The following is a 72,089-nucleotide window of genomic DNA, read 5'->3' on the forward strand; positions in this document are numbered from 1 at the left end:
CTTTTGGAAAGTTGTGCTGTCTGGGTTCCCTGGCAGAACATATATCTTGCCCTTTTCAGAGTATTTCATGGTGTTTCAATAACGTTAAAACATTCTGATGCTTTGTTTAACTTGAAAATGCACATGCTGTTGGCAATGCTAGTCTCCTAAATAAGGAAGAAAAGAAGGGAGCGAAGGAGGGATGAAGGAAGGAAGGAAGGAAGAGTGAGGGAGGAGAAGGGAAGAGAAGAGAGGGAGGGAAGGAAGGGAAGAAAGTACAATCTTGCTTTACAATGAAAAGGCTAAGTCAAATGGTCCTCCCTAAAATGTGTTTAATCACATTATCTCTGTAACATTTTTCCACACAAAAAAAAATACAAAATTATTTCTTTCTGGGGTTGGAGACTGGTTCTGTTGGTACCAAGATGGTCAATGAACAAAAGCATCAGTTGTCATATTTGAGTCCCAGTCTCAGCCAAAAAAGGAAAAAAAGCAAAAGAAATGGTTTCCACCCATATTAGTCAACAAATGCGGGAACTGTGCTCCCTTATATTTACTTCCCCAAAATGGGAGTTACCTTGGGTTCATAGAGTATCATGATATGCCAGATGCTTTGCATCTCCGTCAGCATGCTCATGAACTTCAGAAACTTCAGGAACAGCCAATTTTCAGAACGTTGACTCTGTGCTGGATGCTTTCATATAACATCTCATCGAAGCCTCGAAACAAACTATTTGTTAGCGTATGAAGACACTGAGGCCGGAGGTCATTTTCTCTGAAGACACACCACAAATGGCAGCCTTGATATTCAGACCGCATGTCTGATTGCTGGTGCTTTCCCCTAGAAGCTGGGTCACCTCCTAACCGAGGCAGAGGAAGTAGGAAGCACTTCCCTCCAAATACATTCAGCTCCTCAAATGGGAACAAGGATTACTAAGGTATTGCTTGGAACACTTGTCAGTATTAAGTACTGTGTGGACTGGTCACCACATACCATGGACCTCAAACTTTAAAGCACAATGTAAACGACAGGGTTTGTTTGAAAACTGCAGATTTCTAAGCGCTGCCTCGGGTTCATAGCCAATAGTCACTGACCACTATATTTTCCAAATAATAAATTGATAGATGTGTGCTGTATTAGATTTAGATTACAGCCTATCTAGTCTTTGGTGGGATTTGAACTCAGACTTGGACTCTCACTCAAGTTGCTTGCTCATGGCTGGTGCCCTACTTCTTGAGCCATGCTTCCAGCCTGGCATTTTGCTAGTTAATGGGAGATAGAGTCTGTATCTGCCTAAGCTGGCTTTGAAGCTCAGTCCTCATATCTCAGTCTCCTAAGTGGCTAGGATTACAAGCATGAGCCCCTGGTGCCAGCTTCTACTTCTCCTTAAGTATATTTCCACAAATGTAATTAGTAAGAGCTTAAAATAGTCTATCAGATGGCTGAAAATTGCCTTTCCCATCCTGAGTTGTTCAGTATTATAAGATTGGGTGTTCACAGCCCTTAGTGTGTCACTATCGCTGGAAATTTGCCAGGTACCAGGGCCCTATTATTATTATAACTCACTAGGAAAGATGGGAAGAATAGAACTGTACTGATAACATTGGAGCCATGCATTATGAGGTGCCAGCAAAGAATCAATAACTAGGAAATGTGCTACATTTCTATTAATCCCTAATGATATAGAATCTATCAGAACCCCATATTTAAACAGGTAGTGTGTGACATAAACAGGTGGCTCATGACTGTAAATGAAAGTGTTCCCTCAAAAAAATACTCATTTTGTTTATGAATGGCATCTGCTCCAAGAACATATGGTATTCTAGCTCCAGGGAGCGCAGTATAGAGGGAGAGAAGACACAGACAGGTGGATACAATACAGCTTCGGTAACTAGTTATGGTACCTTGCAAGTATTTGGTAGTTTCAGCAAAATTTTGAATTCACATTCCAGCCATCAAGAGCTACAAGGAAGGCTGTGAAACTATACAGACCGAAGAGTGAAGACACCTGCCTGTCTTGAGAAAACTACACAGTAGATTAAATTCCTTGCTGACCAGTTGAACATTGCATTCAATGACTCATTGCATGAAGAGGCCGCTGCAAGCATGTCCACAGAGATGAAAGCTATGTGCAGAAATGAGGCTTCCTGAAAGTCCTTATCAGTGCTGACTGGAAAAAGTGCACTAGGTTGTTGGGAGGAGTGCAGCAAAGGAAAGACTGCCAGTTACTTGGGAACTTAGAGACACTAGCTAATTGTTCCATCTAGATAAAACACTGGGTTTGGATTTTCAAGGTTATTTTTCAATTATGGTTGGTGAAAGCTGACTTTCATGTGAGTGATTTCTTTAGCTCTTTAGCTGCCTTTCTACAAGCCACTGATCTTCCACTTTGGCCTTTTTTTTTTTTTTGGTCAATTGTGGGGCTTGAACTCTGGGCTTGGGCGCTGTCCCTCAGCCCTTCAGCTCAAGGCGAGCGCTCTACCACTTGAGCCACTGCATCACGTCTGGTTTTCTAGAGGTTTATTGGAGATAAGAGTCTCACAGACTTTCCTTTCCCGGGCTGGCTTTGAACCGTGATCCTCAGATCTCAGCCTCCTCAGTAGCTAGGGTTACAGGTGTGAGCCACAGGTACCCAGCCTCTTTTTTTGTATGTTTTAATATTGCTTTTAGAACATTTGATTTTTTTAAAAAAGAATTAAACATGCAATCTGTTTGACACATCACCTAGGCACAGAAGAGGGTAACAAGTAGGTTTAGGAAAGTAAGCTGGGTGTACATAGAACACAAGAAAAACAAAAATAACATCCCAGACAGATATTAAATTGACCAAGAATGTACATGCTGGCCATTTTGTCTTTTTCTTTGGTAACCTGATTGGTGCGTAGGTCTTAGTTTATGACTTTTATTGTTGTTGTTGACAGTGGTCGTGGTGATGGTAGTATATGCATCTGTTCATACCCATGTGCTAGTGGTTGAACCTAGGGCTAAACACATGTTAGGCCCATGCTCTACCCCATGACAGTCCTGGAAAGGTCCTTGAACTTGAAAATGCCATTTCTTCCTTTTATTTTTGTCTGAGATGGGAACTCAAATTCAAACTCAAACACACACACACACACACACACACACACACACACACAAAATCCAGGTACATGAGGCTAACATCCATGTTCAATGCCATAGAAAGAAACGATTAAAGCCTAGAGGAACAGTAAGCCACACAAAACCATGAGGTGAAGCCATAGGGTTGGTAAGAAGGCAGAAGGAGCAAGAGAAAGGCCAAGTCCACAGCTTTTATTGGGGTTTCAAAAGTTGGCGAGTTTGCATAATTTCTGGTAATTCCATTTTCACTCTTTGTTTTAGTTCCAGGCTCTGGGCTGATTTAGTGCAGCAAAAACACTGGCTCAGTAAGTGAAAGGAAAGAAGGTAGATGGTTCTGTCAACAACTCTGGTTGCAGTTTGGGCCTAAAGACTGATGGATGCCAAATGGATACAGAGATGAGCAATCCTCTTCTATCAGGAACTCAGAATCTAGTCATCTATTCAAGTATTCATGCTGATAAGCAAATCTAGGACAGATATTTTGAAAATGCTGTAGTATGGGCTTGTTAAGGCTTGGGTCTTAAATATTCCCTCAAAGTCATATGTGTGAATGTCTTGGTCACCAGCCTCTAATACTGTTGGGTGGTGGTGGAACCTTTACATGGTAGGGCCTAGTAAAAGGATGCTAGGTACTTACTGGAGGCTTGTCCTGGTAGGGAATAATGGAGGCCTGGCCTTTCCAGGATCTTTTTGCTTCCTGGCTAGCATTCCATAAGCAGCTTTGTTCTTCCACAGACTCCCTGCCACGATGCTCTGCCTTACAAAGTAACAGAGCCACGATCTCAAACCTCTGAAACTGTAAAATAGTGAATTAATCTTTCCTGCTTATATAAGAAGATTATCTCAAGTATTTTGTCATAGTGATGGAAGGCTAATACAAAGTTGAAACAAAATACAATGGAAGTTTTAGAAAAGTAGACGGATAATTGGATGGAAAGTTTTGTTTAATTGGATATTAGTATCTTCTTCCATACTTACGTGGGACAATTACCTCAAAATCATGCAATCCTATTAATTAAGCTGACCTGAACATATGGAAGAATGTAAGTCAAGGCCTTGCCCAGTGCTGAGCTCAAGAGAAAGGCTAGAGGAAAGGTGGTTTTCATCTCTTCCTCCTGCTTTGATGTCATTTCTGTCCTGCAACCTATCACTGATTTAAAAAAAGCCTTATCAAGCACCAGTGGCTTATGCCTATAATCCTTCCTCCTCAGGAGACTGAGATCTGAGGATTGTGGTTTGAAACTAGCTTGGGCAGGAAAACCCATGAGACTCTTGCCTCCAATTAACTACCAAAAAGCTGAAAGTGGCTCAAGTGGTAATGTTGCAGAAAACACTCCGGGAAGAATAAAGTTGCAATCCCAGTGTTGAACTCGGGTTTATTTCACTGGTGGGCCCAGAAGAGTTCCTACTCCACGAAGTCTGAGCCCTGACTGACAAGAATGCAATTGTTTTATGGCATTTGGGTTCCATGTTTTAGTTCTAGGTAGAGCATAGGTATTTTGAGTTTCAGTGGATCCCAATGGTTACAGGTTACATTTCTAGCGCTGATGAGGCTGCTTCTGGCAATGGAAGGCTTTTCCTTACCAGATTGAGCTAGTTCTGATAATGGCAGGTTTTTCTTATTAGTAAAGTGCTAGCCTTGAGCAAAAAAGCCTGGAGACAACATCCAATCCCTGAGTTCAAAGCTCAGGACTAGCAAATCCCCTCCCCCGCCACTCTCTCTCCCCTCCCCCCCTCCCCCTCCCCCCCACTGACATCATTTTCTTCTGTGACAGAAACATAATTTTTGCAATTGATGTTGGCAACCAACTTGGCTCATAGTCATTCATGGTTGTTTGTGTTCAGTGCTGGTGACCAAACTAGATCCTTATACATGATAGGCAAACACTATATCACCAAGCCACATCTCCATTCTAGTTGTTCACATAATTCTCATTTTAAAATTAAAATCATACATGGGTCATAAAGTCATCAGTACCTGGGTTGATCCTAATGATTTTTGATTTGCTAGTGTCTAGGTAGAGAGAGGCAACCCAGAGGTCTGATCCTGTCTGGTGCTGGCTACTTATCTGTCTACTGGGAACCACATTAATATCTCCTGTCCCAATAAGTCCCGAGCTGGGCACTGCCATTTGAGGAGGAATAAGCAATCACTGAGTGTTTCCTTATGAACCTGGGAGAGAATGATAGGGCATGAGCAGAAGATGTTTGGAATGCTCTGTCCACTGCTAGTAAACCATCACCCTTGATGAGTGTTGACAGGGTTTGAGAAAGAGACAGAGAAGCTGTGTTCTGTCAATGGGGAGTCTTATGTGGGAAAAAGCTGACTCAAAGATAGCCAGTAATTTAAAAACAAAGTAACACCACAGAGATTCATTGTCCTTAGACTGAAAGTATGTGATTGAAAAGTGTTTGCTTTCTTTCCTGGTCCCTAAAGTTATATACTTTGTTTCGCTATTAAACCTTCTAAGTTATCAGCACCAAACAGTGAATGAACTTGATGAATGAAGACACTGCTGTGATTCAGCTTGATGGCCCAGCATGACACATGCTGATTGCTAAGACTATGACTGGGATTTGAACACAGAGCCTCTACACTCACTTGGCTTTTTTCTCAGTGGCTCTACCACTTGAGCCACACCCCTATTTCTGTCTTTTTGCTGGTTAATTAGAGATTAGAACCTCAGCAACTTTTCTGTCAGGACAGGCTCTGAACCTCAATCCTCCGCTTAGCCTCCTGAGTAGCTAGGATTATAGATATAAGCCACTAGCACTGGCAATATTGCTTTCTGAGTGTAAATTGAGTGTCAGTCATTCTGTTATATTCTCTCAGAATGTAGTGTTTCCCTTTCTTGCACTGCGTCCTTGCTCCTTTACTGTATACTAGAATCATCTGGGGAGTTTGCTTGATGAGCTCCCAGAGTCTCATCTGTACAAATTAGAAGTTCTGATTGTGCCATTGGTTAATAAAGACCAGGAATCTATTGGTCAAATCCTCCTCTCAGTTGATCCTGAAATAGGTCTACATAGTTCACCTTGGGAAAGCAATGTCTAGTTCATGGTTTAAAATAACTAGCCAGTATAGCTTTGAATTAATATATAATGCCCATTAATATAATAACATAATTAATATAATGCTTATTATAATATAATGTCTGTCTTCATTCCATAAAACCTCATCTAGTTTTTGTATAGGCATCATTGTTCAACTTTCCAGAACAAGTCCACAAGAGAGCATCCAAGTTTTATCAAGAACATTCATCTTCTTTAGTAAATAAGAGAACTAGAATCAGACGAAAGGCGGAAAAAAAATCAAAGAATGTCTAAATCAACTAAAGGAAACTTTATAGTGGTCAGAACAGAGTCCGAAAGGAAGTAGAGAAGAGGGTTATTTTAGGTCTTTGAAAAAAAGCCATAAGTAAAGAAACAAGGGTTTTGCCTCTCCCCTCCCCCTTTAAGTAGACCCTTACGCATTCTTTCTTTGGTCGTTGCACATCTGCCCCATGACTCAGTAATCCAAGTTCCTTCCTGAGTTTGTGAAATCCCTTGTCCAGGACACAGAGGAAGGCGGGGACATTGAGCATCCGGGCTGGCTCCTAGCACATGCTCACAGGCTGTACTAGATCTCTAAACCATCACGCTGACATTGTTTTCCATTATATTTTATATTTTCCATCATGTAAATGATAGAGATATTTTTTCCTGTGCTCTAATCTCCTCACATCAAATAAGTGACAGAAAGGGACCAAAGAGTCAGGAAAGTGGGTGGTGATTGCCAGATTAGGTTAGGGGAAAGAATGCCATTCCTGTTGAGGTCAAAAGAAAATGTACACAGGTGTTTTCTGAATTACTAAAGCCCGACTTAGGAAGAAATGTCCTCTTCTATAAAACTGTAATGATAAACATATGTGTTATGTGTACATGGGCAGGAATAAAATACAAATACGGATCTGTCTTTACCTATAGATACTTATTTATATCTCTGTTTTCCCCCCATCTCCTGTTTGTCATTTCATGCCAGACATTTATAATCAGTATGGAAATTAGCCAAATGGTTTTATTTTCTCATGGGTTTTTTTTTTCTCACATTTAAATCAGAGGTGTGCTTCTTTCTAGCCTAACCCTCCTTTGTCTCCTAATTCTATTTCTAGATCTTCAGAAAAATCTTCTACCTCTGTCTTTGACTTTCAGTACTACTACCATTGTCTCTGCTAATTTTCTTTTTCATTGTTGTTTCTTCATCTAAAATGGCCTTGGTCAGGGCTGGAAAGCATTCATACAAGCTAGTGATGGCTCAGTACTAAATAAAGAGGAAGCCAAGCATTTTGAAACCAGGTCATCCTGATAAAGAGCCAGGGTCAAGAGAGCACAAACATTTTTGAAATCTTTGAAATTGTAAATTCATTGTCCTGTGTGTGGTACTTGGGTTTGAACTCAGAGCCTTACCCTTGCTCTACCTTTTGAGCCATGCTTGAAATCCTGCCATCTTCTCTTGAATCTCTAGCATTGCAATTTCATTACCTTCCCTCCAAAAATCTTTCTGGTAATTTTTTTTCATTATTCTTTTTTTTTTCTTTATGTGCCACTATTAGAGCTTGAGTTTAAGGACTTGCCCTCCTGCTTGGTTTTTTTGCTTAAGGCTGGCATTCTACCAGTTGGGCCACAACTCTACTTCAGGGGTGTGTGTGTGTGTGTGTGTGTGTGTGTGTGTATGTGTGTGTGTGTGTGTGTGTTTGTGCATGCACGCACGTGCGCCAGTCCTGGGGCTTGAACTCAGGGCTTGGGTACTGTCCCTGAGCTTTTTTTTTTCCCCCTCAAAACTAGTGCTAAACCATGCCAGCCAGAGCTGGCTTCGAACTGTAATCCCTGCATCTAACTCAACTGAGTGAGCTAGGATTACAGCTGTGAGCCACCAGCATCCAGCTCACCATTTCTTTTTCTTTTTTTCTTTTTCTTTCGTACGCCATGGGGCTTGAACTCTGGGCCTGGGCGCTGTCCCTCAGCTCTTCAGCTCAAGGGGAGTGCTCTACCACCGTGCCACTTCCTGTTTTCTGGTGGTTAATTGGAGATAAGAGTTTCATGGACTTTCTTGCTCTGTCTGGCTTTGAACAGCGATCCTCAGATCTCAGCCTTCTAAGTAGCTAGGATTACAGGCCTGAGCCACCAGCATCCGGCTTTCACCATTTCTTATTTAGCTTTATCTTCTTTCCTAGCATTGTATCAAGGTCATTTTCTACTGCAATATCAGAGCATTTCAGCTACATTATAAAACTTTTGTGGAAGTGACCCAGAAACTCAACAACATGACATTGTCTTAGGAGAGGTGGGAACTTTTTTCTTCCAAGGGCGATTTGGATATTTATAACATCCTTCTGGGCCCAAACAAAATGATCAATATAGGCAGATGGCTGCAGGCAACCAAGAGAAGTATACGTGCCTGTCCCAACATATACCAAAAGGTTTCTTAAGCCTTCTACAGCCTAAGGGCTGGACGGTTCCCCCCCCCCCTCCCCCCCCCCCCCCCCCCCCCCCGCCCTGCATAAGGAAGGAAAATCCTAACCTCAATCCAGTACCTGTAATCATCTCCTCTTAGTAACATTTGGCTCTGTGTATGTCTGACATGTAATTATATATATATATATGTATATATATATATATATATATATATATATATACACACACACAGCCTATGCATTTTATAGATATACATACCCATGTATGTAATTATGCATATACATTTGTGATACGTATAGAGATAAGTGATTTTGTTTTTAGAAAAGACACATATATAGGTACCCTAAGACAACACAAGGTTACTTTTTAGTTGGTGAATTGAGGAGAAATAGAGTGTGTATGTCATTGAAACAATCCATACCTGGAAAATGCCTTTTTGATAAGAATTAATAACACAACTATTAATAACTGCCTCCTCCAAATGTGTTTCATTTTCCTCTAGGAAAATAATGAAAAAAATCCCATCTTAGTTTCCTAGTCACAACACGCTGTTTGTGTCTCTGCCTTGTCTCAACCCACCTGTTTTCAAGGTGTTCCCCACAGTCTTCCTAATGGTTTCAGCACAAACTACACCTTTGGTAGCAGTATTAGTGATGGTAGCTAGCATTTTCTTCATGCCTGTCCTGGGCCTGAATCATGTATGCCAAGCGCTAAAAGCAGGAATCATCAGTAGATTCCCAGGACCTTCCCATGAGCTGACCCTCCCATGTCCCCTTATTTGCTTCCTTAGTTGTCCTGTAGATAATGGAATACAGCACTTAATTATATTGTTATTTCTTTTCCAGCATTAGTGGTTTGGAGTTTCCCTACCCCACTTTCTATTAGATTATAAAGGACCTTTTTCTTTTGGGGCTTAATTAGTTATATGATCCCTGTGAGGAGCATATCAGGCTCAGACATGAGGACATAGTGGAAGTTTTTAGTTATTAGCAAGAATGACTTTTTTAAGTAGTGAGTAGCTAAATGGCTTTCTGAAAACTTGATTTTTCAATGACACTGATTGGCTGTGCTTTTCACTGTTGACTAGGTAGAGTTATACACCACTTCCTGCCTTTCTCCAGCTTGTAAGAAAAGTTTATCGTGTTATGCCTTCTCTCTGCCCTCCATGGTCTGAGAATGTTGCACCAGTGCAGATCTGGGCAGTAGATCAGTCTTTTTGCAGCTCTAAGAGAAGCATGGGGGAGGGTTGGGGTCACTCTTACCTGCTTTTCATGCCATCACTGGTGCTTTTATGTGTAGGTGCCCTGTTTGCTATTGTCTGTGCTCTATGTCAGTGTGCTTTATGGATATGTTTATGTGAGCCTATGTGTGGCTGAATATGAATCTGCTTATGTGCATCATTGTGTGACTTGTATACGAGTGCTTGTGTGTATGTGGGTGTTCCTAAGTATCTCTCTATAGATGGGCTTTTCCTGGTTGACATAGCCCAAATACAAGCCACGAGAAGAGAGAAAGAGTGGTCAGCTCACCTGGATTCTTGTAGATTCTCAGTCAGGCTTCAGGATTGTGGACCAGGCTCTGCCCTGATGCTGCCCTGTTTGCCAGGTGCCAGAGTATGGGGAAGTGGGCGGGGAGATCCCGGGAGTGGGCGGAGCGAGGCTCATGCAATGGGCGGGGGCGAGGCCGGGCGGGGGCGTGGCAAGAGCAGGCGGTGGGCGGGGATAGTCCGGGCGTGGGAGGGGCGAGCGTGGGCAGTGGGCGGGGCGATCCGCGGCTCTCCGGGCATGCTCGGCCAGGGCGGCTGCTGGCGGGGCTGGTGGCGCTGGTCCCCGGCCGGCCGGAGCGGCGGCGGCGGCGGCGGCGGCGGCGGCGGCGCGGGATAGTATGGGGGGAGCACTCGGTAAGTCCTAACGTCTCTCGCGCTCCTGACCCCCACTGTCCATCTGGCTCGTCCCCCCTCCCCAGCGCCTCACGGGCCTGGCCCGCAGCCTCCGGCGGCGCTTGCCCCCCAACTTCTCCGGTCGGGACGAGGTGCCTTTCCCCCCGCGCTCGGTGTGTGTGTGTGGGGGTCTCAGCCCCGCCGGGATCCCCGCCGAGGTGCGCCCGAGTCCCGGAGCCGGGCCGCGCGGCGGGGCCCCAAGCCCGCAACCTCGGGGTTGGGGGCGCCCCCCTTCCCCCGGGACGGGAGGGTCTCCCCGGCCCGCAGGTGCCGACCCCGGCGCGGGGCTGCCTCGGGCGGGTCGGAGGCCGGGCTGGCGTTGGGGCTCGCGGCGCCCCGGGGCGCGGGGAGGCTCGGGCCGGGAGGGAGGGGGGTCTCCCGCCGCCCCGCCCGGGTTGATCGCCGCTGCGCGGGTCGGGCCGGTCCCCCTCCCTGGCCTCCCCCGCCTCCCAGCTTCGCACACCCCTGCCCCGCTGGGGTTGACAGCCTCCGTGCGGGTCCTCGCCGGGGGACCCTGCGGGGCGGGACGGTGGGAGTTGGCTGGCGGCTCCTCCGCTCGGTCTCCGCGGGGGACTGATCGCTGCCACCCAGGCGCGGGCGGTTCGGGACGGGGGATTAGGGAGGGCGCTAATCGCGGCAGCCTCACCGCCCGTGCCCGGGGCAGCCCTGCCCCAGGCTGCTCGGGGAGGCGCGCGCGAGAGAGAAAAAGGAAAGGGCCCCGCCTCTGGGAGGGATGTCTGCAAATTCCGTTCTTCAGCTCCTTTGGGGAGGGGGGGATCCTTTGGATGGAGTCTCCCCCCCCCACCTCTCCACCAGCGAGGTCTCCACCCCCCCCCCCCCACTCGCCAACGGTTCGCCCCCAGATGCCAGCGTCTTCCTAGATGCCCATAACCACATTCCACTCCTGGTCACTGGCCGGAGCAGCCGAGTCCTGTTTGTGTGCAGATTTGAAAAGGAAGCTGGGATCTCACTAGTTTAAAAAAAATTAAAAAAAACAAAATGGAACTTTACTCCAGCACAACCTGGCTGGTGCCCCGGTCCTCACTCACCCGTGAGAGCTGAGGATTTGGGGGAGTGCTCCTCTGCTGCCTGCTGCTTCACCTCCCAAACGCACGCAAGCTCTCCCCAGGCTGGGAGCCTGCGTGTCTGGCCTGGATCTCACCACTCCCAGGTTTTTTTTTCTTTTTGGTGATGACAGTTTAAAGGATGTTTGTCCCACGGTTTTGTGTTTTCGTTGCTTGGCATTTTGTCTTTTCAGACTTAGAATAGGCATCCTAGGCATCCCAGGGACTAGGGATGAAGGTTAGGAGAGGGTTAGGCTCCTTGGGAAGGGCCAAGAGGAGATGCTGGCAACCAGAATGATAAATTCTCTAACCAGGAAAAACAACAACAACAACAACAACTCAATGTCATAAACGGAGTGATCACTGGCTGGGTAAATAAAACCTCGGGATTTACAATGAGTAGATTGAGGTCTGCTAGCCAAGCAGGAATACTTAGAGATCTTTGGAAATTACAGAGATTTCTGTTTCGTGGGAGTTGTGTTGGTTTTAATTTGAAATTAAGAGTTTACTAAGTCCCTTTGGTTTATCCATAATGTTCTGTGGGATGAAACTTAATTATTTACCTTGTTATTAAGTCTAATTCTTTGTCAGCATCTGAACAAGTTTCCTGAAGGTCTCTCTTGATTACTCTGCACCAGCAACATGTAGCAAACTTTCACTCCATCTGGAGTGGGCAAATATTTGTTGAACAGAGGCCTTTAGTCTATCTGTTGGGCTTTTCTCCCGCAAAATGCCACCCTCTGCTGCAGAGACTGGAAGGTCAGGCCCTTGGCAGATCCAAGAGATTTAAGGGACTGGGTGGGTGGAGGAAGCCTGGTTTTTGGGGAAAAAAGTTTGCCTTTTCACTCCCTTGCAGCTTAACACACAGAGTTGAAATGGTTGCTTGCTCTGGAGGGTTTGACAGGCTTAACTAACTCATCTGAGAGATCTCAGATTCCAAAGGCCTGTACTATGTTGTTCAGTAGTTATAGAATGTAATTGGTGATCTGAGATACACAGCAAAATAGATAAGAGGCAATTTTTCACTTAAAAGGAGACAGATATGACACGATCCCTGAAGTCTACATTTCTGAAATGCACAGATAAATCTTTTCTTAAGCATCACTAATGAAAGCCCAGAAGTTAGTATCTTCTCCAAGTCCTCTTTGTCCCCTTTAGTTTGGAAGAACAATAAACTATATAGTAGGAGGCCAGTTTCCCTTTTAATGAGCTTGGCTAGACTCCCCGGTAATTAATCTAGAGAGAGTTTAGAACATAGAGTGTAGGGCTGAAACAATTGTCCAGTTGTGGGTTGTATTTTGATAAGTAAGAACTTTATCTCTGCAAGCCATCCAATGGGCTCAGTGCTGAGCTTGGCTGCTGCTGGCTTTTGGTTCTCAGCAGTTATTTTCACCTTTTGGGTGGGAAGGCTTATCTCCCTCCTAGTACCTTCCAGCAGGCTTTGTCTGGGGACTGTTGGAATGCTTTCCTGCAGCCAGGAAAGGGAAGGTCTGCTGCCTTCCTATATTCTTCAAACACTGAAAGGTGCTCCATAACTCCACAGCAATCTCCTTCCCACCCCCCCCACCTCTAAAACCTAAGCTATCTTGATTTGAATTTGTTGTGTCTCCTTTCAAATGTTTTTATTACCTTCACTCTCTACAGCTAAATGCATTTTCCAATAACTTGCTAGATAATATGATCTGAAGCAGCCTGGCCAGACCAGCAAAGGTTTCTTATCAGACCACTAGTATTTCCTGCTCACCCATTATCCATGTAGCTTACCTAATAAAGTGGTTTGTTCTTTATATTCATACTGTTGGGAATTGACTCCTCTGTGTCTTCAAGGAGGGAAAGGAGAGCAGAATGAGAGCAAGTGCATGTGCATGGATGGATGGAGATAGGAACTTTTTCCTTTCTGCTCAAGCTCTGAATTTTGCAGAGTTTACTCTTGAAAAAAACTTTATATGACTTTTGCAATTAGAAAATAAAAATGGGGGCTGGGAAGGTGGCTCCGTGGTAGAGCGCTTGCCTTGCATGCCTGAGGCCCTGGGTTCGATTCCTCAGCACCACATAAGCAAAAAGAAAAAAGCTGGAAGTGGCGCTGTGGCTCAAGTGGTAGAGCGCTAGCCTTGAGCTGAATAGCTGAGGGACAGCGCCCAGGCCCAGAGTTCAGGCCCCACGACCCGACCTCCTCCCACCAAAAAAAGAAAAGAAAAATGGAAAAATGATGAGAAATAATTTGAAGCTTAATCTTTTAAGAAACCCTGGCTCTTTTATTCTAAAGATATTTACAAATAAAAAAGCCAAACTCTTATATTAAAAGTTTGATAAAATATTTTAGGAATCTTAACATAGAACATGACATATAGATGCTAACAGAATAAAAACTCTAAACTGTTTTGTTTGCATCTATATGCAAATAGTCCCATATTTCAGAAGATTTTTATTTTTTTATTATTATTATTTTTTTGGGTCCGGTCGTGGGGCCTGAACTCTGGGCCTGGGCGCTGTCCCTCAGCTCTTCAGCTCAAGGCTAGCGCTCTACCACTTGAGCCACAGTGCCACTTCCGGCTTTTTTCTTATGTGGTGCTGAGGAATCGAACCCAGGGCCTCATGCATTACAAGCCAAGCGCTCTACCACTGAGCCACCTTCCCAGCCCAAGAAGATTTTTAAATCTTACTCAATTTGGTCCTTTCTTACTGATTTGCAATATTTCATAAATGTTAATAAGGAACTTAGGGTCTCATAAAAATGGAGAGTAGCCAAAATACTAATTTTGTGACATAGATTTTAGAGGTGAAAGAAAAGACAGGAAGACAGAAACATCACACTAGTGTGGGGGAAAAAATAACAATGAGAGGAGTTAAAAGAGATAATGCTTATTAAAAACTTGCCCAATGGGCACTTTTTCCTTTTAGTAACTTTTAATCACTACCTTAACACAACCCAAATCAACACCACTAATATTCCAAGATCCTTTTGATCCCAGACCCAAGTTTTCTATCTCTTGTTTTTCCTTCTGTCATCTTAAGGAAAGTTAACTCAATGATGCTTGCCCTGCTAACATGATTACTTCATAGATTAAATATGCTTTTAATATCTTCTTCAAGTTTAACAACTTGAGAACCTGGCAATGCTGGCCAACACACTGTGTGGTATAGTAACAAGGATTTGTGAGAACTTCTTGTTCCTGGAACTTAAAATGGAACCGTGGGGTTATTTCTTTAATAATTAAGGCTAGAAAAGGAAATGGCAATCCTATTGTTCACAATAAAATACACAATTCTACCATTGAAAGGGAAAAGCAAATCTGTAGAAAGTATCAGTTCGCAACACACTCCATTCTGGTTTGTTTAATGTCTTGGCTATTTACCTCTTGTTTAAAGAAAGTACTTTGTTACATATTAATCATAATGTTAGAGCTAAAAGTTGTCAGTTGAAGAAATATTTACACTGAACTGCCAACAATTTGGGGGACCAATTACATCTTAACTATGGAATGTCAGTGAATAGAAGGGAAGTTGGACTTTTAGAGGAGTGCCACTAGCTAGGGAGACCTAGAATGCAAGTTGTAATTGTGTACTAGATTTGTGACAGAGCATGTGGCTTCAGACTCACTGGAACAGGTTGAGTTCCCATGGCAAAGAGACTCACATGCTCTATACTATCCGTTTTCTTTTGGATTAGAACATGAACTAAAAATAAAAGAAAAAGATATATCCATTCACTATCAGAATAAACTTTTTAAAATCATTGACTCTATTGGTTGGACGGTTTGGTGAGCTATGTTATTAGCCATGTTATTATTTGTAAAATAACTATTCTATGACAATGAATGCTATTAATATTAAGTGATCTGAATCTAATTTACGTTTTACATATGGATCATTGATTGATTGATGGTGACTGATAACTAATGATGAAATCAAGTTAATATCAGTCATAATGTATTTATTAAGATATGTACCTAAGCTTATTTGAGGTATATAAATGTACTAAGTATGCTAAGCCTATGGAATTGCCAGTATTTGACCACTTCCCTTTTTTTAAAAAAAAATTAGCATGTGTTAGTTGTGCCAAGGGAGTTCCGTTATGACATTTCCACACATACAATGTATCCTTATCCCATTCTCCTTAAAACAATTTCAAGTTTCATTGTTCTATTTTTATTCAAGCAAACAAACTACTTGGATGATATTCATCCTCATTCAAGCTCTTCTTTAGTTTTCAGCCCTCCCACTAGTATCTACTCCAACACACAGCCTGTTTTACTTTTGAGTCATTCCCCTCCCCCCATATTAATGGTACCAAGGAGGTATTTCAGACATGCATGTATTATATTTGATTAGAATACTTTTTCTATTGTTTTCTCTTTTCTAGCCCCTCAACCTCTTGTTGATCAACAGCTTTCATTGAGATTCCTTATACAGTCTTCATACATAGTTATAATGTATTGACATTACTCACCTTCCATCTTTCTTTATTCCTCTTTGCTTTCCCTCATCCCCCTAAAATAGTCCCTAGTTAGACTCATGTTCTATGAGTATGTGTATATGTGTGTATATGTGTAACCACACACACATCTATATATGTGTGCATATACTATATATAAATTTATATATAGGTATATATGCATATGCACATATCTATAAATGTGCATATCTTTTAGGTATTTGACTACTTTCCACTTGCAAAATAGCAAGTTCATGTGATTTGACCTGATGCATTTCATGGCAGATAATTACAAAAATAAATTATAAATAAAATGTTGAAACAAAAAAAAAATACTGAATCCAACAGCAGAAATGTAGTTCAAATAGTGGAGCATAAGCTGTGAGCAAAAATGTCAAGCCAGAGACTCTGAGTTCAAGCCCCAGTAGTGGCACAAAAAAGAAAAACAATAAAAACAAAAAAAATACTTAAAGTACAGCTGTGTATTGATAGCTTATGCCCATGTCTTAGCTACTCAAGAGACCGAGATCTGAGGATAATGGTTCAAAGCTAGCCTGGTCAGGAAAGTCCATGAGACTCTTATATCCAATTAACTACTAAAAAGCCAGAAGTGGAGCTGTGCCTCAAATGGTATAGAGAGCTAGCCTTGAGCAAAAATGCTCACCACACATGCACGCGCGGGCGTGCGCGCGCGCACACACACACACACACACACACACACACACAACTACACACAAACAACTTAAAGTTAAGTATTGTTGATATTTGGATTTCTTCTTGTTATTTTTCCCCTCTGTGTGCATATGGCTATAAAAGCAATTGGTATCACACTAATCTAGAAGTTTGTATTCTGTCTTCATTATTTAACATGTACATTTAGCATGAATATTTCCTGTGCCATAATAAACATGTACATGAAAATAGAATTCCGTACATGTGTGTACATATTGTAACCCACCATGCAGATGTATCCCTTATTTAGTCAAGTTTTTAATAAACAAAGCATTGCATATCTCTGGTTATTAATTCCACCAGGATGAATCCTAAGAAGTGAGATTATTATGCGTAGGGTTGAGATATGTAAAGGTATTTATTACCTACTGCCTTATCACTTTTAGGGAAGGCAAAGTGTATGCACCAGGACAAAGCCCCTCATACACATGTACGCAGCCATGCAGAGCATTTTCCAGACAGTGCTTCTTGCCCTTACCACCCAGCATTGCTTTGCAGAGTACTACTTCCACAAAGTACCTGGTATATGAGTAATGCCATTCCCATTTAACTTGTACTCCCGTGATTCCAGATGAGGTGAGGTGGCTTTCTTGTGTTTACTTTTTTCATATTTTTAATTGAGTATCTTTTTCTCACTCATGTTCTAAGGAAAGTTGTAAAGGAAAGAAATATTCTGGTTCATGTAATGAATTTATTAGTGTTTTATTTCTTCTCACTTTCTTGGAGAGCCTTATTATAAATAAGAGAATAAAATATTGTTGTTATTTGTTGGTTGGTTGGTTGGTTGTTTTTTTTTTTTGGTCAGTTATGGAGCTTGAACTTGGGGCCTGGCACTGTCCCTGAGCTTTCTAGCTCAAGGCTAGCACACTAACATTTTGAGCCCCAGTGCCACTTCTGGTTTTCTGTGGTTAATTGGAGATACGAGTCTCATGGACTTTGTTACCACTGCTGGCTTCGAACAACAATCCTTAGATCTCAGCCCCCTGAGTAGCTAGGATTGCAGGTATGAGCCACCAGTGCTTGGCTGTTTAAATAATGTTATTTTTATAAGTGGAAAGGGAAGAGAAAATGCTACCTATGGAGTGGCATTTATTTGCCATTGGTCATTGGTGACTCCTAGTGATGAGAATACCCATGATTGATGTAAGACCACCTAGACTCAACCTTCACCAGGAGGGTAGTAGCTGTGTCTGATAGGTCTTTATTTTCCAGTGTCTGGCATGTCCAATACAGAACAAGTGTCTTGATGATTTTTGATTAGAATATGTAAGTGTATGACACCTGTTCTCTGGATGGAACATTGCAGGATGTCTCATTCCTGGTCCTTTCCAGTGTGTGGCCATTTACCTCTGCTCTCTTGACTGGCCTCTGCTAATGAGGTCAAGGTCAGAGTTTCTGTCTGCATGACCAATTTAGCTTTATTCTATGTCATGGCCACAAGCTGTACTCAGCCCTCAACCCCTAGCCTGTGGCCAACAGAGAAATAAAGAGAAAAGGCTGGGGGTAGGGCTCTGGTGGGGACCCATTATTCTAGAGGTACGAGAGTCTCAGGAACTTCCAGGTGAGTCTTCTCAATATACTCTTTCAGGGAAAGACAGAAACCCAAGGATTCTTTCCTTTTCTTCCATATGGTGTCCCTGGCTGTATTTAACTCAACACACACACACACACACACACACACACACACTGAGCAGTACAGAGAAATAGATAATCTGACAGTGGAGACAACTCAGCTACACTTGAAAATGCCATTGCATCATTAGTCATTTCTTTATTTTGTAATTCCTCTCATTTGAATATAAACCTTATAGTGGATAATTAAAAGAACTCTGAAATCTGCTACACAATACATTGCTTTCTGCAGTCTCATTCAGTTCTTTGGAAGGGACAAATAATCTTCGATTTTAAAAAAACTCACTTGCAATTATTTGTGGGAGAGAATTTTTTTGTATGTTTTTATTGTAAAAATGCTGTTCAGAGGGGTTACAGTTACATGAGCAAGGTAATGAATCCATTTCCTATTGAGCATTGTTGCCTCCTCCTTTGTTTTCCCCCTACCATCTCTTCCCTCCCACTTCCACAACTACTTCCCCTCCTCCAAAGTTGTAAAGTTCATTTTCAACATAGTGTTTTGTACATCTCATTATTACAATGGGTCATCCTGTATCCTTATTTAAGCATTTTGTTTTTTCCCTTCCCCTCTCCGAATTAGAGAAGTGTATATACAAGATGTAGGGCACCGACATCAAATACAGTGAAAAGTGGGGTTATACCATGGGGGAGGAACATACAAAGCAACAAAATAAGTCACATGATACATTATAAATATGTTAGAAACAATAGCAAGAAAAAAAAGATATTTGTGTCCCTATCTTGGGGTTCATTTCTTTTAACATCAACTTATATGGTCATATGTACATAGCTTTTGGCCTTTTCTGCTTGTCCTACACATGTACTAGTTATTGCAAACAAGGGAAACCATGGGGCCTATGTTTCTTTGGGCCTGGCTTACTTCACTTAATACAATTTTTTCCAAGTCTTTCCATTTCCTAACAAATGGGGCAATGTCATTCTTTCTGATAGAGGCATAGAATTCCATAATATATATATATATATATATCACATTTTCTTGATCCATTCTGGGTTGGTTCCATATCTTAGCTATGGTAAATAATGCTGTGATAAACATAGTTGTGCTGGTAGCCTTAGTATAGCCTTGTTTGTGATCATTTGGGTAAATGCCCAAAAGTGGGATTGCTGGGAGCTCTATGTGGAGTCTTTTGAGGAACCTCCATACTACTTTCCAAAGTGGTTGAACAAGTTTACACTCCCACCAACAATGCAGTAGGGATCTCTTCTGTCCACATCCCCTCCAGCATCTTTTGTTATTAGGTTTCTTGATTATAGCCATTCTAACTGGGGTAAGGTGGTATCTCAATGTTGTTTTGATTTGCATTTCTTTATGGCTGGTGAAGTTGAGCATTTCTTCATGTATCTATTGGCCATTTTTATTACCTCTTCAAAGAAGTTTCTCTTTAAGTCTTTAGCTCACTTATTTATCAGGCAGTTGTTTCTTTGAGGATTTGTTGTTGGAGGATTTAATTTTTTGGGTTCTAAGTATATTTTAGATATGAGACCCTTGTCCATTGTATGATGAAGATCTTCCCCCAATCTGTGGGCTTTCTATTGATCTTGCTAGCTATGTCCTTTGCCATGCAGAAGCTCTGCAGTTTCATGCAATCCCATTTGTCCAACCTTTCTTTGATTTTTTTGTGTTTCTGGGTCTCTATTAAGGAAATTTCGACCTGTGCCAAGGAGACCTAGGGTTTCTCCTATTCCATCCTGTAATGTTTTCAGGGTATCTGCTTTGACTCCAAGGTCTTTGATCCATTTGGAGTTGATTCTGGTGCAGGGTGATATATAAGGATCTAGCTTTAGTTTTCTACAGGTGATTAACCAATTTTGCTAGCACCATTTACTGAAGAGGCTGTCTTTCTTCCATTCTATTTTTTTTAGCTCCCTTATCGAAGATTAGGTGGCTATAAGTCTGTAGGTTCATTTCTGGGTTTTCAGTTCTATTCCATTGGTCCTCAGGTCTGTTCTTGTGCCATATGAATTTTATTGTTCCATATGAATTTTTGGATTGCCTCTTCTATTCCCTTGAAGAATGAGGTTGGAACATTGATAGGTATTGCATTGAATTTGTAGATAGCCTTTGGAAGTACTGCCATTTTTACAATGTTGATCCTTCTAATCCAGGAGCATGGAAGGTTTTTCCACTTTTTAAGTTCTGCTTTGATTTCCTTTTTTAAGTTTTTAAAATTTTCATCATAGAGATTAAGTTAACTCCTAGATATTTTATTTTTTGTGGGGCTATTACGAATGCAGTTGCTTTCCTGATTTCAGCTGCACTCTTCTCATTTTTGACATACAGAAAAGCCATTGATTTTTGAGGGTTAATTTTATACCTTGCTACTTTGCCAAAGTTTCGAATCAGCTCGAGTAATTTGGGAGTGGAGTCCATGGGATTCTTTAAATATAAGATCATGTCATCTGCAAAGAGGGAGAGTTTTACTTCATCGGAAAGAAAATTTTATAGGACTAGGTAGGTTAAGCCAAAATCAGATTGCTTGTCATTGTCTCAAACCCATAATTATTCCTAGTTTCTGTAAATGAGATGACTGTTTTCCTGGCTACATACACCAAGGCTGAAATCCATAGTATTTGCCTTGAAAATTAATTTTAAAAGGACTTTTTTAATTGTGAAAATACCATTCAGAAGGGTTACAATTACATGAGCAAGGTAATGAGTACATTTATTATCAAGCATTGTTGCCTCCTCCTTTGTTTCCCCTTCCCATCCCTTCCCATAAAAAAGTGTTTATTGTTATTATAAAGGTAATGTACAGAAGGGTTACAGTTACTTAAGCCAGGTGAGTATATTTCTTCTTGAAGAATGTCACCTCTTCTCTCACTCCCAGTTTTTCCAAAAGTTGTGTAGTTCATTTTCAACATAGTGTCTAGTAACACTGCAGCTCTACTTCACCCTTTGTCATACCCTTTCTGTGCCCTTCCTTATCCTCCCAAAGACAGATAAACTAACAAACAAGACAAAAGCAAAAGAGAACAAAAACAGCAACAGTGAAAAAAACTTCGTTTCCTTGTTTTTGGAGTTCATTTCAATAAATACTATTTTATATGCTCATATGCACATAGCTATTGAGCCTTTATGATGCTCTCCTAAGAACATCCTCCTCTAGTTCCTCTCTTAGGTGAATGCTTAGAGACCTGTATAATTTATCATGTCCCGGTGTATTTTTTTTTAACATCCAGTGTGTGTACTTGTAGATTTATAGGAGCATTCTAACTACCACAAATGAGGGAAATCATGCAGCCTATGTTTCTTTGATTCTGGCTTACTTTGCTTAGTATAACTTTTTCCAGGTCTTTCCATTTCCTTACGACTGGGACCATATCATTCTTTCTGATGGATGAGTAGAATTCCATTGTGTATATATACCACATTTTCCTGATCTGTTTATCCACTGAGGGGCATCTGGATTGATTATTTCTATCACTTCCGTTTTCCCCCATGCTTGCCTCTAGCACTCCTTCATTTTATAGTTCTAACTGCTCATACCCTCACTTCTCCATCTTTGTTATTTATGTTCTCCCCACTTTGACTGCCCTTAGTACCTCAGTCCTTTCATTTTGCTACCACCTTAGAGTATTCGTGTCCTTCCCCCCATTCACTTGTGGTTCCCCACTATCTATTCAAGGATAGCCCAAACTCTGCTAATTAACTTTGTGGACAAGAGTGGCTGTTTCTATGTGGAGCATTTCTTTTTCATGCAGAGTATTTGTAACAGTTGCAGCTGCATGTGGCCTGCGAAGGTCAGGAAATGATTAAATGGTGCATTTGTGAATGGATTGCTTGCCAAGCATTTAGAAACTAGGCTAGCCTTACCATGAAGACATTACCATCGGAAGCAGCATGACCTTTGTGTGAGTGTGCATATGTACACATGTGTGCTGTATATACAAGGAAGGGGCCATGTACAGGAGCTAGCCAATTCCAAAGAATGAACATTTTTCTTTCTAAATATATACTTTTAAAATTTAATGCCACCTTGTCTTTTTTCTTATTTGTATCTATGCATTATCTGATAAATTTGGTAGAGTTATGTATTATTTGGTAAGTTAATTGATACATTAATTGATAAATAAAGGAAGGAACTATAAATGGATGAGCCCAAAATAGGAGCATGGATTTCAAAGCTAGACAAACATGGGTTCAAGTCTTGAATCTGCCTCATAGAGGCCATATAGCCTTGAATGAACTAGCATAGCAGCCTTGTAGTGGAGACATCCTTATCTACCTCAGGAAATGTACTGGAAGCACAAAATGTAACACAGTATTCTAAGCAACTAGTAAACTATGTGGCACAAAGCAGATACTTATGAGTGGCTGATAGATTGATTCATGTGTCCTATGATCCTATGTTAAGTAAGGCAGGTTTTTCTGGTGGTTTGTAAAAAGAGAGTTTATAGGGGTCATTGTGCAAGGGGTGTGAAGAATAAATTAACCAAGAATTGAAGGGTACTCTTTGTGAACTTACTCATCTACTAGAAAGTATTTTGAGCGCTTTACAACCTGTCAAGAGCATTCCCGAAGGGAGAGGAAGATAATAGGATATGAACCTAGCAATGTCATGAATTTATCAAAAAGCCTAGCCCAGAAAAACTTGGCATTCCAGCTTTGCTGTTCGTCCACTTTACCTCTTTTGATTCACCCCTTCAATTAGAGGCTGAATGATAATAAGTATTTCTTTTTTGGTCCTAGCTCACAAAAACACAATTTAAACTAGTCCAATAGATATAAACAACAGGATTGGGGACAAAACCCAGTCTTCCCATACAGCTAGGTATTGTCTTTTCGTTTCTGTCCCCATTTCTTCAATTAAAATGCAAGTTTTAAAGCTTTTTATTTTTCATTTTAATAATAGAAGAACAAAAATCAATTCAAATTTTGTGTTCATCTTAACTGGTTTTGAATGTCATATCATACACTCATTCATCTACAGAAAGAGAACTTTCATAAATGTGGCTTTTCTTCATTGTATATACGGAGCCTACAGTTTGTTTTAATTAGAAGCCTTGCTTGGATTAACCCAAGTTGTATAAAACCAAACTAGGAAAGAGCAAGTAGCTGGGGGCTTGGTGGGACATTCTCTGAGCCAGGTAACTAATCTAGTCCTGATTTCTCTCTGATGGAGCAATGCCACAAAGTCTAATAGAAATGACCAGCTAAATGTGACTCAGGACCTTCCTTGAAGGCACGTTGGAGGCAGGTCTATCTATTTCATATAGGAGAAAGCCAAGATTCGGAAGTTGGGTACATTGATAACAGCCTCCTAGCAAGTAGAGAGGCAGATGGAAGTGGGCAGGAGGAGAGAGGCAGGTGGAGTGGGCATCTTTTTGATGTCACAGCCCATGCAGCTATGCTTTCCACAGTTGGCCTGAGAGGAGGATTCCCAGCTGGATACCACGTGGTCCCTAGAGAAATAGGCCAGCAGGGACACTGATCCCTTCATTCTGTCACTTTTCATTGTGGTGATAGTGTTTTTAAATCATTTTAGAAATGGTATCTTTGAAGTGATGGAATAATTCTAGGAATGTATTGGGTCAGTGAAAAGTGGGAAAATTGAGAAAGCATAAGGAGACAGAAAGCTGCTTCTTGGCCTTTTCAAACCACAGAGAAAGAATAAAAGTGGCAGCATCGTGCTGTGCCTCATTTCCAAGCCCCCTGGCTTACGGTTCACCTTGGCAGCAAGGGTGAGGCTTATGGAGGGGTTGGAGCCTAGGTGTTCCAGCGTCCTCATGTTTAAGACTTAGTCCCCAGGTAGAGAAAGGAAACAGAGGTATACTTCCCTCTGTGGAGAGTTTGGGTAGGCTAGAACAGCTGTATTTGTTGTTGAGAAAAGGCTGATATGCCAGGTGCTTGTGTGGCTCATGCTTAGGAGGATCACAGTTCAAGGCTAGCACTGGCAGGAAAGTTCATAAGACTCTTATCTTCAATTAACCACCAGAAAACCAGAAGTGGCATTGAGGCTCAGTGGTAGAGTACTAGCCGTGAGCAACAAAGCTCAGGGACAGAGTTCAAGCTCCAAGACTAACACACACACACACACACACACACACACACACACACACACACACACACACACACACACTACTGATAAACTTCATATAGGTTCATAGGTTGATAAGAAAAAGTTTCAGAGGCCATCTCAGTTCATACCCTGGCCATTACAGGCCTGGCTTCCATATCAGAGGGTCATGACATGAAATAGCAGCATTTTACAAAAAGCAAATTAGAACGAGGATCTGGAGGAACATGACTCGATGCCAGCTCAGTCATAAAAGTCCATGAGAATTCTCCAAAATAGCTAACAAAAAACCTGGGGCTGGAAGCATGGTTCAAATGGTAAAGCACCAACCACGAGCTAGCAAGGAAGCCACACAAGTGTAAGACCCTGAGTTGAAGCCCCAGAACAGGCCAAAAGAGGAAAAACAAAAAAACATAAAGTAGAATAGGTGCTTGTCAATGTATGAGAGGAGATAATTTTGCTATAAGACTTTGATTGCTCTCTGAGCACATGTGTAGTAGAGAATAATGAGAACAAAAAAGCTTGTGAATTAGCTATCTTGACCTTGGCCAAATGCCACAAGTCTCTACCTCAGATTACTATCAGTGCTTCTTGTTCTTGGTCACTCTGTCTAGATGTACTTTGAGCATTTAATTGAAGGAAACAAAATAGTGAAGGGAACAACTTTTGGAATGAACTGACTGGGAAACTGTTCTTACTGTATAGCCTTGAAGTAGACAATTAATTTGGCTGAGGCAGTCATTAGGGACCTTCCTGATCCAGAGGCTGTCCCTGTAATGGTGCCCTGACACTGTGGAGAGGTGGCAGGCTCCCATTACTAACGCATATGTGTGGAGTCTTAATTGGATCTTCTCCATCGGTCTTCCAGCTAAAGGTTAAGACTCGCAAGAGCACAGAGCATGTCTTACTTATCATTTTAGTGCTGCCACAGTATTATGGTAGAAATGTGTTTTCATGTTTTGGACTACTTCAATCACTGTGTAGCTGGGTGCCAGTGGCTCATGTCTGTGTTCCTAGCTTCTCAGGAGGTTGAGATCTGAGGATCAAAGCCAGGAAAGTCCCTGATACTCTTATCTACAATAAAACTACCAAAAATGCCAAAAGTGGCACTGTGGCTCAAGTAGTAGAGTGATAGCCTTGAGCAAAAGAAACTCAAGGTCAGCTCCAGGCGTTCAGTTCAAGCCCCAGAGTTGGCCAGAAAAAAGGCACTGTTTCTCGTTCTTAGTGACTTCAATGGAGATTGGAATATCCACTCATGAAAGGGCAAGGTATATGGGTGATGTCAAGTGAGTATGGCTTTGAAAATTGATAGTAATTTGTCAAACAATACAAGAAGAAACAAGAAACCATTCAAACTAAATGGAGAAAATTAATGCCTACTGTGAAATCCTTCCATAGTGCAAGTAACTCTTGAGAGAGGGAAACCAGAACTATTATAGCATATCCTTGTATGCTTGTCAATCCTTCCACATATTCTTATTGGGAATTCAGAGTAGTCCAAGAAGGTAGGATATCAGCAGCATTGCCATTTTGCAGGTTGGAAAATGAGCTATTGGTGTGGTTATTAACTTGATCTGTGCTATTTGCTACCTTTCCACAACGCAATAAATAGTTATGATAGTGACAGTGACAGGTTTATGCCACACATTTGTCCCTGTGATGGCCTACACACCAGCCCTTTGAATTAGCAGCTAGGTGATAGAATTAAAATGCTGTAGCCTTAGAAAACTGGTATCTCAGGACTGGAAAGGATCTTTTAAACTTGTTTGATGCCAGAGCCCACTCATCAGCACCTCATTCTTCCCTCCTGGTGGTCAGGGTGATTGATGTGTGTGTGTGTGTGTGTGTGTGTGTGTGTGTGTGTGTGTGTGTGTGTGTGTGTGTGCATGTGCGTGTGTGTGTGTGTGTCTGTGTGTGTCTGTGTCTGTGTGTCTGTGTCTGTGTGTGTCTGTGTGTGGTGGGGAACCTGCTACCTCTTAGGACAGCACATTCCATTTTAAATAGATAAGGATGCTGAAGAAGCAAGCTGATATGGCAGAGATTAGAAATAACCATGGCCATTCAGAAACGGCCATTGGGAGAGGTTCATGCTTAGTGTGCAATGCAGAAAGAAGCAGGAGCCCCAGCCGTGAGATGGGCTGGAAAAGGCAAAGAGTGAGACCTCAGGAACGGGAAGCCTCCGTGAATTTGGGTGGTGACTGTTGGGTTGGTGATGGGGTTTGTGAGTCAGCTCTTACCTCTGTCTGGGAAGCCTGTGTATTCGTACCCCTACTCCTTATGGGCTGCCAGCCTCTAAGGGGTCAGCAAAAGTCAGACCACAGCTGGGCACTGGTGGCTCATGCCTGTAATTCTAGCTACCTGGGAGGCTGAGATCTGAGGATCATGGTTCAAAGCCAGCCTGGGAAGGAAAGTCTGTAAGAGCCATATATACAATAAACTGCCAAAATGGCTAGAAGTAGAGCTGTGGCTCAAAGGGACAAAATGCTAGCCTTAAGCAAAATTGCTCAGGGACAGTGCCAAGGCCCTGAGTTCAAGCCCCATGACAAAAACAAACAAACAAAACACACACACATACACACACACACAAACACACACACACACACACACACACACACAAAACAGACCATTAGACTTTAGATCAATAAGGTTGAAGTTATGGCTTTTACAAGGTTGATCTTTTCTGAGTGATATTTAGGGCTTGACATGAGTTGTCATACCATTTAAGTTTTTGCTAAATATATTTGTGGACATATTCCTTCCTTAACCCAAGAGGAAGATGACCTATGACCTACCTACATGTGTGAAATCCTCTTACTAGAGGATTTCTTTACCACACAGACAAATTCCCCAAGAATAACCAGATCTGGGGCACAGAAAAAGGGATACTGGTGCTCTAGGCCACTAGAATCCTATTGCTAAGTTATTGTACTCACAGTCTATTTAGGTGCTAAGTACCCCTCATACATGGACACATACAGTTTATCCAAGGAACTCCTAATCATTCTTCAAAATCTATCGCAAACCCCTTTCTCCCATGTGTACATTTGTCCTGGAAAATTCTGTGTGCTAGATGCTTAGGATGTGAAAAGTCTCTGACTCATAACCTGAGTTTGTTATGTGTAGGCTTTCCTCGGTAGTCCCTAGCTCAGTGATTTGTCCAGGTTCTCTGGTCCTTTCTTTTCTGTGTAGGGCAGGAGTGGGTAACCTTCTTTCTGCCCTGGCCCATTTAGATGTTTCTAATAACATCATTGGTAGGCCCTACAAAATTACCAATACAGGTAGATGGCTGAGTGGCAGCCAACTAGAAGCATCTATATATATCTGTCCCATCATGTACCAAATGATTTCATGAGGCAAATTTCCCACCCCTCTTGCAAGGAATGACACAGTCATGGGTCCCTGAAAGTCATACAGTGTTAGTGTCAGGAAGTTGCTGTGAGTACAGCGACTGTCAGAGCTTGTCAGCCTTCCAGGCAATGGAGAGACATGATGGAAGATCACAGATCTGCAGATGCCATCCTTTCCAAGCTGATCACAGGGCTGTGCTGCTCCTGGGCTCCAATGGAGGACATAGAGTGAGGTAGGACAGTGCTCCTCACAGGGGCAGAATGAGCCAGGACAGTGTACCAAGCAGGGACAGTTTCCACTGGCAAGAAGCACACGGCCATTGTTTACCATGGCCACAGAGACTCTTGTGTCCATCTACTAGCAAAATGGGGCTGGGGTCGGCCAGGACTTACGCTTGCCTTTCACATTCTTAGAAGAAAGGAACTGGCAGCCTCCTGCCCTGCAACTTCTGGGCTTCTGCCCCTTTTCTAATTTCTTGGTTTCTTGCCTTCAGAGAGTTGACACTGGGCCAAGCTACAATGAAGGTCAGAGGCAGGATTTGGGTGTGGACATCTTAGACTGAAAGATGTGAAAGATTTCCCCAAAAATCACCTGGAAGAAGTTCCACTCTTAAGAGTTTCGTGCCCAGTCAGACACCAGAATTCCAGCACTGGAGAGGTGGAGGCAAGAGACATCGAGTCCCAGAGTTACAGAGAGAGACCTTGTCTCAACACACAAACAAGCAGAAAACTCCTGGAGCTGGTGGCTCATACCTGTAGTCCTGGCTACTCAGGAGGCTAAGATCTGAGGGTCGCAGTTCAAAGGCAGCTTGGGCAGGAAAGTCCATGAGACTCTTACCTTCAATTAACCACCAAAAAGCTGAAAGTGGAGGAGTGGCTCAAGTGGTAGATCACTAGCTTTGGGTGAAAAAGCTAAGGGATAGTGGCCAGGCTCTAAGTTCAAGCTCCAGAATCAGCACAAAGAAAACCCCAATAATATGAGCAAGATAACATAATGAAACCATTTTGTATGGAAAAGCAACCTCTTGGCTCACATTATGGGTTGTGTGTGTTTGCTTGATTGAGAACTGCGTGTTTTCTCATTTCAAGCCTAACTGCTAGCTAGCCATCCTGGGCGCTGCCCTTGTAGTTGCTCCTCTGATTGCTTCCGCTGAGGTGTTCTGAGGTTTTGCATTGATTAAAGATCTTGCGGTGGCCCTCGGGAGCAGGAGTGTGAAATACGATGAAACCGTACACCGGGAATTTCTCTTTTTAGCAACATGAAGTTGTAATTGCAGTGTGCACATCTGAGTTTATCTTTGGGTCTGCTGGGTTGAGATGAGTGGTCAGTGGCAGTCACCTGGGTGCCAACCACACATCCATCACCATGTTCCTTGGAGCTGGTACTATGCCAGCCCTTCTCTGCAGATACCTGGAGAGTGGTTTCAAAGTGAGCCATGTGGCTCAGCTTTCTATGAGCTCTGTGCTGTAGAAAAAGGGAATTGTGGTTCTTCAGGGCACAAATGAAATTCTCTGTTGTTGTCTCCGCAGTGATGGGTTCTGCCATCATGATGGTTCCAATCTAGTGAGCTCGGATGACACCAGCCCATCATGTACAGTGTGGAAGATCTCCTGATTTCTCATGGATACAAACCATCACGAGACCTCCCCAGACCACGTGAGGATAATCCCAGGGGGCATCGGCAAGCCAGGTCCAGGACTCGAGCAGAACATGACCTGCTGAATGGGTATGGAGATGATCCTGCAGCCTTTGCCTACAGTCAGACCTCCCAGGGGAAGAGACCGGTGAGTGACTCAGAGAGCCGCCGCAGCACGCCCGGAAGCCGCGGGGAGCATCACAGTGCTTCTGTTTCTCGGACTTCTGAGGCAGGGTAAGTTCCCATGGTGTCCGCCATTTCTGACTTGGCATTGGGTTATACCTAAGTAGGTGCTCTCAATTTCTTGTTTATGAGTAGATCTGGAGAGGGACTCGGGGGTCAGAGACTGGAATGCCTATGTTCTTTGTGGTATCTGGAATCCTTTTGAAGCCTGTAGCACTGGGTTGGCTAAGCTTTCAGTAAACGGTGGTCTGTAGACATGCTAGTGCTCTGAGCAATAGCTCCTCTTCTCTTCTCCTCTCTCCCCTCATGTGCATTCACCTCCCACAGAGATCACTTTAGAACTTTGTAAAGCTCCTGTATGCCCCCACACACAGTAAGACTAACTTTGCCTTTCTTCCTCCTCTTCCTCCCCTTCCCCTTCCTCCTCCCCTTCCCCTTCCTCTTGCCCTTCCTCCTCCTCCTCCTTCTCCTCCTCCTCCTCCTCCTTCTTCTTCGCTGGTGATGGGGCTTAAACTCAGGGCTTGGGTGCTGTGTCTGAGCTCTTTTGCTCAAGGCTAGAACTCTACTACTTTGGGCTACAGCACCACTTCTGGTTTTCTGGTAGTTAATTGGAGATAAGAGTTTCATGGACTTTCCTGCCCAGGCTGGCTTTGAACCTTGATCCTCAGATCTCAGCCTCCAGAGTAGCTAGGATTATAGGCATGAGCCACCAGTACCTGGTTACTTTGCCTTTCACATCAGTACATCTCAATATTTTCTGGGTTTCAGAGAGTTGAAATGGGAGGATGCCTTCCCCACCATTTTTGAGGAAACAAGTATTTCTTCTTTAATATTCTTTTACTAGGTTTTTAAAAAAACCTGTTTTGCTATTGTACAAACACATCAGTCCCAATGTGGGTGCTGGGAGGAGTATCTCCTTAGGACAGGAAAAGACAATAGACTGACAGGAGCCTGGGACAGGAGCTCTGAAATTCTCTTTAAACAGGTTCATTTGAAGGAAATCTCTGTCATTCTTGCATAAAACTGTGATTGTCTTTTATACTACATTGGGAGAAAGCACTCAAGTAGATTGAGCATGTAGCCAGGTATAACCAGAAAGGGGCACAGGAAATACAGGGGAGAAAAGTCTGAGGAAAAAGTGTTTTGAGAGGAAAGAAATAGGTGCCAAATGGTTAATATAAACTCTAAACAATGTAAATGAATAAATATGACAGACCAACCACATCATGACTCACGTGCATTCTGGATCTGAGTGAACACACGTGCTCTGCCAGTCCCCAGCCTCGGTCACTTGACAAGTACAGCTGTGGTCTTGCTGCCTGTCCCATCCTACACGGTGACCCTGCTGGGCTGGTCACCCCTATCTCCAAGCCATCAGAGGACTGGGACAAGTTACAAGGCTTTTCTAATGCCAGCATTCAGGCGGCAGCGTTCAGGCCTCGCACTTGGCGTAGGCCCTAAGAGGAAGCCTAGCTTAGCTCCAAGCCCTGTGCTGCTAGATGCCAGCGGCTGCTACCCCGCAGAAGGACCAGGCCAGCACACAGACTCTCTGTATGAAGAAGCTTCTAGTTTGAAAGGGTCTCAGTTCTGTGAGTTTGTCTTCCAGCCACCCAGTGCTAGACTCTCTTCTCACTTCCTCGTCCCCACTCTCCCCTGGCAGGTATGGCCATGTCCTTTCATATCTGAGGAGCTCTAGAAGGAATATTTGCTGCCAAACCAACAATAGGTATCGTGTAGAGTTTAGAATCTTGTTTCTCTGTGGACACTGTCAGAAGGATTACCCAACACAAGGTGGTGTTGGCCATGACCTAGGGCTTGACTGGAACTTCAGCTAAGTTGTGTCACCAATTGTGCAGCATACCTGTTGCCTCATTTGCTGACCCCTCATTGTATGACATCTGCATACAGCATCATGGACTCAAATCCAGAAGGCTTCCCAGTCACCTTCCTTAAGCCCCACCAACCAGCCTTTCCTCAGCCTCTCTCTGTCTTCTGCCCATTTGCTATAGGGAACTCTGCTTCTTCAGGTGTTTTCCATGGAAATCTCTCTCTTCTAGTACTTCTAACATTTTTCTGTAGGCCTCTAGGATTGTCAGCCTCCTGAAGGCCAGTTCCATATCTTACTTCATCTCTGACCCTGGTTAATTTCTGTTATAGAATCTTGTACCTCATCAACACTCATTCCTTAGATTAAATTCTCTGGATCAATCCTGGCACTCCAGTGCCAGGTACCTGCTGAGTATTTTCAGAACACTTGGCTCCGACGGGAGGCAGAGAAGTTGACGGGTAAGGCCGAGTCCTGTGCTGAGTGTTGTCCTCCTGGCTGGGTGGATGAGGTGGCCACTTAATGACTTTGTCCTTGTATGCCAACACATGGGGAAGGAAACAGCCCCAGATTTCACAGAACTTCTGGTGGACTGAACAGCTCTGAGTGAAAAGATTTTTCTCCTTTGTGGATTCTCAGCGCGCCAGAAACAGACCCACCCATATGAAAAGACAGCTTGTTATAAGGATGCAGCTTTGATGGGCAGGAAGTACAGGAAGACGGCATGACAGAGCCAGAGCTGGGGCTAGCCTGTTAGTTGCTTTCCCTCTAGACAGTCCTAGGTGGGGGGTATACATACTCACCTCTGTGCCTCTTTGTCAGCCATCTTGGCCTGCACTCCTGTGCCTCTTTTCTGTAGATCCCTTCCCTCCACTGATAGTGGCCGCCCTTCATGAAGGTTTAGTGTTAGATCAGATAGCTCACTACCCACCCGTGTCTCTGTGCTTAGTTTGCAGGTAAAGAATGAATGGATTGAAGTGCAGGTAAAGAATGAATGGATTGAAGTGCTTTAGCCTTGCTGGAGAGAGTCACAGGGAGGGGAGGGAGGGATTGGGTAAACATAGGTGCTGTAGCTTTGCCCACCTCAGCTTTGGAAGATGATAAGTTTCCAGGCCACGGGGTGCTGACCATGCACCCCAAGACATGTTGTTTTCTCTCATCTCAAACCAATCATTGAGCAATCCTAAAGACATGGCATTTTCCCCTATTTAAAGCACTTGTCTTGTGAAGAGTTGATCTGCATTGTAATACACCCCTGGTCAGTCACTGTCTAACACCCTGAGGCCATAAAGGTACCAGTGGGTTTTGCATGAAAAGTCACTTATATGGTACAGAAAAGACTCACAGGCCCCGTCCAAAGTTTGCTTGACGGCATGCATGCCCCAACCGACACACACGTGCCCATGTGGAGGTTAAGGGAAAGTGGCCGCAGGAAAGCTGAGTGTTGTTTGTACGTGGAGAACCCTGCACGCCTCCAGTGCAGGCACCATAACTGAGTAACGCTTAGCTCCCACTCAGATATGTAAAGGCTGTTATCAGGCACTCACATTTCCTTAATGTGTTTCCTGTGAAACAATATAATCGGAGGAAGCTGTAAAATAACTTGACATAGTTGGGATTTGGTTCTGAAATCATACCATAGCAGGCTTCTCTTCACTTCACCCCAGGAATTCTGGTTAAAAAAAAAAAAAGTTAGTTAACCATGAGAATAACGCATAATTATCCCTCACCATCAGCGGCTGTGGCGGCTAATTAAAGACTTAGCAAACTGGGAGTGTCTCTGATGTGGTAGCTTGGGGCCCTCATCTTGGGAGGTTTTTATCAGATGAATAAACATCCATTCCCAATGGTGCTACTGGATATGGTAAACAGTCTGTTTGCAGGGGCTTTTTAACTTTCTCTCAAATCATACACTGCTCATAATGGTTTTCCAAAAAAGGAATGCTTCAAGTTTAACATCTGTTTCTTTCTCTTTACAGAATTATAAACCCATACTCTATTTGTCTCTTAGCTAAGTGCCAGGCATTGTCCTCTTGGACTTTTATGGGGGAAGTGTGGATTCCTGATATCATGTGTTCCTGAGCACAAGGGTCAGGCCTCCTGTTTTCCTATCTCCTTGGGCATCTTTATTCTTGTTCAGAAGCAGCATAACTTTCCAGAAGCATCTGGATCCCTGTTCTCTGTGGCAAACACTTTCATGTGGCTTTTATTCTCATCAGCTTTTCCCAATAAGAAGCAGGTTGGATTCTTGGAGCACAGACTTACAGAAACACAGAACTGAGGCGGTCTCTGCAGAATGAGAGCAGACCTCTCACTCATTGTGTTTTGGCTGCCATGATGTCCTAGAAGAACCTTGTTGGTGGGAAGGCTGGAGACTGGGAAAAATACTCACCTGAGAGAAAGCGACCAGTAAGCATGGGAGTCACAGGCCTAATGCTCCTGTTCTCTGTTGGTTCGGTGAGAAGTCAGAGCCACCGGATGACATGAGCATCATATCATGCAGGTGCCACAGCCATGTCTGTCCTGTTACCTGGAATAGCCCTCCTCAAAGACAGCTGCAACCCACGGGCTCCAACAGAGTAAGATGACAGTCTCTGAACCGTTGATGAAGAACTAGAGGCTAGACTGGAGATGTCGTGGATGAACTGCCATATGCCAGGCGTAGGGCCATAGGGCGGTGAGGCACTGACCTCAGGTTCTGTACGGCCCTCAGACTCTCATGTAGGCTTCCTAGTGGCTACCTCCCCTACTCCTCCCTATTCTGAGCCTAATGTTCAAAGAGCAGAGGGTCAGGGGCACAAAGACCTTCTATAAATATTCATTGACTAAATAAGTGAATAAGTAGACATGCTAATAGAGCAGAAATGAGAGAAGGAAGTGAGAAGCCAGTGTGGGTTGGGTGTTAATATGTACTGTGGCACTGAATGGACTATCCCAGCACAAATAGGTTACCTTAAAAAAATCTGATAGCTATGTTAAAGAGAAAGGAGAAAAATCTTGAAATAATCCGCTTTACAAAAACTGTTAGCTTTGCATGAGAACAAACAGATGGGAGCTTGCTCTTCCTGTTTTGTTCTAATAACCTAAATATTGGTTTCTTCTGCAGCATCATGGTGGAAACGGGCGTAGGCTCTTCCTTAGAGACAGGCCATGCCTGGGGAGGGGCAGCGGCTTGTGAAGATCGTGGGTCAGATCATCGTCACTTCCTGTGATTGTGAAGGCCTATTGATTACAACTTAGCGAAAGACAAGGCTGATCTAAAATAACATCACATCCAGATGACCACTCAGCTCTCCTGTCCTGTCCTGTGTGCTTACCTGCACCTCCTTCCCTATGGTGCAAGCAAAAGAGTGTCAGCATGGATGGATAATGGCAGTAGTAGCTACAAACAAGTTTGTGTGTATGTGTGTGTGTGGGGGGGGGGGGTGGTTAGAGACTGTGGTAAGTTCTCCACCAAACTCAAAAGGCCAGATCATCTCCATCCTCTCCACACTGGAGGCAGAGAGAGGGTAAGGATGCCACAGAAGGCACAGTCAAAATGCCGTGGTGTTGGTGCTTAGGTTACCACAGCAGAGGCTCGTTCACTCCTGGCAGTGTTGCTGCTCTGTTCCCCGTGGTGCAGTATGATGCCAGAGCCACTGGGTGGTCCTGTGCTCCAGCCTTGGCTGTCCTGGTCACGTGGAGCAGCCCTCCTCAGGGTGAGCTGCAGCTTCATGGACTCTGTCAGGTCTAATTCAGATTCTACTTCTACTGTCTCTTTTCAACATGTTCTTTCAAAGCTGGGAAATAAGGTGGCAGAGGTGACTAACAGCCTGTCAAATACAGATCCAACTACCAAGCACTGAGATGCCACAAAAGCAGAACTGGCCCTACTTTTATTTATTTTTTTTTGGGGGGGGGAGTCTGGTCGTGGTCTGAACTCTGGGCCTGGGCGCTGCCCCTCAGCTCTTCAGCTCAAGGCTAGTGCTCTACCACTTGAGCCACAGCGCAACTTACGTTTTTTTTTCTGCTTATGTGGTGCTGAGGAATCGAACCCAGGGCCTCGTGCATGCAAGGCAAGCGCTCTACCACTGAGCCACCTTCCCAGCCCTGGCCCTACTTTTAGCCTCACCTAGTGGCTCAGGTGGGGACCTATATTGGCAGCACCTCCCTGAGGATCGGCTTCCCTGTGGGCCTGAGTGTGTCCTTCAGTTGTAATGGTGTGTGAGATTCCTTCTTCTGGTGACATCTTTATGTGGATACGAACATATGGGGCGGGGGGGGGGGGGTGCTGCTTCTGCGACAAGAACTCAAGTGTTTTCTTGCTTTTAAATCCAAGCTCATCAGTGTGTCCTTGAGAGTTTGGTCAGTAATATGAGTGAACTTATTTCCATACCAGACATGGGTGAAAGGTGGTAGGAGGTCTGTGAAGCAGGCATTCTTCTGTGGTCAAGTGCATTCATAGGAAGGCTGTTCCTCAAAAGCCACAGGGTTTCCAGTGCTCTCCACTGAGAACAGCCCAGTGCACAGATTGACCTTCTGTGGGTCTCCGTTCATCCACCAACTTCTACCCACCAGGTCACTGTATTCTTTTTCTTCTCCACCAAGGCCCTTCTTAATACAAATTGTAAATCCTCCTTTTTATACATGTCTATGTTTTTTTTATTGTAAAATACGGTACAGATGGGTTACAGTTACATGAGCAAGGTCATGAGTACATTTCCTATTAAGCATTGTGGTCTCCTCCTTTGTTTTTCCCCTACCATCCCTTCCTTCCCCACCTCCCCAACTCCTCCCCCTATCCAAAGTTGTAAAGTTCATTTTCAACATAGTGTCTAGTACATCTCATTGCTACAATGGGTCATCCTGTATCCTTTTTTCAGTGTTTTGTTATTTCCCTTCCCCTCCCCAAGTTAGCAAAATGTATATACAAGATGCAGGACACCGGAATCAAATACCGGTGCAAACAGGGGTTATATGTGGGGAAGAACAAACAAAAGAAACAAAAAAATCACATAGTCCATTATAAATTTGTTACACACTATCAAGAGAGAAAAAAAAAAAAAACACTTGTGTCCCTATCTTGGGGTTTATTTTGCTTAACAACATCTTATATGGTCAAATGTACATAACTTTTAACCTTTTCTGCTTGTCCTAGACATATATTAGTTATTGCAAACAAGGGACACCATGGAACCTATGTTTCTTTGGGCCTGGCTTACTTCACTTAATATAATTTTTCCCACATATTTCCATTGTAAATCCTCCTTTTATGTGAATTTTACCTTTACCTCTCTCTAGGAATGTTTGTTATAGTCCATGGGAATAAGGCTCAACTTCCCAAGCACCTACTTCAGGACAGGGCTGGCAGAGGGGTGAGGCTTTGACTGCTTGCCTAACATGCCTGAAGCCCTGGGTTCCTTCTCCAGCTCTGCAGGAAAGAAAAGGAGGAAAGGAAATATCTTCTTCAAGGAGTGTTTCTCTGGTCCTGATTTTGTTAGATACACTGAAAAGGTTGACTATCCCTTTTCCAAAATCCTTGATTTGATCAGTATTTCAGATTTGGGGAGTGGAGACTTGGGAATATTGGCAAGGTTTACTGGTTGAATGTCTTTAATCTAGAAGTCCAGAAACATTTCAGACTTTGGAACATTTTAGATTTGGGCATCAGGGTTGCCCCTTCCTGCACTGTTACAATTATCACCACAGTATCTAAGATGGCCGAGTCTTTCATGTGAGCACTAGTAGTATATGTAGTGGAATATAAAAAGTGTGGACTAATTACAAACCCTACTCCCTGAGGTGGGGCCTCCTTCGTGGATCCTTGCTAGTCTAAAAGGTCTCTACTGGACCTTGCATAGATGATTCAGGAAACTCAGCACCCACAAGACCATTGCAGGTCTACTTCTAACTGTCAGTTTTTAAACATCATGGCATTGTGGCAGAGCATGTTGGTGCGGCAGGAGCAGCTGTTTCCCATCTCTGCTGATCTCATGGAACCCACACTCTGGAGGTCCAAGCTAAGCAACTGTGACTTCAGAGACTCTGGTCCAGGTAGTATTAGCAGAGGTTTTTCCAGAAGGAATCCCACCATTTACCCTTATGTACATTGGCAGTATGACTGCTTTTGATTTCCTGTTCCCGCATCTACGTGTCTAAACTTAGTGTCATTTAGAAGACCATAAAACATATTTTACTTTTTGTTACAGACCCATTATTAAGTTTGAGTATTGATCTTAACTAAAAAAAGAAGGCATCCCAAAATAGACTACGAGGCACTCAACTAACCAGCACTCTGTCATCTGCAGTCATGTAATGTGACATTGTGAAAGCAGGCATAACAGCACGTTAGCAGCCTGACCAGGCATTCAGGAATCTTTTAGTTACAACTTTGCCAATGCAACCTACAATTCTTGTTCCAAGTGTGTTGGCTGCATAGTAATATTCCCCGTTGTCTGGCTGATCTTTAATTCATGCTAACCTTTACACTTCAGTCTTAATCTTATTCTGACTTCCTATTTCCCCTTTCTAAAGTTAGCCTATTTGCTACCCCATGTCATTGGGTTATTTGCACAGTGTGGTATATTGAGTAGCCCTCGGAATGCTGGGTGTTCTGAGAAATAGAATTGCAGGCTTCTGGCTGAGCCATCACAGTGGCTTATCAGGCTCCTGATGCTGCTGGTGAATTTGAGTCACTTTAACGGGATGCCTACAGCTCCTTCTGCTGTGGTGATTGAGAGAAGAAAGCAGCTCCTGAGAGGAGTATGTGGAGCTTCAAGTGGTACTATAACTTTTCTGCTCATCTTATCCAGTTGTTTATCAATGACCAACCCTTCTGGAAGCAGGATGGCTTTGAAAAAAGTCTGGGGGCAGAGTGCTCCAGCCATCCCAACTTGCAGAATGTAACACCAGAGTATGAAGATAGCCTCCAGCAGCAGGCATCTGCTGAAGGCCTGGAGGGAAACATTGCACCAGTAAATACATGACTTTAACGGTATCTTCCCATCCTGACCTTGTCCTATACAGTGAAGGTCATTAGCCTGACTTTGGGGCTATCTGAAGGACGACTATGTCCAAATTTGGGTTCCTAGGAAGAAGCAAATGCAACGTTTGTGCTCCTTTTCCCACAGATACCCTAATCAATCTGGCAGCAACAAGCCTTTACTCAGTTTCTCATTTTGCCTCTATCCTGGGCTCCAGGCTGCTGGGCACAGCTCTTGCACAACTTGGTGCATCTCCTAAGGATCCTGGAATTGATGGAGAAAATCATCTTACTAGAGTGTGCAACACTTGTTGAAAGCTATCTCAGCTATTTCGATTTTTAAGTATGAGGCTTTTACTTTTTCTTTTTTCTCAGAGCTGAGGGCCTAAATCAAGGCCTTGCACTTGCTAGACAAGTGTTCTTCCACTGAGCTAAATTCCTAACCCGGAGATGTTTACTTTTTAAAAGAAGGGCAGAGCTGGAGATGTAGCTCAGTGGTAGAATGCTTATTTAGCATGTGTGAGACCCTACATTCAATTCCTAGCACTGTAAATAATACTAAAAAGTAAAAATTAAAGAATGATAGTATTTTCTGTTTGGTTGAAGACAAGTCAAATGAACTGTCAGAACTTTCTCCTAACTTTCCCCTTTTAATCATCTTTTATTCATAGATTCAGTGAGTGAGTTTATGTGTTTGCCAATTTTCTTGAGACATGATTTTTACATATTTATACATCAAAGACTTTATGGAGAGGATTTCTTGCTAACTCAGTTATTTCGTTGGCCTCCTCATTCTTCCTAGTGAAAGTCGTGGAGCAGTTAGCAAGTCTGACTCCCGCCTCACCTCCATCCAGAGAGAGTCCTAGATAGAGACCCTGCTGGTCTCATAGACCTCACAGTTCAGTTGATCTGCTTTGCTTGTTGCTTTGTTTTTTCCTACCCCACACCAGTGCGTTCAGTAAGTTAATGTGAAATTTCTCCTTGTGAGTGCTTCATTTTTTTTAAAGGAAAAAAAATGATCTCACCTTATTTTCTCAAAAGTAGAAAATGTATTCTTGGCTCTGAAGCGGTGTGAGGTAACATGCTTTCTAGAGGTAGGGGAAAGCCTGGGTATGCCAGGTATGGAGGCTGCCGGAATATCTGTGTGTGATAAGCTGTTTGCGGGAGAAGTCAAGCAGAGCTCTCCCCACTGGGGGTCCATTCATGCCTCTCTCAGCCTAACTCAAACTGCATACAGGACTGGGCACACTTACTTGTTCAGTAAGCGCTTTGTGTAGTTTTCTAGGTCACATGGACTATCTTTTGAAATAGAATGTTTAAGCTTTCCCAGATGATCTGTATTCTGGGATTTGGGTGTTTTGCACAAATGGGGAAACAATTTTCTAACTCAGAATGTTTAGCCATTTTTGGTTCATCTTGACGAAGTAGAGGTGCTAATACGTTTTCCCCTTTTTATTAATTGTATTTAACGCTTTTGTGGTACCGAGGAGTTGAACCCAGGGCCTCATGCAAGCACGATGCCACTAAGCCACATTCCCTGCCTGGTGCACATTTTCGTTAGCCACATTACCTATGTAGGAAGTCACAGGGAGTTTATAGCCTTGCCCTATGTGTACCATTTTTAGCCTTCTTTGGGGTCCGCCCATCGCACGTCTATGCAGAAACAGCACCTCAGGGGTCCATCCAGTGCTCCAAGCACAACATGTGCACTGTGGGGACATCACTGGAGTGAATGAGCGAGAGCCAGAGTGGACTTCCTCCCTGACCTCAGGCCCTCCAGAGTGTCTGGATGACTGCAGAGGAAGGGTGGCCCTGAGTGAAGCCCCCTAAGGTAGACAGCTTGCTCACCCTTGGCTTAGAATAAAGGAAAGGAAATAGATTGTTTCTGAGGCAAGAAACCAACCACATGCTTCCTCATGCTTTCTCTTACCCTCTTCCAGTTGAGTCTATGATAATTGCAATGTCTCATTAACTTGCAGTTGTTAAGTCTTGCCCTAGGCTTTCTTTGAAGTCTGATAACCCACAGCCAGTAGATTCTGATCGTGGAGTGCCTCCTACAGGTTTCCTCATGCGGGCGGGCAGCCATTTAGGGTCCCTGAGGGAAGGGCTGATGCGGCGGCGCTGCAGGGCTGGTCCCCCTCAGTGGGGTGGGCAACAAGGCCAGCACGATGATTTCCAAAATGAGTTCTTTGTAGACCTCCAGTGTAAGCAGTGGTCTGCCAAGCATTCAAAACCCCAAGAGTTGAAAACACAATTTTGATGGCTCTGTGTTGACAGCCTGCTTACAGCTTTATGGTTGCTTGGTGGCACATGTTTTACGTCAGAATGACGTAAAATAGTTCCTACCCATCACTGGCTTCTTAAGTTATTTGGAAGCTGTCCTTGATGTCCTGTAAATTGAAGAAGTAATTCCAAAATAGGGATAGTAACACTATATCGTTACCAGGGCTCCTTGTAAAGTGCCTCCTTCTGCCTGTGTAAGGAATGGTCCCCCTGGAGTCTATCCCATACCATTGTTGCGTGGACCCCCTCCCCAGCCCTCACGATCTTCACTCTGCTGTACCACAAAGCAAAATTGGACTTTTTTTTTTTAAAGTCAGATTCTCACTATGTAGCAAGACTGGCCTGGACTTCCTTTGTTCCCCGGGCTGGTTTTTAACTCAGTGATCCTCCTGCTTTAGCCTCCCAAGTGCTGGGATTATTGGAGTTCACCACCACAGCTGGTTCAGTGTGATGGAGAAATAAACTAAATCCCCAAGCCAGTTAATAACACTTCATCACATAGAAAATTGACCTCTCCAGTAATTGAAGAAATGCAAATTAAGGTAATGAGAAGTTGATTTCACCTATGTAGTATAGGAAAAAAAAAGTAATTATAAGGAGGAATGAGAAAGTTCAGCAATGCTATGCCTGCACACCAGGTGACCTTTGGTGGCTTATCTAAGGCCCACTTGACATTAAGTCCTAGGATGTACTCATTTTTTTCTCAAGATTCATTCCAAATAATCTAAGACTTGCATTTAATATTTGTATTTCTAAATATATTTTGACTATACAGACATGGTGGCACACCCTTGTAATCCTAACATTTAGGAAACTGAGGCAGGAGAATCTTGAGTAGCCTGGGCCACAAGTAACACCCTGTCTCAAAAACAAAACAAAACAAAACAAACAAAAATCATGTGCTAGAACCAAGTGAATGTTTTGTATTGGGACCATGCTAAATAAATTGCAAATATATGATGGAAACTACTCATCTGTGAAAATTAAACACTTGAATTTTTATTACCTTGGGAGAAGTAAAGCATCCTAGTGGGTAGGCTTTTGGTTCACACTTCTCAGATTAGAATTTTTTGCAACATTTTATGAGCTATGTTATTTAGTAGAGTCATTTATCCTATCCCTGTTTATATGTTGAACAGGGGAATAATGGTGGTATTAACTTTCAGTGAAACAACTCATTTGACATACTGGACACAATGCAGGAAACAGCTTGAGTGTCAGTAATGTCGAGCAAGTGACTGCTTCTCTGCCTTTGTTTCCTCCTCTGAGTGGGAATGACAAGGGTTCCCACTGAGCCTTAAGTGAGTGAGTAGGTAGGGGCAGGGAGCACTTACTGTGAACCCCAAAGCACTGGGAAGTGTTCACATCAACCCTGATGACTAAGGAACATGGAGACTGTTTGAACCAACGTTTTTTTGTTTTTAAATTTTTTATTGTAAAAATACTGTACAGAGGGGTTGCAGTTACATGAATAGGGTAATGAGTACATGTCCTATTGAGCATTGTTACCCTTCCTTTGATTTTCCCCCACCATCACTTCCCTCCCCCCCTCTGCAACTCCTTCCCCTCCTCCAAACTTGTAAAGTTCATTTGAGTCAACCTGCATCCCCATTTAAGCATTCCACTATACCCCTTCCCCTCCCCAAATTACAAAAATGTATATACAAGATGCAGAACACCGGAAGCAAATACAGTGAAAACAGGGGTTATACCATGGGGGAAGAACTTACAAAAGAAACAAAAGAATCACATACTGCATTATAAGTACATTAAAACCAATAGCAAGAAAGAAAAAAAACCCTTCTGTCCCTGTCTTGGGACACATTTTGCTTAACATTATCTCATATGGTGATACGTACATAGCCTTTGACCTTCTCTGTTTGTTGTAGGCATGTTCTAGACATTGCAAACAAGAGAAACCATGGGGCCTATGTTTCTTTGGGCCTGGCTTACTTCACTTAATGTAATTTTTTCCAAGTCTTTCCATTTCCTAACAAATGGGCCAATGTCATTCTTTTCTGATGGAGGCATAGAATTCCATTGTGTATATATACCACATTTTCTTGATCCATTCATCTACGGAGGGACATCGGGGTTGGTTCCATATCCTAGCTATGGTGAATAATGCTGCAATAAACATGGAAAACCAACATTTTCATATACACATAGATTAGAAGATTCATATACTACAGCAGCTGCCTCTAGGTAGGAAGATTAGAAGTAGTTTTTAACAATTCTTGAAGTTCTTCTCAATAAACATCATTTTATATGATCATATGCACGTAACTATTGAGCCTTTGTGATCCTCTCCTAAGAATATCCTTCTTTGGTCTCACTATGTGAATGTCTAGTCTTGTATAATTTATCATGTCCAAGTGTAATTTTTTTTGTCTTTTTGGTACTTTACTCTTCCAACATTCATCTGCAACAATGAGGTGTATGTTTGTGTTTTGCTATATATATATGCATATATATAGACATACATATGTGTATCTATATATGTAGATATACATATATACATATATAGGTATATATGTATATACACATCCATCCATATATATTTATGTATGTATACATATATGTATAAATATATGTATACATATATGTAATATTCCTTTACAAATCAGTGATTTTAGAGTTAAAGATTCTGCTTGGCCCATTGTTAGTCAGAATACTGAATCCCTTGAGTAGATGGTTTTCCCATCATAGAGCCACACTATCTGGTCATTTATAGATCAAATCTTAATATTCTTGCCCAGATTAACAGTGTTACCCAGGTACATTGCTCTGTTGCATTCTCATTCCTGGATACATGCTTGAGTGGTTTCAGGAGATTGTGAAATATATTTGTGGTGGGTCCTTTCCTAGACCAACTAAACCTAAACATCTGGGGTAGGCATTTGTGTAAGGAGCCAAAGGAAGTTCTAATGTACAGACAGATAGTCATCTCCCCATGCCCAACCCCATCTTATGCTCAGATCACCTGAGGGTAAGAGTCTATTGCAGTGGTTCTTAAAAATACAGATGCCAGGACTAGATCTAGACCTGCCAAATTTTAACTTTCACCAAGAGAGACCTTACAGCCACCTGTCACTTACTCTGAGAGATGGGTCATTAGGTGATTTTTGTTGTTGTGTAGGTCTCAGTGGCAAAGGTCATCACTGCACAAGGTCTCTTGACACAAATGACGTGCAATGGTTTCCCTCATTTGTTGTAACTAGAATGTGCCTATAAATCTACAAGTAAACACACTGGGTGGTAAAAGACAAAAAAATTACACTTGGACATGATAAATTATACAAGACTAGACATTCACATAGTGAGACCAAAGAAGGATATTCTTAGGAGAGGATCACAAAGGCTCAATAGTTATGTGCATATGATCATATAAAATGATGTTTGTTGAGAAGAACTCCAAGAATTGTTAACAGGAGGTTTATTGAGAAGAACACCAAGAATTGGAAGCAAGAGTTTTTTGTTTTATTTTGCTTTCTGTGTTTGCTTTTGTTTTCTCTTCCCTTTGTTTCTGTTTTTGATTTCTGTACCTTTTGTCTTCTATGTAAGTTTCGCTGAGTTGGAGAGATAAGGGGGAGCACAGAAAGGGCGGGACAAACGATGAACAACTCACTAGATGATAACTCACTAGACACTGGGTTGAAAATGAACTATGCAACTTGTGAAGGTGGGAGGGAAAACCTGGGAGAGGACAAGGGAAGAGGTGACACCGTTCAAAAAGAAATGTGCTCATTACCTGACTTACATAAGTAACCCCTCTGTACAGCACCTTTACAATAACAACAACAACAACAAAAGACATGAAGGATGCATGGGACTGCTGCTAGGTGTATGCAACACACTCCTTTGCAGTTAACTTCGGTAAGAAGTACACTCTTAATAAAAGTATAGCAAGTACCCCAATCAGTTACATCATCATATTTTTTATCAAGTATAGTGTATATACATAATTGCATGGACTATATTTCTATATGTCTGGCAGGGCAATAAGTATGTTTACACTATCATCTCTACAAACAAAGTGTTGCACTAAGGGACAGGACTTTTCCAGTTCCATGATAATCTTAGGGCACTGCTGTTGTGTATGCGGTCTGTCATGGATTGAAACCTTATTATGCACAGCATAATGGTGCTTAACAGCCTCTCTGGTGCTTTCCACACCAGAGCAGCAAGGTACCTCTTCCAGAGCTGTGAACCGTGGTCTTCCTACACCAGAGGAGCACTTGAGGGAACAAGCAGCGTTTCTGATGTCCCCGATTCTAACAAGATGTATGTAGGGCATTGTTAGGCTCTGTGAATTCTCAACTCCCTCCACATTCAAATGTGCAGACACAGGTGACAGCCATAGAAGGGCTCTAGGATGGGCAGCATCATCACTGCCTAGAGACTCATTGGGGGTGCAGAGTGTGGGGGCCCCATCTCAGTCATGCTGAATCTGAACATGAGGATGCCACCCCACTGAATTTCAAGGCTCACTGCCGAAGAGCGGCTTTGTCAAAGGCAGGTTTGCAGAGATTGCCAGGTAGATGTGGAGGGTACTTGTAGACTGAGCCAGGAACATAAAGCAGGAGGTCCAGGACCACTGCTTCAGAGCATATCCTTAGGCCACTGAGCACTTGAAAAGTAACGGCCTTACATCTCTGGTACATCCAGAGCCCAGGGTTCTTGTGGGCATCCTTATTATTGTCACTCAACCCTTGAGGACAAAACACATGGTTGTTGTTCACCCATAATTAGACCTGTTTTCTTTAAAATTATCAGAGTATGGTGATTGGGAGCCAAATTTTCAAAGGTGCTGATCCAGTTGTGATTTTGAATGCCCCTTGCAGAAGCAGAGAAGGACAGACTTCTTCCTTGTCTCACATCTGTGCTCTGCTTGTCATGCAGGTTGTACAGCCGACCCACATTAGCATGGTCCTCAAAGCCTCAGGTCGGCAGCGACCACACCCACAGAAGAAGAGGCCAGGAGGTCAGTAACTTGCCAGGTTCAAGGGACCGGGAAGCCCAGGAGGTCAGAAGAATGGCTCGAGTGCACGGCCTGCCGAGCCACATGCGAGAGGGTTCATGGGAAGTCGGAGGCAGGACAGAGCAAGTGATGAAGAAAGCAGTTTGGGAAGAAGAGCTGAGGGTGTTGGGGCCTGCCAAGTGGCCCAGCGCAAGCCCGGAAAGCTGGAATGAGTCCAGGAAATTGGGGAGGCACATGTCCGATGGTGACGGAGAGAAACTGTTTCAAGATCTGTATCCGTTCATTCAGGAAGAGCATGGGCTGACGTCTCAGAACAAAAGGAAATCCCGGTCACTGCCTCGAGTTCTTTCCCCCGAAAGCCTAGCTTGCACAGAAATTCCCCTTTCCATCAAGGACAGCTATTTACCAGGTGTTCCTAGAATGCCCCCACATCCTTCCAATTGTGCACCACATCTGGAATCCACGAGGAACCCTGAGAAAGGTGCTACCCCAGCCCCTTTTCCCCGGCCAAAGTTCGGAAGGCCTGTTAAACCTCCTCCCTCCTACAGCTCATACCAGCCATCCAGGGCAGGAGAAAATAGCAGCTTTCAGGAGAGTGACGCAAACAGCTATCTGACCAAAAGTAACGACCCCAGGCATGACCTTGGGGTGTCAGACGCTGGTTTGGAGCCTCCAGTTTATGTGCCTCCCCCCTCCTATAAGTCACCGCCACAACACATCCCAAACCCCTACCTAGAAGACACAGAGCCCATACATGTAAGTGACAGCCAGGGTCAGCAGGAGCAGCATGGAGCCGAGAAGGATGGAACAAACTGTCCACTTCCTCCTGGCCCTGGTGGTGCCGGGAACACATATGGTGTTGCCCCAGTGTTGCCCCAAGGGCTCCCCTCACGTGCTTACCCAGTTGCCACCTATGACGGTTGTGTTCAGTACATCCCCTTCGATGATCCGAGGATACGACATATTAAACTAGCTCCGCCCGCCGGCTTGTGCGAGGAAACGAAGTTCCGTGACAGGCAATATGACTCTGGCCCTGTGACAGCTCGAGAGCCAGCCCGCGGGCAAGCACAGCACAACGGCATCCTCCTGCACCCGCAGGACCTGACACCCTTGTCAGATGCTGAGTTGGGCCCAGCTTCTGCACACCCCAACCCCCAATGGCTTTGGGGCCTACTCCCCAGGAATGGAGAAAACGGAGGCTTCGCTGACCCAAGAGACCCCAGTGTGGTGAGTGGACCGTGGTCAGGAAGATGCCCGGAGAGTCAGGCTTCCTCCCCACACTCCCAGAGCGAGGACACCTGCAGAAGCCAAACCAAGCTCCGAAAGTTTGAGACTGGGATTCAGACCAAGAAAAGTTCAAAGAAAAAAACAAACGAGACCATATTTTGCTTGGTTTCCATCCCAGTTAAATCAGAGGCCCATCTGCCAGATATAGATACGAACAACAATGACTTAAAATCACACACCGAGGGAAAGCCGGGGCTTGATAAGAACGCAGATCTGCAAGAACAAAGTCTGCTGAGCATGTCTTCCACCGACCTGGAGCTGCAGGCTCTCACAGGAAGCATGGCTGGGAGGTTCGTGTTCCTCAAACAAGACCTGGAGGAACTAGAAGACAAGCAAACAAATGACCTCAAGTTCGTGTACCTCACAAAACACAGAGAGCTCAAGTATTCTGGCTCATGGCCAGGTCACCAGTATAGAGATCAGCAAACCCAAACCAGTTTCTCTGAAGAAGCCAAAGGCCCTAGGTACCTCCCTGCTACAGAGCCGGGAGAGCCAAGGAGCCCAGATCCCACCCTGCCCTTAGACCTTCCTGCTTCTGAAGCTCCCTTGCACATGGCTTTAACCTCCACTGACCAAACACAGAAGCCAAATGCCCCTGACCTCAGGGGTCAGGTGTCCCTCAGCCCATCCAGCAACAGTGCTTTTTCCAGGACTTCCTCATCCAAAAATCTGGCATCTATGCCCAAAGCAGACGCCAGTCAGCCCTGCGTCGATGTCCATGGTCAGGAACCTGAAGCCAAGCCCACAGCTAAGCCAGAGGTGGTGAAGGGAGAGCCCACAGCTGCCCGGTGCAATAGCGAACAGCTGTTTGGTCAGTTTCTCCTGAAACCAGTTAGCCGTCGGCCTTGGGATCTGATAAGTCAGTTAGAAAGTTTCAACAAGGAGCTTCAAGAAGAGGAAAAGAGTGAGAGTGAAGGCAGTGGTGACAACAGCAGTGAGTGCAGCGAGGCGGATCTGCAGCAGGGAGCCTGGGCCGACAGCAGACCAGGAGCCCAGGGCTTCCACAAAAGCCACCCGGAAATGAGCCCTGAGCAACAGCCACGTCCCCAGCCGGCTCCAGGGAACCCAGAGTCTCAAGTGGGAAGCGTTAAAAGTACGTCTGAGAGCTGGAGCATAGAGCCGCGGCCCAGCGGGAACTGTCCTCGCTTCTCCAGCCCCACCCAGGCAGAAGGTAGCAGGGGCGATGCCTTCCAGTGGGGAGACGCAGGTGCCAGGATGGAGCAGCCAATGCAGGTAGCTGTGAATGGCCTGTCGAAGCTTGCAGTCAGCCCAGGTCCTGTGCAAAGATGGGTGACTTCAAGACCAAGTGACACAAAACCAGCAGGCTCAGCTTACTGGGCTGAACAGAAGGAGCCTTCAGAAGGTCTCACCAAAGACTTCGGTGCTGGGCCACTGAGCAGAGGGGTCCTGCTGAAGGGGGAGAGTAGTAGAGAGAGGGACACAGTGGTCCCGCTGTCGATCGCTCACAAAACCCGAGGTCTCTCAGCCCCAGACCTGCGGTCCACAGGGCTCAACCCTGAACAAGAGCAAAACACTACTGAGTTAAATGGGGCTTTGGGTGGAGAGGGTGCGGTGGAAATCCCTCCAGGTGAGTCTCTGCAGGCCAGGGCAGAGAGGATCCTAGGCATAGAGGTGGCTGTGGAGTCCCTTCTGCCGGGTACCAGGGCAGCGGGACAAAGCCAGCCACCCAAGCCCGATGCCAGCCCCTGCAGCCCCGATTTGTCCACAGGAAAGTCAGTGCTTAGGTCAGCACCATCCGGGGGCCCCACGTTGGCCACTGATGCCTTCTATGGCAGGAGAAAGTGTGGCTGGACCGAAAGTCCCCTCTTCGTAGGGGAAAGGGCTCCCCAGGCATCGGTGTGCTCAGGTGTAGACAGGGCCCCTGTGGGCCACACCACCGGCCCTGAGCCTCAGCCCAGCTCCTTGGAGTCCAAGACCTTTGAGGAGAAGGATCTGGAGGTCAGGCCACCTTTCAGGTCCACATTGTTCCATTTCGTAGAAAGGACCCCAAATGGGACAGGCTCAGAAAAGAGGCTTCGGAGCCCTTCCAAAGTGATCGAGAGCTTACAAGAGAAGTTGGCCTCCCCTCCAAGGAGGGTGGACCCTGATCGCTTGATGCGAATGAAGGAGGTGAGCTCAGTGTCAAGGATGCGGAGTCTGAGCGTCCACAATGCAGACTCCACGGAGGAGGCCGAGGACCCCAAGGCCTCGAGAGGCCATGACTGGCAGCCAGGAGATCTTGTGTCTGGGAGCAGTGAGGACCCCGCCTGGAGACTGGGGTACCCCCACTCTGTCTCCAAGGGTTTTATCCCTCCAGAAGAAAATGGGCATCCATCAACACAAAGAAGGGAAAGGATTGTGGACCCAGACTTCTGGTGCCCAGGTAAGCAGTTTTGGTCCGGGACACGTGTTTGCTATTAGTTTTGAATGCTAAGATTAGATAGGTAGGTAGATAGATAGATAGATAGATAGATTGGTACATAATACAAATTTACATATTCATAAAAGATAAAGTTGACCCTGTGAATGGTTCCAGCAAAAAGTTATTCATTTCCATCAGGTGTGGTAGTACAAGCCTGTAATCCCAACGCTCAAAAGGCTGAGGTAGGGCGATCAAAAGTGGGAAGCCAGTGAGAATTACATAGCAAGACCCTTTTTCAAAATGAAGCAAACATGAAACAGAAAGTCTTCATCTTTGAAGAATTATCCAGAAGTTTTCTTCAAAAATCATATTTTTGTCATATGTTATGAAAACGTTATAGAAATTGTGTATGTTAATATGTGTATGTTAATAGTTAAAACTATCTACATGACCAGCTTTTCAGAAGTTAGTGAGGTGAATGCATTTTGTTTTGTTTGGTGCTGGCATCAGGGCTTGAACTCAGGGCCTGGGTGCTGTCCCTTTGTTTTCTTTTGTTTTGTTTTCAATCGAGGCTGGCGTTCTACCACTGAAGCCATAGCTCTGTTTCCAGCTTTTTAGTAGTGAATAGGAAATAAGGGTCTCATGGACTTTCCTGTTCATCATGGCGTCGAACCTCAGTCCTCAGATCTCAGCCTCTTGAGTAGCTAGGATTACAGGGGTGAGCCACCAGCACCCAGCTCAAGAGGTGTGGCTGCTGGAAAGTCCGTGAAGCTAGTTGAGACCCCAGCTCCTCCACTCATACTTCCTCCCCCCACAATGCCAACTGTTCACCCACATGACCCTCGCTGCCTTTAGTAATCCCTAAGAAAGGACACGTAGATGGATTTGATCCACTCCTTGCCCTTTGGGCTGGGTCTTACATGGCCACCATTCAGAACTCCTTGCTTGCCAACCTCTGTTGTTTTCTTTTTCAAAGATCACATCATTTAGGATACTTGAGAAGATTTAGTGGACTAAATGAACAGCTTTGCCCATTCCTAACACTTCATTTCTGAAAAAAAATCCACCCAGTGTCTTAACTCATTTTCTCAGAATATTGGAGGCTAGGTAGTTGATAAGGAAAAGAGGTTTATTTTGAAGGCTGAGAAGTTCCTGTTGGAGCTGCATTTGATGAGGGAGGGCCTTGTGCCTTTCGGTAACATGGTGAAAAAAAGCAGGAGATCAGGCAGAGGCTGCCAAAAAGCAACTGTGGGAGAGGGCGGGGGCGGGGCAGGGGGAGACAAACCACAGCACCTTACAGAATGTTTCATAAAGCTTTCGGCGCTGGCTTCAGGAGCGCAGGCCCTCTCTTGGTTTATTTGTTTTGGGGGCTTCCTGTGATCCACTGAGCCACAGGTAGTTGCCCGTTGACAACAACAGTGTTTTTACCTCAAGTGAGTTTCACCTTCTCAGCTCTTACAAAAACAGGCCCAGTGCCAGGCACTGATGGCTCTCTCTTGTACTCCTGACTGTTCAGGAGGCTGAGGTCTGAGGATCGTGGTTCAAAGCCAGCCCAAGCAGGAAAGTCTGTAAGACTCTGATCTCCAGTGAACCACCCTCAAAACCGGAAGTGGAGCTGTGGCTCAGTTGGTAGAGTGCTAGCCTTGAGACAGAAAAAAGAAAAGCTCAGGGACATTGTCCAGGCCCCTCAGAGTTCAAGTCTCAGGACCAGCATCACAAACAAAAACAGGCCCAGAGAAATTCTTGGGCATGATGTTAAGACACCAGACATTCATCAGTCATGCAGCCTCCAAATGACTCGAAGAGGAGCGGAGGTAAATATTGGAAGTTGTACAGGTTGGAGAAAACCACACTTTACAAGGCTAGTTACTGGATACCCCTTGCTGAGGCTGGTCCGTCCATCTCCCCCAGTTGCTTCCAGCAACTCTGCTCCCTGCCACCTCATTTCATTCTCTGGTTTGAAATCCAAGAATTTAGAAGTCGATGAAGACATGCATGCAGTTGTTTCCCCTGGAAGAATATAGAAACTTTCAAAATTAAAAATTCGCTACTCGGGGCACTTTGAAAACTTCCCACAAATACTATTACTGAATGATTTCTGGGAGCATTGACCAGTGTGGCCCTGTTCCTTGGCAGAATGTTTTATTGAAATAACTTATTTGTCCCAGATCTCTTGGGTCTTCTGCCCTGACAAGATGCTGTGGACTGCGGAAGGGAGCTCTGGGGAGGGGCTGACTTTTAAACTGACAGATAAGGCCATTTATTTGTCTTGTACAACATGATATTTTGATGTATGCAAGTGTGGACTCAATGAAGCTAGCTAATTAGCGAATGTGTCAGCTAATTAACGGATGTGTCACCTCACTCAGCTGCTTCAATGGTGAGAACACTGAACACCCCCCTGCACTTCTCAAGAATGCAGCATGTTGTCATTTACTATAGTCATCCGCTGCACAGTATTCTTTCCCGCCTGTCATTTCCTGTCCTGCAGCCATCAGCACCTCTCCCCCCCACACCCCACCCAATATCCCAGCTCTCTGTGGCCAATGTTCTTTCTGCTCCCGATTCCTCTGATGTCAGCCATCTTGGATTAGACATGTGGGTGAAATCGCTCAGTGTTTTATCTTTTCTTCGTGCCTGGCTTGTTTCACTTAACTGAATGTTCTCCAGGCTCCTCCATGTTGTCACAAAAGCAGAAAGCAATGTCTTTTCCACTCATAGTCTGGTTTCTTGTCCTGGCTGGTGTGTGGCCAGTGTTTGAGTGAACACCAAGTACAGACCTTGCTCATGTGCTAGTTCCATCTCTTCTGCGCATATACCAGGAGCCGGTTTGGGCAGCCACATGTACTGCTCCTTCGGTCTTTCAAGGACCTCCTGCCCTCCATTCTATAGTTGTATTAATTTATGTTCCCATCAACACGATGTCATTCTCCATCCTTACCCATATGGACGTCTTTTGTCTTTTTTCATATACTTGTAAACCATCTGTGTATCTTCTGAGAAATATCAGTTCTGATCTTTTTCCTATTACTGATCAGGTTGTTTCTTTGCATATTCAACTGCGTTTCTCATATATTTTGGATATTAGTGTCTTGTCAGGTATACAGTTTGCAACTGTGTTCTCCCATTCTATAAGATTCATATTCTCCCTTCCCGCTCTTGCATTGGGATTTGAACTCAGGGCCTTTTACTTGCTAGGCAAGTATTCTATCACTTGAACTTGGACTTGTGACTCCCATGTAGCTGGGATAACAGGCACGAAAAGACACACCCCCACCCCACATTTGTTTTGTTGAGATGAGGATCTCACTAGCTATATCCCTGGCTGCTTTTAAATAGTGATCTTCCTACTCTTCACCTCCCAAGTAGCTGGGATCACAAACAGGAGCCACTGCCCCAGCTCTTCTACAAGATTTTCTTTGCTTTGTTCTTTCCTTTGCTGTGTGAAGTTTTTTAGCCTGAAGTGATCTCACTTGTCAATTTTTGCTTTGTTTGCCTGTGCTTTTGGAGGTTATATCCAAAAAGATGATCAACCAAGACAGTGGGGTTTTCCCCCTGTTTTCTGCTGGTAGTTTCATAGTTTGAGTCTTAAGTCTTCAATTTTGAATATTTTTTGATGTGGTGAGAGGTAGGTCTAAGATCATTTTTCTGCATTTGGATATTCAGTTTTTTCCAGCACCATTTATTAAAGAGATGATCTTCTCTCACCCTGTTCTTGTCTCTTGTTACAAGTCAGCTGCCTGTGAGTGTGTGTATGTGTGTATGTAAGTGCTTTGATTGTGTTTATCTCACTACCCTCCCCTTTCACCCCCACACCGATTCTTCCCAAGCCCCTCTCTTATAATCTAGTCTCATTATTACTATTGTTAGTACCACTTTATGTCTAGATTCTCCATGTGAGCAAAAAACAAAACCAAAAATATGTAATGCTTGGCCTTTTGAGCTTGGCTTATCTCACTCATAAGATCATAAGATGATCATAAGATGATAACTCAGATAAATGAATCACCTTTTTTCCAAGCTTTACTGAGACATGATTAAGAAATAAAAAGTGTCTCCTGGAGTTGTGCCTTGTCATACGTGCATATTCTAAGTACCACCACGATAATTAGCAAGTTTGTCTTAATGTGTGGTGAGAGCAGTCTAAGTCTGCCCTCTGGCAGATGTCGTGTTAAGTGAAGCATTGTTGCTTGTGGTCAGCCCATTGCTCTTCAGTACTTGTGTTTCAGCTGAGGGTTTAGCTCTCCCAATACCTCCCCTTCTTCTCCCCACCCCGTCTCCTGGAAACACCATTCTTTTCCCTGTTACTTGAGTTTAACCCATATGCAAGTGAGTTCATGTAGCCTTTGTCTTTCTGTGTCAGGCTTAGGTCAGTTACCATAATATCCCCAAGATCAGCCATGTTACTGTGAGTAACAGGGTTGCATTCCTCTTTGAGGCTGAATAATATTCCTCTATGTATATTTCCATATAAATAGTTTCCTTGTTCACTCATCAGTTGATGGACGAAGAGGTCATTTCCATGTCTTTGCTGTGGTGTCCGTGCTGCAGTGGCGTGGGTGTGAACTGGCTCTTCCACACACTGCCTCATTTCCTTTGGAGACACACCCTGTAGTGGGACTGTGGGATCATGTGGTACTTCTCTTTTTAACTTTCTTAGGGAATCTCCATTATGTATCAATGATTCTACCCCTTCCAGGTTTCTTAAACGTCTTGTCTTTACGAATTGAAAATGTCAGGCACTGGTTGCCTACACCTATAATCCTAGCTACTCAGGAGGCTGAGATCTGAGGACCGAGGTTCCAAGTCATCCCAGGCAGGAAAGTCAGTGCGTCTCTTATCTCTAATTAACTACCAAAAAGCTTACATTGGAGCTATAGCTCAAGTGGTAGATTGCTAGAGTTGAGCAGTAAAGCCCAGGGATAATGCCCAAGCCCCAGGACCAGCGCGCGCGCACGCGCACACACACACACACACACACACACACACACACACACACACCAATTTAAAATTTTGGATTCAGGATTGTCACTTTTTCACATGTAGTGACCTGTTCTGAAAATGCAGGTATTGAGGCTCAGTTTGGAATTTCTGTGGCAGGCTATAAAATGGATCCAGTGATGGTCTTGACTCAGATACACCTGTGTGTCCTTCTAGAAAGTCTCAGAAGACAGGTGAGCATCCAGCATGCTTTCTGGCAACATCTGGAGATTGGAAGCATCTCATTGCTGGCTGCTCCACACTGGAAGGACTTCATGATCCCTAAGCCTTGATGTCAGAAAGTGTATTCTAATGCAAGCTTTGACTAGAGTTGCAATTTACAAGGGAAAGAAAAGAATTCCTGCTTGGTATCAGCCAAGGACATCCTGGCTGGTTAAGAAACATCAGATTTATGGTGAATTATTTTTCACAGTGAAAACAGGAAGTACATCTAAACATTAAGCCACTCACTTAGCTCATCCATGTTGGGGTAAAAACCAGACATTGTCCTGTGAACCACCTTTTAACCATAATTTTTTACTGAAAGGTCTCAGACTGAAGTTCTTACATGTGTAGATTTTGCTCTCTAAGCGAATTTATAGTCTAAGAATTAAAGAGAAAAACCAGCCAGTTGAACATGCCACTCACTGCCCTTTTATTTTTTTCATTTTGCAGAGTCGTATGACCCTAGCCGGGTAGAGCGGGTGTGACGGCAGGTTGGTGGAGGCCAGGACCACTCTGGTGGTTTCAGTGTTCCTTGATTCAGCCCATGCCCTCGCGGTGCCCAGCAGAAGGTGGAAACTGCTGGTCTGACTTCTTCTTTACCTTCCATAAAGGATGAGGAAACGCGTCCGTACAGAGTTGTTTGTGGAGATAAAACCATCTGTTTCATAGCATGAAGATCTAATGTCTATATTTAGAAGAGTTTTCACAGAAAAATCTCCTGCCTAATGGATTTGGCTAAGCTGGCACATAGTTTGGTGTTCAGCTGATTCTGTGTGGAAATTTAAATATGGACAATGGAGTGAGTCGAACTGAAATGACTGGGAGTGTGGTCAGTGTGCCTGAGGCCTTCCATGCTCATGCTTGGTCCTAGTTTGGTCCTAGACCCAATTTGCTTGGGGCCTGGGTCCTCTGAGCTTAGGGAAACATGGATTGGCTACATGTGATCCATTTCTATCAATTCGGCCTTCCAATGCTGGAGTCACTTTACTAGTGACTACCTTGCCATCGGAGAATAAAAGCAATACTTTTCAAGTTCCTAAAAGATAACACTTGTGGTGTACTACACTGAAGAGTGTTGTTCATCTGCCAGTGAAAATACTTCGATGGTTTGCAAACTTGCCATTGTCTGCTTTGCACTCAGTATTATCTATTTTTATTTTCTGAATGGATGTTTAGAAGTTCTTTATATGAAAAGTAATTGCTGGTTTAAAAATAGACCATTTTAACAAAGTAACTATATTTCTTTTTACAGAATTGCTATTTTTCTATGATGTAAAGAGTTGCTAGGTGGCAGATTTTTAAGGAAGTGTTATTTTATTTAAGAGCCTATCCCTTTGCAGAAGAGGAGCTCTAGAGGGTCCCGTTCTGCTTTCAAGCACGTACCCCTGCCAGGCCGCACCTCTGCCTCTCTTCTCTCACCTTAGAGCTTCTACAGGGTTCATCAGCTCCTGTAAAGCTTCATGGGAGAATTCCCTATCAGTCACCTAACAGCCTATGACAAAGTTCTGCGGCCGTAACAACTAAACCTACCAAAAAGCATAGCTTCACTTTTGTATGTCTGCGCGGATCTGCCCTGAGAACCTGCCCCTTTAAAGAAATATGTATTTTTATCTAGAATGATCCTGAATTAATCTTGCATATTTTAAAAAAAATGCTTGGAGACATTATATACATGGCATTATATATTTATATGTATATGTGTGCCATAGCAAAAGTATTCTGAGGCCTATGTATTCTACTGTTTAATATTGCATTAACCTGCACAATGTTTATGCATTTTATATGCATTTGTTCCTTATTTCCAAGTGAGGAATTCTTACTAGCTTACATTTTCTATACAGTTTCTTTCTCGTTCCCCACTTTCCGTCCCTCCCTCTCCCCTATTTCTTCCCTTCCTTCTTCCATTCTATTCCTTCCTGCTCTTCCTTTCTTTCTTCCCTTTTATTGTTTTTCTCTTCTCTGTCCTTTAAATCATCTTTCTACTTTGAGACATTTCAAATTCCTAAAATGTGAACAGTTGGCTGGTCTATCCTTTGGCCCTAAATTGACTGACCAGGCTTTCATCATGCCTGCTCTTACCTACACCATGTGATGTTATTTCAAAAGAACCTGATGGATTTGGACTGTGGCAGATGAACTAGAATGGAGGTCATCCTGACAGCTCTTCTCACAGACACCTACCAGCAGTCTGACTTCACCATTACCCTCAAAGCTATCTCTTCCCAGAACTTGACTCTCCCGGAAAGTTGTAGTAAGGCTCTGGTTTTCACAGCAGCAAGATGACCCAACTCTTTTCTGAGGGGCAACTTGGTGGGACAGAGGTGCATTGCTTTATTACTGCTGGGCAGCTATTACGTTCTCTAATGGAGCTACATGCAGGCTGAGCCACCTGAGGGCTTTATGGATTGCTCTGTCCCCTTTCAGAAGCAAGTAAAAGGAGCACTAGCTATGTAAACATGTGTGCACACATTTGTGTGCATGTGTACATATACCTGCCTTTCTCTTAACTAATTTGATACAATCTAGAGATTTCTTTTAAGCAAACAAATTCAGTTCTAGCTTCTTCCTGAAGAGAAAGATCCTCAAGGGTAAAAAAAAAATGTTGGACCTTATGTATGTTTCACATAACCCAAAATCTGATTCTCTTCTGTTTTGTTTTATTCTAAAATGTTGTATCATATCATATCTTTCTGGAACCAAGCTGAATTTAATCAAAGTTATTAATATTTATACTTTAACCTTAAGTTTCCTGGATTTAAGCCTGTATGTAAATCACTTGGAGGGCAAAGGTTGACTTTCAAATCAGTAACTTGAAAAATGGGATTTTCAAACTTTCATATTCTGAAGCAAACAAGAGTCTCTAATCAAAATAACATTCCCAGAGGTTTTCAATTTCTTCTTATATGCACACAGCTGTGGCTGGAGAAACATTTTACATTTTGTGTCTGCCATTGTTTTCCCATGCACATGATTTCTTGGTGGTATTTAATAGTTTGGAGCTTGTAAAAATAAAAGTTCTAATTTTGACCATTTGAACTCACATGAAATGTATTTGTGTTTCTAGATTTGCAAAGAGAGAGGGAAACGCTAGTAAACTGGCTTCAAGTGATAGAGAATGAACTCTGTGGCTTATCATTTTCAAACCTATGCTTTACAACTCTAGAAAAGATGCAGCCAGCCTCGAAGTGTATCTTCAGAATTTTTTTCAGGCTTTCCTAATTACTTGGATTTCTTTTTCAAAAGATCCTAACATATAGATCTACCCTTTGTTAGCTTGCCTTACCAGAACTGTGAGTCTAAGTTTTTATTAACGTGGCAATTCTCAGCAGAACTTTCTCTGATCCACTTGACAGTTGGTGAAGATCCGTCGTTCACAAAAGTCCAAGTATTTAAACTAATAACTGAACCTAGAACCTGGCCACTTGTACAGCACAGAGGCTCGGGCCTCCTCTTGGTGGAAGATGTCTGATGATCATGCAAGGAGCTGATACTTTGCATACAGCTGCTTCCCAGCTGAGTAGAAACCACCCATGGACCTGAGCATTCACAACCCATTTCATGCTGTGGACTCCACTGTACCCAATAATGATAGTTGCCTGTGTGGGGTTTTGTTGCTTGTTTCTGATTAAATAATCCACTGCGAGGTGTCAGATTAACCTCTCTTGCAAAGTGACCAGTGGAGTAGAATCCTCCTTCTGTAAATACTTGATCTGAGAAGACAATTCCAATTCCCGGAGTTCTTACAAACATGGCATTGGTGGGTGGGAACATTGCTCTGCTAGATCTAGCTGTGCAGGTCAGAGGGTGTTGCTTAAGCTGAAGCTGTGGCCAGCCTGGGGGAATTTTGCATTTTCCCTTATGCTCTGTGTTTGACTGCACAGTCTATATCCAGCTCTGGATGGACAGCTGATGTTCCAAACAAGATTTAAGAGTCAGCATGGTGGGAGGTCCTTTTCCAAGAGCGTGGGTTGGTCCACCCTGGGACCCACCAGGCAAAGAAGGGAGATGGTAAAATTCCATTAAAGGAAGAATGGTCCCCAGCCTGTGTGTTGTGTTGAACAGAAAAAGGAAGGAGTGGTTAAGACTCTAAATTGCAAAGGCTTTTTGAAAAGGTCTGTTTGGTCTAGCAGCCTGCCCCTTGACACAGTTCTTGGGTTCAGCAGCGGTGCTGGGAGGCGGCTGGAGCTCCTGCACATTCTTGGCCTTGACTTTGGAGCGCCCCTGTCACAGCTGGTTTCATTCTTACAGCAGAGGCCACAGAGGTGGCCGTTCTGTGGCTGCGGCTCAGTGACTGAAACTAAACCCACAGGCAAACCCGGTTGTCCAGTTATTTGTCCCAAAGCCTGGCTAGGGTGAAAAGTTAGCCTTGTCTCTACGGAAGCCAGTCCCTGAGTGGCTTACGGACTCATCAAAACTGCAACACATTGTTCATCTTACCTCCCTGTACTCGCATCCCAGAGCCAAGCCGCAGTGGCTGCTCACCCTCCTAGAACAAGATGGTGACCAAGGCGACTTCAAGAAGAGGAGAAATTTGAATGGAAACCATGTGCTGAAGCCAGTAGAAAAGCAGTAAACTCCAGATTAAATACAAGTCAAGTCCTGCGGGGCATTAGTGGCTCACATTTATAATCCTAGCTACTCAGGAGGCTGAGGATTGTAGTTCAAAGCCAACTTGGATAGGAAAGTCTATGAGACCTTTATTTCCAGTTAACTACCAGAAGACTGGAAGTAAAGCTGTGGTTCAAGTGGTAGAAAGCCAGCCTTGACAAAAAAAAAAGTTAAGGGATGGCACCCACATCCTGAGGTCAGGTCCTGATAATATCAGTGCACACACACACACACACAATGTATAGGAAAAGCTCTGGTTGTATTAAAGGTATCCATAGCGAATGAAGGCCTTTACTTTATGGACATGATTCTTGTTGGTCAGCCTGAAGGTTTTAATCTGAGGCCTGTTCTTCATTTGGATAGCCATGTCTGTTTGCAGCATGGTGGTTCTAGGGGCATATGGAGACCTTGGCCCCTCATGCTTCTGGTTTTGTTATTGCTAATTGATCTGAGAGCTTCTGAGCTGTTTTGAGTTTGGGGAAATGGTCTCTTTTTCCCAATGTAGGCTTCCTCCCTCTCCACTTCCTTTTTATTTGTTTATTTTTATTATTAAGTCGTTGTACAAAGAGGTTACAATTTCCTAAGTCATTCTGAGTATTATACATCTTGGTCTTTGTCACCTCATTACCTTTTGTGGGCTGTTTTTCTCATTTCTGGCTTGACTTCCCCTTGTGTGGGCTCTAAGCTCAATGGTTCTATAGGCTTCTAAGTTGTATAATATTTCAGATCACATTAGGATGTGGGTTTTAAAGGAAGGACTAGGTCTCAGTTGGTTTATAATTGAATCCATATATTAAATACATCTGAAAAATAGAAGTCCTTGGACTGAAGCAAGCTGAAAGGTGAAATGTACATGCAAGGGAGGCTGGGGGCTAAGCTTGCTCTGCTGTTCACTAGCCTTGACTTCGGCCACCCCTGAGTGGGGAAGGCGACTGGACTACGTCCCCCAGTTCCTTCCAACTATAAGATTATATGACTATTTTTTTGGCAAGCCTGGAATCTCATAGGGTCCATTGCCCTGCCAGAAGGGTCCAGAAGTAAGACAACTGTGCATGCCTGAGAACTGGGTCCTCACCAGGGCGGGCATCCTGCCATGTTTTCTCCACCAGGGTGGTCCAGTTCCCCAATCCAATAACATACTTTTCTTCCTTCACCCTGGCTATGTGGGACTGACAATATTGAATTCCTCCACATATTTTTCTTACACTAGGGCAGGGAGCAGGGTGTTTATGAGCCTGGCAGGCAGCCCAAGGCATTAGTCAATAGTGGACCATATAGACCACTTTTCTTATAGTGGGGCTGATGCAGGCCTTCTTCACATACATGAAGGTTCAGTGACATTCGTGTCGTATCCAAGTCAGGATTTCTGTACCTCACACGTGGACCTTTCCCCAGGCAATCAGCCTGCAGGGCACAGATGAGGATGCCGTCAGCCACCTCCTCGCTCAGGACTCTGAACATCTGCACTGGTTCTCAGGAGCCCGCCAGGCCTCTGGCTTGGTTTCAGTTGCAGAGCCTATCTTTGAGTTGAGTTCAAGAAGCTTCCAGACATTCCATTTGTTTCTTTTCTTGACTCCTTTCCTCTGTCTCATGCTTCCTGCTACATTACGTCTGGATATTTTGCCTAGCCCAACTACTCGTGCATATTCCTGAGGTTAAGATAGCTGGGTCCAGCTTGTATAGAAATAAACCTCAATGTGCACATGTTTGCATAGGATTTCTCTTGAGTGTTCAAAATAAAATGCTCAGAGCTGGTCCTAGTAACTCATAATCCTAGCTACTTGGGAGGCTGAGACTAAGAGGCGTGTACTCTGAGGCTTGTCTCTGCAGAAAAGCTATTGAGAACCTTTCTCAACCCATAGCTGGGTGCAGTGGAGCTCCACGTATGCTAAGCTACATGGGAGGCTGAGATCCAGAGGATCAAGGTTCTAGGTGAGCCAGGGTAGTAAAGCACACAAGACTCCATCTCCACAGAGAGAGGTTGGAATGGTGGTCCATACCTGTGATCCCAGCAATGACAGGAAGACTGAAATAGGCAGAGTCCAGCTCAGGCTGGACACTGGAAGCAAAATCCTATTCTGAAAATAACCAGTGAAAATCAGGGCTGAGAACATGGCTCTGTAGAATCACACCAGGCCCAAGACCTTGTGTTCAAATCCTCAGTATTGCTAAAAGTAATCATAAAAATCAGTGTTTCTCATGAGCATGAGGAGAAAGCAAGGACACAAACATTCTTGGATTTTGTTCTGGGCCAAGCATGTTAAATGCACCAACTCATCTACTACACCATTACATGGGTGACAAGATGCACCAACTCATCTACTACACCATTACATGGGTGACAAGATGGGGTCAGGAAGACTGAGTCATGGCTTGTAGCATATATTTCAACACAGCTAGAAGATACACCGTTATTTTATTTGTTATTTTCTGAATAATGAGAAGACTGCTGTCTATGTTCCTTTTTGTGGCTGTGACAATAAATAAAAAATAAAAAACAAAAAAGAGTGAAACACGGTAAGGCAAGAATGGTTTATTTTGCCTCACAGTTTCAAAGGGCTGGATCCATTGTCCTGGCAGAAGCACCATGGCAAGAGGGCATGGTGCAGGAAAGCAGCTCACCTCATGGCAGCCAAGGAGCAGAGAGAGTGGGGAAGGAAGGGGCTGAGGACAGCACTTACTCTTCAAAGTCGTGCTCCCAGTGATCCACTTCCTCCAGCTGCGTCCCACCTCCTAACATCTCCTGCAGCTGGGCCCTCATGGTTGGGTTAGTCCATTGAGGAAGTTAGCAGCCTTGGAATCCAATCAACTCTCAGCAGTGCCACCAGCTAGAGACTCAGCTGGCAACATGTGAATCTCTATGCTTTATATCCAAACCATAACATACTCAATGAAATTACGACTTGCCTTCAATTATTAATGCATCTGTATTTCAGAGACATTAAACTGTGTCAATGAAATATGCTAACTAACCTCCCCACTGGCCTTTTCAGATGTGTTTCTCTCTGTCTGTCTGTCTGTCTGTCTGTCTGTCTGTCTGTCTCTCTCTCTCTCTCTCTCTCTCATCTAGGAACTGTACCACCATTGGTGCAAGCTGTGGGAACCCTGAAGCAGTGGCTATAAATATAGCTGTGCATCCCCATGCCTCCACTATGTGAAAGAGAAAAAGACAGTGTGGGTATCACCATATATTCAGTAGGGAGACCAGGACAATTCATTTTTCATTAGTGTGTATGTGACATTGATCTAGGCAGTAGATACCCAAGCAAACTTCCAGAGTCTTAGAAGTGGTTCAAAAAAACCAGCTGCCAGCTCTTACATCAGTCCTTTAACTGAGTTGGTCCCTCATGCTGGTTGGCCTTTGCCTTCTGTTCACACAACAGTATCCATTTGTCCCTTTAGATCTCGGCTTGGTCTCAGATCCCATGGTAGCTCCCCTGACTCATCCAGGTGAGATCAGATAGCTCTGTACCAGGCTTTTCCTTCTTGGCACCATAAAGATGGAGGTGGAAGCCAAGTACTGGTCGCTCATGACTAATTCTAACTAGTGAGGAGGGTGAGATCTGAATATCAGGGTTTGAAGCCAGCTGAGGCAAGAAAGTCTGTGGGATTCTTATCTCCAATTCATCAGCAAGAAGCCAGAAGTGGGGGTATGGCTTGAGTGGTAGGCCACCAGCTGTGAGCAAAAAAGCTAAGAGATGGCACCAGGTCCTGAGTTCAAGCCCCCGTCCACACACCCACCCACGCTCACACACACACACACACACACACAGAGTAATGAAGCTCACTCACCGTCCCCCATACACACTATGAGGCATATGAGCATATGAGGGTTTGGACCGCATCTGTCTCAGGAATACATAGGGCTTACCGTTCAGGCACATATAGCTACCATAAGTTATCAGTACCTACTTCTATTGAAGCAACAACAACTGTTTAGTTATTAAGTGAAAGAGGGAAGTATGTTAGGTGTCTATTTTATTTGGATAGGGGAAGAAGTGCTCATAATAATAGAGCACACATTGAGAATAAGGCCAGATGGGTAATCAGCAAGATGGTAACGCGAGTTGTTTTAATGTGTATGATGTTCTTAACCTCAATAGCTGCTATTCATTTATGAAGGGCAGAGAATTTTTCTTTCTTTTCTATACTTCTGAAGCCTGGAAGTTCAAGGTCAAGAGACTAAAAATCGGCAAGTGACGTGTGGCTCATACCTGTCTGTAATTCTATCTATTCAGGAGGTTAAGATCTGAGGATCATGATCAAAGCCAGCCTGGGCAGATAATACTGTGAGACTCTTCCATCAACCAGCAAAAAGTCATAAGTGAAGGTGTGGCTCAAGTGGTAGAGCACCAGTCTTAAGCAAAAAAACTGATAGTGCCCAGGCCCTGAGTTCAAACCCCAGTATCAGCACACACACACACACACACACACACACACACACACACACACACACACACACGGCTCATTTCTGGCAAGGGTCTTCTGTTTGAAACATCCCAAGGCATGCCCAAATACAGAAGAGAGAAGAAAGGGAACTTGAATCCTCCTTTTATCCGGTGCACACATCTGCTAAAAACCAACTGACCTCAGAGCCACATGGTTTCCCACACAGAAAATTTGGAGAGACATGTCCAAACCATGGTAGTCATCATCATTGGAGTTAGGATGATGAGGATAAGGTATGTGTGTGCTGCTGATGTGTATGTTCTAGAAGATGGAGTGGTCTCCTGGAGAAAGAAAAGAGAAGAAAAGAAAACTGTAAAGGACAGGAAATTGAAAGCAGATGATTATTGTTGTATACCCCAGGTTCAGGTGAGCTGTGGTGGGGGGTAGGGAGGTTTCTCTATTCAGGGCCTCCAGCCTGGGGTGGGTGGTCTCAGATGCACAGCTCAGGCCAGGCCCTCCAGACCCCCTTGACATTAGCAAGGACCATGTGGATGGGTCAAATCCCATCCAATCTCCCAAGATGCAGTCCGATTCTACCCTCAAATATGGCTGTCTAAGTCATCAGCAGGTGATCCCAGGGGTCCCCATTCCTATTTGCAATATGGGACAATGCCTTTTATTCCAGTTAGAGGGAAAGTTCAACACTGCTTGATATAACTCCTGACTGAAACTCATTTTGAAGTCTAACCACTTCATAAACTGAAATGTTTTCAGCTTTGATAAAAAAAGAAGAGTTCGAGGGTTTTCCCTTACAAGTTCCTTGATTGTGAACTCAAGGGATGGAGGGAGGACTCCAAAATGTGCCCAAGGATTCATACTCTTGAAAATCTCTACTTCCCAAAAGCAGAGCTTGAGAGACTTTTTTTTCTTTTTGCTTATGTGGTGCTGAGGAAGCGAACCCAGGGCTTCAAGCATGCAAGGCAAGTGCTCTACCACTGAGCCAACTTCCCCCAAAAGTAGAGCTTGAGAACCAACCAATATACTGCAAAAATTACGGTGCATATCGGAGGTTAGATCATAAAAAGCTCAGTGGGGTTGGGGCGTGGCTCAACACCTGCTGCCATTCCCACCCCCCAAAGAAAAGCAGTGTGGTTTCCAGCTGGCTTTGTTCAATACCTCACACCCAGGGAAGTCAGGGCATGTCAGGATCACACCCAGGCAGCCCCACGGAAGGATCCACACGGTGAGAGGCCAGCGACCCTAAAAACATGCCAGTCATGTAAACAAGTCTCCTCGCGAGGACATCTTCCACCCACAGCCCAGCCCTCACGTAACGGCAGCCAACATCTTGGATGTCACTTCAGGAGAGACTTCAAAACCACCAAGCCAGTAGAGTAATGTAAAATAGCAAATGTTCATTGTTATTTTAAACTGCAAAGTGTGAGGGTAATTTGTTTTGCAGAAATAGAAAACATGTGTAGGAGGTTTGACCTTGAACTTGAGAAAATTAGAAGGTAAAAGGAAAATTAAGTTATAAAGGAAATAGAACTTGGGCTGGAATACATTTCTTTCCTTTCTTCCCTTCTTCCCTCCTTCCTTCCCTCCCTCCTTCCTTCCTTCCTCCCCCCCTCTCTCCTCTTCCCTCCTTCCCTCCCCTCCTTTTCTTTCTTTCTTTCTCTTTCTCTCTTTTTCTTTCTCTTTCTCTCTTTCTTTCTTTCTTTCTTTCTCTCTTTCTCTTTCTCTCTTTTGAGTGCTGCACTGGAACTCAAGGCTCATGGATGCTAGGTGATGGCTCTACCCCTGAGCTAATCCCCAGACATACCAAATACCAAACAGGGTTCCTTTTGATGGTCTCAAATTTTTGTTGTGGCATCTGCGAATTTCTTAGGAAGGACAACCGGAAGTTCTGAGAAGGGCTCCTTTGGGAGGAATCTATACATGCATGAATTCAGACAGAACGCTGTTTGAATTATGCCAATGTTGTACTGCATAGTTTGCACCAAAGGTTTTTTCTTTTTATTAACAATACCGGAGTTTGAATGGAGGGAGGGATTCATGCTTGCTAAGAGAGTGCTCTACCAGTTCAGCCACTCCCACGGGGGGCAGACTTTTGAATGATTGGCTTTATTACAAGGAGAACTTCTTGTCAGAGTTATTGGTGCATCAAGTAGTGTCTGGTTCAGACCATCTCATGCATATAAAGCCATACCATGGAGAAAAGCTACACTTTACACAATTGGGTGTGAGCTTTCATGGCACAGTACCCGCTCAGGGTCTCATTTCCCTCTTCATCCAGAGATGTGTTGTGTGACCCTGGTATAGCATACAATAGAGAAAAGGCATCATCCTCTAAACAAATAAATAAAAGTAGCTACCCAGGGAAGATATCTTCCATATTCCTTCCCCAGGGCCCTAACTTTCCTTGTGGCCACCGACATCAAAGAGCCTGTGATCCAAAACATTTCTTCTGAAATATGTTTGTTTTGTAAAGAGAGATGGTGACATAAGAGAGAATAAGAAATGTGGTTGAAGTGTGCAGAATCAAGTTGAAAATCATGAGCCACTGGGATAAAGGGCTTCGAGAGGGGTGGATGATAATAAACTGTGTATAAAAGCCCCCTTTGGAGGTACATTCCTCCCAAGGTGGCAGTGGCTCTATCTAGCACATCGCCCAGGATATTTTCACACAGGAGTGCTGGCCATGGGGACAAGGCCATGGAATAGAGTGGGAAAATGCTGGGAGGCTTCCTACCTGCCTTGTAGAGGATGTGGCCCACTGGTGTTTTACCACTAGAGGGCAGCATTCCTTCATGCCAAGAAAGAAATCTGTTCCCAAAGACATCCCAGTGCAGACAGGAACGGCAAATGTTTGCTGCTTTCCTTACAGGCAGAATGCACACATCGGAACAGCCGTGTGCATCTACTCAGAGGTACCTTTTTGTGACAGGAAGGAACAACAGCTTTGAAAGAGTTTTGCTCCCGGACCCTTGCGGTATTTGTACAACTGTGCAGATAAATAACCCACAAGCACATCTCAGCCTAAGAATCAGATCCAACCACAAACAAGAAAAAGCGTGAAGACTTACTGTGTGGTGCCAGCATGTCCCTGAGAGAAGGGTTTGCATGCATGATGCTGGCATGTGTTACTGTGAGGATAACCATTGTGGGGAGGGCTCAGCTTTGTACACCTTGGGGTACTTGGCATGTGTTCAGTAATGTGGGATTCAGTAATCATACCGGCCGAGTGCAACAGATACCTGCTACAGTTTAAAACAGTGTCCCTCAAAGGAACATTTGTTGAGGGCTGGGTTTCCAAGTTTGGTGCTACTGGCAGGGGCTGTGGACCATGTTGACCTGGAAATTGATATATAACCTAGACTGGCCTGATACTCATGTTCTTCCTATCTCAGCCTCCTGAGTGCTGGGATTGCAGACCTTTCCTCTTCATAAGCTGATTCTTTCAGGTGTTTTATTACAGCCAACTAATACAATGCCACAAACCCAGAAGTCCTGAGAGGCATAAGTGTAGAAGTTGGAGCCACCAACCAGATCCCACTCCCTACCTGCAGGAGAGCAGTCAGTCACTCCAGGCAAAGACCCTCGTTTATGCTTGTTAACTCATGCAGCCACCTCTGTCTCTAGATTCACTACTTTTTGCACATAGAAAGAACCTTCCAGTGGACATCCCCACCAAAGCAAGGGCCAGTGTTTCTCCAGCCCCACACTTCTCAGTCCTGCTCAGTCGCTGGTGCCTGTGACCTCCTTCATAATGCCTGGATGCCCATATTGGCAGATTGGAATGGACAGTGGAAGACTTTGATAAGCCAGAATTATAGTCTAATTGCTTAGCACTCCATCACTGCTGTCAAGTGAGCTTAGCCTGGAAGCCGTGGACATTTCTACTGGCAGTGGCTGCTAGGGGCATGTGGGGGTCCGAACTTGCAGATTGCCATGAGACCTATTGGCAGGGATGTGGTGGAAATAGCACAAAGGGTCTGGGGAGTTGGTGGCTCATGCCTGGAATCCTAGCTACCCAGGGAGCTGGGATGTCAGGATCACAGGTCAAAGCCAACCTGGGCAGGAAATTCCATGAGACTCCTATCTCCAATCAACCACCAAAAAGCTAGAAGTGGAGCTGTGGCTCAAGTGGTAAAGTGCCATCTTTGAGCAAAGAAACTAAGGACAGCACCCAGCCCTTAAGACCAAGCCCCAGTACTGGCCCAAAACAAACACACAAAATAAAACAAAATCAGCACAGCACCTGCAGTATGCCTTTCTCAGTGTTCAACACAGTGAGTCACCAGAGCCAGGTGGCCTTGGGCACACAACCTGCTAAAGCTGAATGATGGGTGTGGTTTTGCCCCTTCTCCTCCTTTATTAGTGGCGAACTGGAGATAAGAGTCTCGTGAACTTTCTCGCCTGGGCTGGCTTCAAACCTCAGTCCTCAGATCTCAGCCTCCTGAGTAGCTAGGATTCCAGGTGTGGGCTAGTAGAACTTGGCTTATGCTGTATTTTTGTAGGGAGGCAAAATCCCTTTGGTTGCTTGCTTTTCTGACCCTTGGGCCCAATTGAGATGCTGGTAGCCACAGCTCCGAACTTTCAAGGATGCTTTCCCAGGGCATCTGCTAAGCAGGTGGGTTGAGAAGACACCAGAGGAACTGGCACCTCTGCTTACTGCTTACTTGGCAGGCAGGCTTATTATCCATTTTCAAGAACTTTGCTCAGCTCTGCTCCAGCCTGTGTGTATCTTACCTGGCTGCAAACCAGGAACTAAGCATTCAGCGTGAGAAGCACTGAGCCCTGGCCACACTGAGTAGTAAGTGTCCTCCTCTCCCATGTAGGAGTCTGTGTCCTTCTCCGGGGCCCTGTGCAAGGTCACTTGTCAGCCTATAACCCAGGAGAAAACCTCAGACCCGTCTCAGACCTTCATGACTCTAAGCTGAAATTCCTCAGCAAGTTTCACACAACTCTGTATGTCTATCTACAACAAGAGTGCTGGCTGGGGACCCCTCCTCTTCCTCCCCATCCCCCTCCTCTTCCTCCTCCTCCTCCTCCCTCTCCTCCTCCTCCTCTTCCTCCCCCTTCTCCTCCTCCTCCTCTTCCTCCCCTTCTTCTTCTCCTCCTCCTCCTCCCCCTTCTCCTCTTACTTCCTCTTCTCCCTTTCCCCTCCCCCTCCCCCTCCCTCTCCTTCTCCTTTGTTTTCATCTTCATCTTTGTCTTCATCTTCTTCATCTTCTTCTTGTACTAGTCCTGAGGCTTGAAATCAGAACCTGGGCTTTCACTTGTTCATGGCTGGCATTCTACCCCTTGAATCACAGTTTCAATTCCTTCTTTTTGGTGGTTAGTTGGAGATAAGCTCGACTTTTCTGCCCAAGCTGGCTTTGGACTGCCATCCTCCGATCTCAGCCTCCTGAGTAGCTAGGATTACAGGTGTGAACCACCAATGCTCAGATGGGAACACTTCATACAACAGGGGAGACATTCATTTCTAGAAAATAAGTGCTACATAATTACAGACAATATTTTCTTCAAACCCCTTATTTTCTCCTAATTAAGAGTGAGTGACATATGAAAACAGCCCAGATACCCTAAAATAGACGAGTGGATCCTAAAATTGGTACCTATATACAATAGTATTTTATATAGCCATGAGAAGGAATAATATGTCATTTACAGGGAAATGGATAGCCTGAGAAAAAAATCACATTAAGTGATGGTAGTCAAGCTCAGAGACAAACTGTGTATGTTTTCTCTCATATGGGGAAGTTAGATCTAAAATACACTGGGATATAGTAAATTATACAAGAGAGGCAGAGAGAGGCAGAGACAGAAAGGAGAGGGAGAGAGGGAGAGAGAGGCTTCAGCACCTAACTTTTAATGGTGCTACTGGAGAATTTAGTGCTCTGTGGGGCTATCATTTGCACTCAGATTATATTTCTATTGGACCATGTGGTTGTAAGTCGCACTCAGGCTATATTTTTATTGGGCCATGTGGCTGTCAGTTGCACCCAGGCTACATTTCTATTGGGCCAGGTGGCTCCAGTAGTCACTTTACTGTTTGGGAAGAGGACCTGAGCCTGTGTGGCTTGCCTAGCATCATAATCCTCCTCAGAGGCAGACCTGGGATGAAAAAACTTGCTCTCCTACCCAAGCCCAGGCTTGCAGCAGAGGTATGGCCATATTTCATCCCCATCTAGAGGGTTTTTGTTGTTGTTTATGTTTTTTTATATAGTATTTGCAATACCGTGTTTTGAACTCAATGCCTCAGCTTGCTAGACAGACACCTGATCCACACCTCTAGTCCATTTTTGCTATAATTATTGTTTGGGTATGATCTCATCTTTTTGCCCAAAGCCAGTCTTGGACTTCATTCCTTCTACTTATGCCACCCATGTACCTGGAATCACAGTCACACACCCAGCTGATTACTAGAGATGGAGTATAGAATCTTACTGATTTTGGCCTTGGCTGACCTTGAACCATGATTCTCCCAGTCTCTGACTACTGAGTATCTGGAATTAGAACGTGCTACCATGTCTGGTACCCCTTGAGAGTTACTTAATTGTGTTTAATCTTGTTTTTGTTTTCTTAAAACAAGATCTTGCTATATAGCAGGATACTGATGCTCCTGCCTGATTTGGTGGAGTGCTGGGATTACAAGCGTGTATCACTACACTGGACAGAAAGTTTAATCTTGAGAGAAGGAAATGTATTTCAGTGTTCCTCATTGCTGAAAGTACAAAACACAATGCTTGGCCCATAGTAGGTCCTGGGTACAGGTTGTAAAGAAGTTTAACTAGATCTTCATTTTCATTTCTTCTAGAAAGCCTTTGCAATGCTGTCCCCTGCTGGCTAGTTCCTGGAAGTGTTCATGAGGCCCTATAGTGTTGTTTGGGTGTGTGTGTATTAGGCATGCATGTATTATACACAACAATGCTGTGTTTGTGTGGGTTGCAGTGTATACCTGTGTTGTGCGGGCTGAATGGAAAAGTGCATGTGCTGTGTTATGTGTCTGTGTGATGCACTGACTGTAAAACAGAGCTGGTGTGTTACAGGTGAGCATATCATCTAGCTTAGCCATTCCTTCCTATCCCCTGAGGCAGCTGATGACCAATCTGAGCAGGTGCCAGCAGCTCAGGAAGAATTCTGTGCTGACAAATCGGTGTCTTCAAATCCATGAGGGTCTGCAGTCCTGTTTTCTTCGACACAAAATGATTCCCAGAGCAGACTGCCTATTTCTGCAGGCCTCAGGTAGGGAATCTACTTCAAGCCTGTTCTAGTGGCTCCAAGTTTTGAGGGCTGAGATGAACAGGTTGCTTTCAAGGCCAGAGGCCAGACTGGGGAAGGTGGAATGCAGCTGGGAAAGCTGCAGAGACAGCCCTGGTCTTGTGTCAGGCATAGAGGGGAAAAAAGCAAAACAAAACAAAACAAAAACACATGGCTGTGTAATGCCGGCGCTGTCTGGAGAGCCAGCCTCAAGCCCCAGGTGCGGATGTTCACGCATGGGGACCACCTGTGAACCTCTGGCTATGTGTGCTCACACTGCCCCCGAAGCAGCCGTGTGGAGGGCTGGGGGGGAGGGGCAGCACTCTCAATTTTTTCCCTTTCTTTTTTGTTAGTTTTTGTAAGCATAAAATGAAATCACATTACCCCTAGAAACCACACAGACAACTCATGAATCTACACAGTCTCAGTTTCCTCTGAGGGGTAGTTCAGGTGTGGTCTGTAGCTAAGAACCTCATAGCAGGTGTGCAGATCACTTCAAATGTATATATCCTCTCATGTGATGAGACTCTCTTTGTTCACAAGATAGACCATTTTTTTTTAATGAGATGACCTCAAAGATCACTTGAGATATTTGTCACTGCCCCCTCCCCTCCCTCACCGCACTGCAGTTAATTGATCTAAACTTTTCTTCACTCCAAATCCGTAATTTCTGGGTTTGGATTAGGCATAGTGATTCTATAAAACTTTTGCTGGGGCTCAGTGAGGTGGTTCATACCAGTAATCCTATCTGCTCTGGCAGTAGATACAGGAGGATCACAGTTCATGGTCAGTCCAGGTGAAAACTTAAGAAGAGTGTTTTGCTCCTAATCTTAGAGCAAGCAGGGCCTAGCAGTACATAGCTGTAATTCTAGTTATAAGGGTAGGAGGATCAAGGTCCAAGATCATCCCCCAGGTAAAGCAACATTTGGGTAGTGATGATTCTAGACCTGTTTCATTCTAGACCTGAATGAACAATACATGTGCAACTTGACAGAGTTGTCTAGGGCTTTTCTGGGGAAACGGCTGGAATGAAGACAGGAAAGGACACTTCAGAAAGAGATAGAGTCTGAAGGACTCAAACAAGCACCTTATTATACTATAACAAATACCTGATATAAATCAACTTACTATGAGAAAGGTATCATTTATGCTTAATGTTTTAGAGGTTTTGGTTTATGGTCAGTTAGCACCATGGCTTTGGCAATGGTGTATACATGTGCTTGGAACACAGTGCTCACTTAACGGATGCCAGGAAGTGAACAAAAAAAGAGAGGAAGAGACCAGAATCCTACAATGCACTTTCAGGTCAATGATGAAATTTAGGTCCCACCTCTTTTGTTTATTGTTTTGGTGTGTGTGTGTGTGTGTGTGTGTGTGTG

General features: G+C 44.2%; 1 protein-coding gene across 2 annotated transcripts; it reads left to right on the forward strand.

The window, feature by feature from the left end:
- Window positions 1-10,386: 10,386 nt before the first annotated feature.
- On the forward strand, window positions 10,387-57,483 carry Jcad (junctional cadherin 5 associated). Of its 2 annotated transcripts, none has more exons than XM_042686134.1 (4): window positions 10,387-10,436; window positions 29,254-29,594; window positions 45,515-49,263; window positions 54,898-57,483. In XM_042686134.1, the coding sequence occupies exons 2-4, from the start codon at window positions 29,314-29,316 to the stop codon at window positions 54,930-54,932; spliced, it is 4,065 nt and encodes a 1,354-aa protein (XP_042542068.1). In that variant the 5' UTR covers window positions 10,387-10,436; window positions 29,254-29,313; the 3' UTR covers window positions 54,933-57,483. The 2 variants fall into 2 exon arrangements, with proteins under 2 accessions (XP_042542068.1, XP_042542069.1); XM_042686135.1 differs by lacking the exon at window positions 10,387-10,436 and adding an exon at window positions 15,939-15,964.
- The last annotated feature ends 14,606 nt before the right edge of the window (window positions 57,484-72,089 follow it).

This window comes from Dipodomys spectabilis, unplaced genomic scaffold (genome assembly GCF_019054845.1).
Source record: "Dipodomys spectabilis isolate Male_0828 unplaced genomic scaffold, ASM1905484v1 ptg000096l, whole genome shotgun sequence".
NCBI lineage: Eukaryota > Metazoa > Chordata > Mammalia > Rodentia > Heteromyidae > Dipodomys > Dipodomys spectabilis.

Excerpts from the sequence above, each read along its gene's own strand:
- Jcad (XM_042686134.1), top strand. The coding sequence starts at position 29,314 with ATGTACAGTGTGGAAGATCTCCTGATTTCTCATGGATACAAACCATCA. Across the intron at positions 29,595-45,514 it reads TCTCGGACTTCTGAGGCAGG|GTTGTACAGCCGACCCACAT; the intron begins GTAAGTTCCCAT and ends CTTGTCATGCAG. Across the intron at positions 49,264-54,897 it reads CCCAGACTTCTGGTGCCCAG|AGTCGTATGACCCTAGCCGG; the intron begins GTAAGCAGTTTT and ends TTCATTTTGCAG.